This window comes from Acomys russatus, chromosome 3, assembly GCF_903995435.1.
Source record: "Acomys russatus chromosome 3, mAcoRus1.1, whole genome shotgun sequence".
In the NCBI taxonomy this organism is placed as follows: Eukaryota; Metazoa; Chordata; class Mammalia; order Rodentia; family Muridae; genus Acomys; species Acomys russatus.
This window is the reverse complement of record NC_067139.1, coordinates 81,500,528-81,568,916: the sequence shown is the minus strand read 5'-3', so window position 1 is coordinate 81,568,916 and position 68,389 is coordinate 81,500,528. Positions and strand designations below refer to the sequence as shown.

General features: G+C 49.2%; 5 protein-coding genes across 10 annotated transcripts; 2 read left to right on the top strand and 3 right to left on the bottom strand.

Annotated features, from left to right (window-relative positions):
- The first annotated feature begins 24,127 nt into the window (after positions 1-24,127).
- On the top strand, positions 24,128-24,578 carry Rnase13 (ribonuclease A family member 13 (inactive)). Its single transcript, XM_051143398.1, has one exon. The coding sequence runs from the start codon at positions 24,128-24,130 to the stop codon at positions 24,575-24,577; it is 450 nt and encodes a 149-aa protein (XP_050999355.1). The 3' UTR covers position 24,578.
- A 1,621-nt stretch (positions 24,579-26,199) lies between these two features.
- Positions 26,200-32,250, bottom strand: Tppp2 (tubulin polymerization promoting protein family member 2). 2 transcript variants are annotated; one of them, XM_051143025.1, is made up of 3 exons: positions 27,969-28,141; positions 27,435-27,588; positions 26,200-26,478 (listed from the first exon to the last, which is right to left on the bottom strand). In XM_051143025.1, the coding sequence occupies exons 1-3, from the start codon at positions 28,139-28,141 to the stop codon at positions 26,293-26,295; spliced, it is 513 nt and encodes a 170-aa protein (XP_050998982.1). In that variant the 3' UTR covers positions 26,200-26,292. The 2 variants fall into 2 exon arrangements, 1 of the variants encoding a protein (XP_050998982.1); XR_007830410.1 differs by lacking the exons at positions 26,200-26,478; positions 27,969-28,141 and adding an exon at positions 32,056-32,250 and having other exon boundaries at positions 27,426-27,588.
- Positions 32,251-33,121: 871 nt separating this feature from the next.
- Ndrg2 (NDRG family member 2) lies at positions 33,122-41,587 on the top strand. 4 transcript variants are annotated; one of them, XM_051143021.1, is made up of 16 exons: positions 33,122-33,230; positions 35,536-35,616; positions 35,932-35,973; positions 36,290-36,395; positions 36,589-36,709; positions 36,909-36,971; positions 38,310-38,370; positions 38,565-38,651; positions 38,857-38,913; positions 39,077-39,180; positions 39,694-39,738; positions 39,997-40,048; positions 40,423-40,470; positions 40,697-40,732; positions 40,884-40,935; positions 41,123-41,587. In XM_051143021.1, exons 2-16 carry the CDS (start codon positions 35,542-35,544, stop codon positions 41,287-41,289), a joined length of 1,116 nt encoding a protein of 371 aa, XP_050998978.1. In that variant the 5' UTR covers positions 33,122-33,230; positions 35,536-35,541; the 3' UTR covers positions 41,290-41,587. The 4 variants fall into 4 exon arrangements, with proteins under 4 accessions (XP_050998978.1, XP_050998980.1, XP_050998981.1 ...); XM_051143022.1 differs by lacking the exon at positions 33,122-33,230 and adding an exon at positions 33,749-33,826; XM_051143023.1 differs by lacking the exon at positions 35,932-35,973.
- An 8,702-nt stretch (positions 41,588-50,289) lies between these two features.
- On the bottom strand, positions 50,290-52,874 carry Slc39a2 (solute carrier family 39 member 2). 2 transcript variants are annotated; one of them, XM_051143019.1, is made up of 4 exons: positions 52,408-52,874; positions 51,664-51,794; positions 51,364-51,414; positions 50,290-51,028 (listed from the first exon to the last, which is right to left on the bottom strand). In XM_051143019.1, the coding sequence occupies exons 1-4, from the start codon at positions 52,520-52,522 to the stop codon at positions 50,393-50,395; spliced, it is 933 nt and encodes a 310-aa protein (XP_050998976.1). In that variant the 5' UTR covers positions 52,523-52,874; the 3' UTR covers positions 50,290-50,392. The 2 variants fall into 2 exon arrangements, with proteins under 2 accessions (XP_050998976.1, XP_050998977.1); XM_051143020.1 differs by having other exon boundaries at positions 50,892-51,028; positions 51,364-51,409.
- A 1,582-nt stretch (positions 52,875-54,456) lies between these two features.
- On the bottom strand, positions 54,457-61,523 carry Mettl17 (methyltransferase like 17). Its single transcript, XM_051143018.1, has 13 exons — positions 61,332-61,523; positions 61,067-61,220; positions 60,850-60,984; positions 59,405-59,486; positions 59,061-59,142; positions 58,585-58,658; positions 57,636-57,730; positions 57,071-57,141; positions 56,665-56,772; positions 56,334-56,402; positions 55,732-55,782; positions 55,215-55,307; positions 54,457-55,012 (listed from the first exon to the last, which is right to left on the bottom strand). Exons 1-13 carry the CDS (start codon positions 61,407-61,409, stop codon positions 54,644-54,646), a joined length of 1,461 nt encoding a protein of 486 aa, XP_050998975.1. The 5' UTR covers positions 61,410-61,523; the 3' UTR covers positions 54,457-54,643.
- Positions 61,524-68,389: the final 6,866 nt, after the last annotated feature.

The window sequence follows — 68,389 nt, the reverse complement described above, 5'->3', positions numbered from 1 at the left end:
TTATTTTCATAGAGAATAAAACCGCATCGTGGAGTATATCAATACATTAATTTTTGTTAATTTTAAATACTTTTACTTTGGACTACTTTCAAATTAATTAATTAATTAGGGTTTTCTGAGATAGTGTTTTTCTGCGTAACAGCCCTTGCTATCCTGGAGCTCACTTGGTAGACCACGCTGGTCTCGAACTCACAGAGATCCACCTGCATCTGCCTCACGAGTGCTGGGATTAGAGGTGTGTGACAACACCGGCTGGCAGAATAATTTGAAATTTAAACAAATGTTACAGAAATGGTGTACAAGCGCCCCTACATACTTCACCCAGTTGTAATGGAAGTTTTGGTTTTGTTTTAAAACTCGGTTATGTTATATAAACATGTTTTTGTTTTAATCCCAAGTGTGGGATTTTAGTTTGTCCACAGCGGATAACGGCCTCCTGTAGGGGCATGGTCTTTGACAGCTGGAGTTAGTTGAATTCTAAGGACTCTGAGGGACATAAAAAAGAGAGCCTAAAGGGAGACCGGGCGGTGGTTTGGTGGAGACTGACAGAGGACTGCCTGCTGTGTTTGCTGGTTTGCTGGTTTGCTGGATACCCTGACAGCTGAGATTAGTGTTGCCCCCAAAATACCCCAATGACCTTACCCAGCCGGAAGAATTAAAGAGGTCTATGTCCCCCTTTCTCCTTCTAACCTTCTTTCTCTCCTACCTAGGGTTGGGGGAGGGGTTGGAAGAGAGGTAAAGGCATTTAAGAACCCTAAATTAAATAGTTTTGTGAAAAATCTAAGCCTACACCCAGCTTTTCCTATTGTTAATATATCTGATCTGTTCAGAAATAAGTTCCTACCATAGTGGCTGCTATCTCACAAAACTTTAGTGACTACCTGCTAAAGACGACTGCCTTTGCCTTCAGAGCCACAGTACAGTCTAGAAACGAGCAGTTGGTCTACTGTTAGAACGAGTGATTTTTAAGACAATGTATGTGCTATCCACATAATAACTACTTCCAAGTGTTAGTTAAGAAGGGAACTTCAGAGAACACCCAGGGTGGTCAAGGCACACTTGTCAGGAGTTTGAAACAATTCCTTTCTGCCCTTACTACACTTTAAGGAAAAGCCTGGGAGCTGATGTTCTGTAGCTTCTACTTGACCATAAAAACCCAACTCTCGATGAGGATGCTGGCTTGTTAAGATGGCTGCAAGTTGTCCTTTGACTTCCACAACTGTGCACATCTACCCCCCCACAGCAAATAAACACACATCAAACAACAACAACAACATCAAAATGTGGACACTTAGTAAAGATCAGATACTCCAGGATGTCCCGAGTTCACCTGGAGTGCTATCAGACAGGACCTTTGTGATATATCCCTGTCTTTGAACAGCTAATGAAGGTGCAGGTCTTTACTCTGGCAGAGTGTCCTTCATGTCTCCAACAGCCAATGGTATGGCCACAGAGAGCTTGAGCAGCTGACTGGCAAGTCTTTGAGGACCAACACCCCTACCTGAACGACAAAATGTCAGGGATGTACACAGACTCAGCATCATGGGCATTAAATACCCCTTTGGATAAATATGTTTTTGTCTCAGATCCAGGAGTCTGTCTATTCACAGGCTGATTTTTGCCAATCCTATGTATCGTGAGTTAGACACTGGAAAATGCTTGAGATCCATTAAGATTACTAATAGAGTGCTTGCTTGAAAACATCATCACTGGACTAGTGAGAGACACACACACACACACACACACACACAGAGAGAGAGAGAGAGAGAGAGAGAGAAGAGAGAGAGAGAGAGAGAGAGAGAGAGAGAGAGAGAGTCCGTGTTCTTGCCTGACCTCCCTGTATGATCTTGGGCATGTATTGAAGACATCTGTGCCTGGCTTTTCTGGTGTGGACCTCTCACCTCCACATGCAGACCCACACATGTGAACATGCTTTCACATCACTCCATATCCCCCTAGAAGTTTTCACAACACAAAGCCTAGTGTGGCTTTGAATTTATGGTGATCCTACTAAGGACCAGGATCACAGGTATGCTCAACAAAATTGTAGATGTGGCTGGGCGTGGTGGCACACGTCTGTAATCCCAGCACTTAGGGAGGCAGAGGCAGGAGGATCACTACAAATTGAGTCCAGGATGGCCAAGGCTACACAGAGAAACCCTGCCTCAAAAAAATTTGTTGGTGTTCCCTCCTCCCCCAAATTAAATGCATTCTTCCAATCCTGAAATTAACTTACTCGGAGGAATTAATATCTTTTTTTTTTTTTTTTTTGTCTGACCTTGAACCTCGCTTTTCCTGCTTTTGTCTGGGTGCCTTTCCAAAAGGAGATTTACTTTTTATTTTACATGTACGAGTGCTTATGGATGTCTTACTGCATGTATGTATGTGCACCACATGTGTGCCTGCCAACTGCGTCAGGAGAATAAAAGATGCCTTTACACTCCCCAGTCTCTATCTCTAATTTTCAATTCACACTCTCCATTCTTTAATGTTCAAGTAGTAACGCATCGGGTCCCACCAGCCTGGGCATTGGCCTTAGCTGTTATCAGCTTGGAGCTCACTTTTGGTACCTGGGGTGCTGCATGGTCAGATGTCCATCCCGTCATTTCTGGCATTCCAAACTGTCCTGTGGTCAAGACCATAAGAACAAATGGGCCCCTGTCAAGGTCGAGTTTTGAGGCAGGAGAATCAGTCAAGTCCTCACATTTACTCCTGATACCAAGGCCGTTCCAAACACTGGTGCACATCTTCAGTGCATCTCTGGGAGAAAAGTTTCTTTATGAACTTATAAGATGTTGAAAGTGAAGCCTGGCATGATGGCTCATGCCTGTAATCCCAGAATTTGGGAGGCTGAGGTAAGATTGACAGGGGTTCCAGGCCAGCCTGAACTACACACAGAGCTAGGCCCAGTCTCAAATAAACACAAATAAATTTAAAATGTTAAAGTTCTCTCATCCATACACACACACACATATTTGTTCTAAAAATTTTAATAACTAAGTAGCTACAAACACTCATACTAGTATTTATAAAATGATTGTTAATTTTTCACATATTTAAAAACAGGAAAATCAACTGACAGTAAGATAAGTATTAGGAAGCCAAGTGTGGTGGTGCACGCCTGTGATCCCAGCACTCAGGAGGCAGAGGCAAGTGGATCTCTGAGTTCGAGGCCAGCCTGGTCTATAAAGTCAGTTCCAGGACAGCCAAGGCTACACAGAGAAACCCTGTCTGGGGGTGAGGACTGAAGATAAGTATTAGGAGAAGTTTTGTGAGCTATATAATATTAGAAAAACTGTATTTATTTGCAATACAGTAAGTAATAAAAGTATTATCTAATAAATAATACAAAACAAAAGAATATAAACTAAACTATATTCTAAGATTTAATTATACAATAGTTATTGGATTTGATTGCTTAACAATTATCATGTAAATAAAATCATCCTTAAGAACTATCACTTGGGGGCTAGAGACATGGCTCAGGGGTTAAGAGCACCATCAGTTCTTCCAAGAGGTCCTGAGTTAAATTCCCAGCAACCACATGGTGGCTCACAACCATCTATAATGTAATCTCATGCCCTCTTCTCATATGCAGGTGTACATGCAGATGGAGCGCTCACAGATTAAATAAACAAATAAATCTTTTTTAAAAAGAAAAAAGAATTATCACTTGTTTGGGCACAATGGTGCAGGCCTGTAATCCCAGCACTCAGGAGGCAGAGGTAGGTTGATCTCTGTGAGTTTGAGGCCAGCCTGGTCTACAAAGGGAGTCCAGGCCAGCCAAAGCTATACAGAGAAACCCTGTCACAAACACAACCCCCAAAAAAACCCTCCACAAACTATCACTTAGAAGGTTCTAGAAAGGTATAACTCTTAAGACACAGAGAGGAACACAAAACTTAAGTCCACAGTTTCCACATGGTAAACACATCTAGAGGACAACAGAACCTTGCCATCCTGTCAGACAGCGTCCACGCTCCTTTTAAGTAATTCTTCCCCAAGGCTTCTGCTAATATAAATTTCTTGAAAACTGTTTTGTTTCTGTTTTGAGTCAGGGTGGAACTCACTGTGTAGCCCAGGCTAGCCTTGATCTCTCAGCTGCTCTTGAGCCGCTCCATCTGACTGAGTACTGAGATTAAAGGCTCCGCCCACTTGGTTTACTTTAAGAACGCTCCTTTTCTTTCCCTGTACCTGTTTTTTTCCTCCTCCTTTTTCTTCCTGACCTATCAAATGCACAGCATCCTTCTATGTAGCCAAGGACTCTGCCATCGAACTTACTTTAGAACTTCTTTTTGTCCCTGTTGTTTGATTGGCTTGGCTTTTTGAGACAAGCTTTCTCTGTGTAGCCCTGACTATCCTGGAACTCACTCTGTAGACCAGGCTAGCTCCGAATTCAGAGATACGCCTGCCTCTGCCTCCCACATGCTGGGATTAAAAGGATGCGCCACCACTGCCTGACTGATTTTTTTTCCCCCCAGAAAACAAAACCAAGTAGACATTAGCTTCGTTTGGGGAAGAAGCACTAAAGGGGTAACTTTAGCCTCTTTGTGGGGAGGACGCTTGTCTCCAAACCGCTACCGCCACCTCCAGACCGCTACCATCTCCGTCAGAACTCACCGGCAGTGGGGCAGAAATGGCTCAGCTCCACAACCTGAGCACAGTCTCTGGGACACACACCGTGGAAGGGGAGAACCTACTGCAACTTGTCCTCTGACCTCCACATGTGCGCGGGGCAGGCCATACCACCCCTGCCCCGGAAGCTTTAAAAGCACTTCACAAATAAAGAATACAAACAATAGTGGGGGGGGGGGCGGGGAGGTTGGAATGCAGGGGCCTCTAAGTGTTTGCCTTCCTACGGGTCTCAGTTCAAAACCATTTGTTTAGAATGAGTGTGTGGGGGCTGGGAAATGAATGTGACTCAGTAGCAGAATGCTTGCCCAGCACGTGCAAGTGTCTACGTTCAGTTCCCAGTAGTGCACACACACATAGATAAGTAAATGCATAAATGTCCAGTACGGCGACCACAGGTGCACTAAATTATTAATTAAAAATGTTGGGTAAAAGTTTACATTTGTGAGTATTCTTCAAGTCACAATATGATGGCTCAGGAGATAGTGATTTATTCAGTGGTTTGGCCTTTAGAGACTGCAAGTGTTTAGTGTGTGTCTACTTTCTAGCCTCAAGGGCTTGCTTACCCACTTGCTGGCCTCACTTCCTGTTTGAATTGTCACTTTCCCCGCTGCCGCCCCCCCAACCCCGTTAATACTTTTGCTTTTTTTTTTCCTCTTCAGACAGTAACTGGGATCAAAACCAGGTTCTCACATGTGTAGGGCAAGTACTACGCCACTGAACTACAGCCCCAAATCACGTTCCCCTACTCTCTACCCTGTTCTCTCACATCCTGTTTCTCTCGCCAGGACTAGCCTGCAGATGTGCCTCTAGGGAAGCCACAGAGCCACAGGACAGGACAAAGTCCCTGGGAAGCTTGGTGGGTGCTCACTTTGATCTGTTGTTCACCAAAGACGGACAGCGCTACCATTACATTCACCAATATCAGGTGCCTTCTGGTGCCTGGGCCTGGCTGGAGATTCTTATATTTTATTTCTTTTTCTTTTCTGCTTGCCTTGTTTGTTTGTTCGTTTGTTTGTTTTCTTTTCTGAGACAGGGTTTCCCTGTGTAACAGCCCTGGCTGTCCTGGAACTAGCTCTGTAGATGAGCTAGCCTCAAACTTGGAGATTCGCCTACCTCTGTTCCCAGGATGTTGGGATTAAAGTTGTGTGCCGCTGCCACCACCTCCTGGCCCTAAATTTTATTTCTAAATCTGTCTACAATTCTGCTTGTAGGTAGGATTGTTTTCATTTTGCTTTAAGGAACTGACCTGCAGAAACACTGAATAACTGTTCAGGAGCCAGGATTATGACACTCTGCCCAGCCCCAAAGCTCCAAAGCTCATCTGGCTCCAGCTAGAGGTACATTAGAGAGGGGGGCAGAATAAAATGCTCAGCGAGAGAGGGAGGGTCTCACAGTGGGGCTGGTTTGCCATAGAGTGGGCACCAGACACTCTGGGACTGACATAAAGAGAGAAGACGTGGCAATGGTCACATGATTGGGCAGGACCCTCTAGCTCTACTCACGAGGAGAAGTAATGTCTGCAGTCTGACAGGAAGGGTAGGCCCAGGCAAACTGCCAGTGCAGAGAGGCAGGGAGGGAGAGTGACAGGAGGGAAGGAAACTCTGTCAGTTTCACCAGGCTGTTTCTGACAAGCGGGCAGTGGGCCACGGAAGTTTCTTAAGGTCAAGGGAAACGTGATCTCAAGAAATGAAACTGGGACACTCCCCTTAGCCATCAGGCCAAGGGGATCCAGCCACAGCCAGCCTGGAGCCAGGTCGGTTGGCACAGCAGTCTAGAGAAAGGGGGAAGGGCAGCCAGGAGAGGGGAAAAAGAATGAGTTAAGATCCCAGCCTACCTCATAAAACGTTTCTTGCCTACATAGGTAAGAGTGGCCTGAACAGGGTCCCCAGCTCTACGGATCCCTTTCTTTCTTTCTTTCTTTCTTTCTTTCTTTCTTTCTCTCTCTCTCTCTTTCTCTCTCTCTCTCTCTCTCTCTCTCTTTCTCCTCCTCCTCTTCTTCTTTTCTTTTTTGAGACAAAGTTTCTCTGTTTATCATTGGCTGTACTGGAATTCACTCTGTAGACCAGGCTGACCTCGAACTCACAGAGATCCACCTGCCTCTGCCTCCCAAGTGCTGGGATTAAAGGCGTGCGCCACCATTGCCCAGCTATGGATCCATTTCTTTTTTTTTTTTTTTTTTTTTTTGGTTTTTTTTTTTTTTTGGTTTTTTGAGACAGGGTTTCTCTGTGTAGCCTTGGCCATCCTGGACTCACTTTGTAGACCAGGATGGCCTCGAACTCACAGTGATCCGCCTGCCTCTGCCTCCCAAGTGCTGGGATTAAAGGCGTGCGCCACCATTGCCCAGCTATGGATCCATTTCTTATGAGTAAACTTTTACCTACTTCTGTCTCTGCAACGTTTTTCGTTTCTTGCCCAGCTGGTACGCTAGCACAGCAGTTAAGGGCACCTATTTTCACACCATGGTTCTGCCACTTTGACAAAACTCCTTTTAAATTATACTTTCTGAAATCCGGTTCCTCGTCCATAGAGGAGTCAAGTGACCCCAGTCAAGTTCACATTAGCAGGGATTAGACAATTTGTAGGGATGGCTCACTAAAGGCATGAAGCTCTGGATAAATATGATGCGGAATTTCTTTGTCTCCTTTCCTTCTGGCTGTCTGTCCCCCGCAGAAGTCACCTCACCAGGCCAGAGCTGGAAAAGGTCCACCTTAGGGATGGAAACTTCACTGCCTAAGAATTGTGCACATTCCTCCCCCATCGTCTCCCATTTGTCATATGTTCATAAGATACAGCAGAGGTGGCAGGGGCGGGTGGGGGAGTGGGAGGATGCTGAAGGCAGGAAGCAGGAAGCCCATCCCCCTCGAGTTTGCTCATCCTTCTGGAGATAAGCCCCTGGCTCTCTGCACTGGCTCCCTCCAGTGAGTAGAGCTGGAAAGTTCTGGGCAGTTATCTGAACATAAACAAAAATATGAGCACTGGGCGTGGTGTTGCATGCCTGTGATCCCAGTACTTGGGAGGCAGAGGCAGTTGGATCGCTCTGTGAGTTCAAGGCCAACCTGGTCTACAAAAGTGAGCTCAGGACAGCTAAGGCTACACAGAGAAACCCTGTCTTGAAACCCTCCCCTCGAAAACAAAGCAAAACAAAACAAAACAAAACACCCTACCATACATATGAAGACGCCTTGGAGAGTGGGTTACTATAGTGTCAGCCCCAGCTTGTGGCAGAAAGAACCCAAGACATGAGGGGAGGAGAGAGCCCTGGAGGAGAAGAGGCACTGCAGAGTCTGGAAGTGGGTTCAGGACTTGGCCAAAGAGTAAGAAGTCTGGAAACCTAGGGAACTTGGTCCAAGTGCCCAGAACCAGCAGGGAGTCTCTCGGAGTTTCTTCTTGAGGAGGGTGACAAGGCTACTGTGTAAGATGTAAGTTTGGGTGGAAGTTTTTGTGGGTGTGCTGGTGTTCCCCTCTCTTTACTAGGAGTCCTGTCTAGTTAGAGGGTGTCCTCTTCAGACATCATGGCCCCTGCTACTAGGAGTCTCTGCCAGAGTCCCGCCTCTCACTCTCCCAGGATCCTACCCTGACTTAGGTCTCCAGCTTATCGCAGAGACACCCTGCCCACAGTTTTTCTGCAGGCCTTCTGTCTTCCCACCCCTACTCTACCCAGGTCTGATCTCATCCTCATCTCTCTCTGTGCTTCCTCTCCCACCATGTTCCTTCTCTTCTACCATTACCGGCTGTCTTTTCTATTTTCCCATCCGAGTGAAATTTAAGCATCCTCCCTAGGGTCTTTCTTGTTACTTATCTTCTTTGGGTCTGTGCATTGTAGTATGTTAGTCCTGTACTAAATGGCTAAAATCTACTTATAAGTGAGTACAAATCATGCATGTCTTTCTGGGTCTCAGTTACCTCACTCAGGATGATCTTTTCTAGCTCCACCCATTTGCCTGCAAATTTCATGATTTCTTTGTTTTTAATAACTGAGTAGTATTCCACTGTGTAAATGTACCACAGTTTCTTTATCCATTCTTTGGTTGAGGGACATCTAGGTTGTTTCCAGATTCTGGCTTTTACAAATAAAGCTGCTATGAACATAATTGAGCAAATGTGCTTGTTGTATGGTGGGGCATCTTTTGGGTGTATGCCCAGGAGTGGTGTAGCTGGGTCTTAAGGTAGAACTATTCCCAATTTTCTGAGAAAGCACCAGATTGATTTCCAAAGAGCAGATAGAGCAGAGATTGAGGGAATGTCCAACCAATGCCTGGCCCAACCCAAGACACACCCCGTGGAGGAGAGCCAACCCCTGACACTATTAACTATACTCTGCTATGTTTTCAGAAAGGAGCCCAGCAGAGTAGACCTCTAAGAGGCTGAACCCAGCAGCAGTTCAAAATAGATGCTGAAACTCATAGCCAAAGATTAGGTAATGTAAAGGAAGTCTTAGGGAAAATTGGGGGAAGGAGAAAAGGACCTGGAATTGACAGGAGCTCCATAAGAAGACACACAGAACCAACCAGCCAGGGACCAGAGGGGCTTGCTGAGACTGAGCCCCAACCAAAGACCATACATGGAATGGGCCTAGGCCCCCTACACAGGTGTAGCCAATGGGCAGCTCAGGCTTCATGTGGTCCTCTAGTAAGGGGAGCGGGGGCTGTCTCTGATATGGATTCTGATGCCAGCTTTCTGACCCCTCCCTCCTGCCGGGACTGCCTTGGGGGAGGAGGATGGACTTAGTCCTGATGTGACTTGATGACCTGGGATAGAAGGGAAGGGAGGCTCCCCTTTTCTGAGGAGCACAGGAGGGGAGAGGGGGAGTGTGAGAATGGGAGGAGAGGACGAATGGGGCTACGACCAGGATGTAAAGTGAATTTAAAAAATAATATAAAATAAAATAATTTTAAAAAATGCATCCAGATGACACCTGTAGCTTGTGAACCTCCCTGAGGAGAGTTCACACGTGGTCAGGGACATAAGCTCTTGATGTTGGTGGTAGTTCTTCTGGCTATTCTTGCAGGCTCTGTCCAGGGTCTGGCAGGTGGTGGCCACACTGGGAAAGGACTGATGCAGGAAGATATTGGGGGTTCTCAACTATAACATAGCTGCAAGCCTACAGCGGCCAGGGGATGGACTGTCATAGTTTGAATGACAGTGGCCTCCATAAGCTCATGTATATGAATACTTGGTCCAGCCAACTCTTGTGATAAAGAGTTCAAAAGATTAAAGAGAGGCCTGATGCAAAATAGAATAATGGGAGTTATCTTAGTCAGAGTCACTACTGCTGTGATAAAACACCATGAACAAAGGCAGTTTGAGGAGGAGAGGGTTTATTTGGCTTACACACCCATACCACTGTTCATCATCAAAGGATCATGGCTGGACCTCAAACAGGGCAGGCACCTGGAGGCAGGAGCTGATGCATAGAGCAATGCCACTTACTGGCTTACCCCTGACGACTTGCTCAATCTGCTTTCTTATAGAACCCAGGACCACCAGCTAGGGCATGGCTCCACCCACAATGGGCTGGACTGGACCCTTCCTCATTAATATTTAATCACTAATTAAGAAAAAAATGTCTTAGTCAGGCGTGGTGGTGCATGCCATTAATTCCAGCACTTGAGAGGCAGAGGCAGGCAGATTGCTGTGAGTTCAAGGCCAGCCTGGTCTACAAAGTGAGTCCAGGACAGCCAGAGCTACACAGAGAAACCCTGTCTCAAAAAAACCAAACCAAAACCAACCAACCAACAAACAAACAAACAAAAATACCCCAACCAAACAAAAAAAATTATCTTTGGTCATGGTGTCCCTTCATAGCAGTAGAACAGTGTCAAAGACAGAGGTTGTTAGCAGGGACTGGGGTATTCCTGTGACAGACCTACCCATGCTGTTGTTTAGAGAAATATGGAAGACTTCAGGACCTTGGACAAGAAAAGTGGTTGATCACTTTAAGTTGGGCTTAATGGGCCATCCAAGTAGGAGCATAGGTGAGTGGTGTGGAGGGTGACTTGGACTAGGGAGGCTTAGTGCTAAAAGTTTCAGGGGGCAAGAATAGTAGTAAGTGGCCTACAGACCATTTTGAAAAGAATGTGGCAATTTGAGGAGATAGTGGGCATCATGAAATACAGTGTCAGAGCTAAGGCTCATGGTGAAAGAGGTGAGACATTTATGAAAGAGGTGAGACATTTAAAGAAAGGCCTGATTCAAAGTGGAACAAAGGGGGGTGACACCCTCAGGACAAAACAGCACCAGAGAACCCTACAATCTGTGAAAGGAGTAAAGGAGAGCTTATGCAAATGCAAGGCAAGGAGGGGGCCAAGTCCCCTCCAAGTTCCCACCCCAAGTCCCAACTCCAAGCCCCAACCCCAAGTTTCCACCCCAAGTCCCAACCCCAAGTCCCAACTCCAAGCCCCAACCCCACGTTCCCACCCCAAGTCCCAATGCCAAGTCCCCACCCCAAGTCTCCACCCTAAGTCCCAACCCCAAGTCCCAACTCCAAGTCCCAACCCCAGTTCCCACCCCAAGTCCCAACGCCAAGTCCCCACCCCAAGTCTCCATCCTAAGTCCCAACCCAAGTCCCAACCCCAAGTCCCCACCCCAAGTCCCAACCCCAAGTCTCCACCCCAAGTCCTCACCCCAAATCACTACCCCAAGTCCCCACCCCAAGTCCCAACCCCAAGTCCCCACTCTAAGTTCCCACCCCAAGTCCCCACTCCAAGTCCCAACCCCATGTCCCAACCCCAAGTCTCCACCCCAAGTCCCCACCCTAAGTCCCCATCCCAAGTCCCCACCCTAAGTCCCAACCCCAAGTCCCAACCTCAACAGCCAGAAGAACTTGACAGCTTGGCCATGTGGTTCTGGACTTAGAATCCACAAAGATATAGGAAAAGGGTTGTGCCATCTTCTTCTACAGTTAAGGAATGCCACTGAAGCCAGGTATCTGGCCACCTGCTTGGTGGCTTAGAGAGGCCATTTCATGTAGTTCTGAAGGGGAATCCTAGGTTGTGTGGGAGACCCCAAGATGTTGGAGTTGCCAGAGCTGGCATGGGATCCTTGCATTCAGTGTGTGGGACCAGCTCAGGAGAGAGAAGTGTTGCAGTCCACAAAGCTGGGAGGAGTGGGAGAGTGAACAATCAGTCTAAGACGGAATTAGGAGTTTGCCCTGTGGGTTTCAGCCTCCCCCCACCCCCCGTTGACCCATCATTTCACCCCTAGGCACTGTTTCCCCCCTTTTGGAATGGTAGCGCATACTCTGTGCCACAGTATGTTGGAAGTATGTGATCTGCTTTTTTATTTTATGAGGGTCTACAGTTAATAAATTGCTTTCAGACCCAAAAGAGACCTTAGGCTTTTGAACAGTGTCGAGACTGGGAGACTATGGGGACTTTTTAAGGTGGGCTGAATGAATTTTGCGTTGTGATGCAGCTACAAGGCCATGGGGCCAGGCAGTGGAATGAGACCATGGGCCACCATGGGCTCTTGTTTGAATGCTTGGTCCCCAGTGAGTGGAACTGTTTGGAAAGGATTCGGAGGTGTGGCCTTGTTAGAGTAGTTGTGACAGTGTTGGAGCAGGCGGGCTACTAAGGGTAAGCTTTGAGATTTCAAAAGGCCATGCAAGGCATGGTATCTTTCTTTTTCTTTTTTCCTTCCTCCTTTCCTTCCTTCCTCCCTCCCTCCCTTCCTTCCTTCCTTCCCTCCTTTCTTTCTTTCTCTTCTTTTCTTTCTTTCTTTCAGTTTTTTGAGACAGAGTTTCTCTGTTACACAGAGCCCTGGCTGTCTTGGTCTCTCTTTGTAGACCAGACTGGCCTCAAACTCACAGAGATCTCCTTGCCTCTGCCTCCTGAGTGCTGGGATTAAAGGTGTGCACTACCTTGCTTGGCTTCTAGTGTCTTTCTAATGCCTACAGATAAGGGTGTAAAGTCTTCAGCTACTGGGCCAGATATGGTGGTCCACTTGTTTAATTACAACATTGGGGAGGCAGAGGCAGGTGGATCTCTGTGAATTCAGGACAGCCTGGCCTAAACAGTTGAGTTCAAGGTTAGTCAGGACTATGTAGAGAAACCCTGTTTAAAAAAAAAAAAACCCTCAACCACTGTTTCAGTGTCATGCCTCTTTGCTTCACATCATGATGGTCACAGGCTAGCCCTCTAACGCTGTAATGAAGCAATTCCTCCAGTGAAATGCTTTCTTTCATAAGCATTATTTGGGTCATGGTGTCTCTTCACAGCAATAGAAGAGTAACTAAGACAGTGACCTTGTTGTGGGATTTATGTCACTAGGCTCTGAGGTTTCAAAGAGCCCACACTATTCCCTGTTAGTGCGTGTTCTCTGTGCCTCCGGCTTTTGGATTAGGATGAGAACCCTTGCTATTCCTGTTGCTGTGCCTTCACTTGACATCATGGACTTCAACCCTCTGAAACAGTAAGCCCAATTAAATGTGTTTTAAAAAATAAGTTGCAGCCAGCCGTGGTGGCAAATGCCTGTAATCCCAGCACTCAGGGAGGCAGAGGCAGGCGGATCTCTGTGAGTTCGAGGCTGGCATGGTCTACAGAGCAAGTCTAGGACAGCCAACCAGCCGAGGACAGAGAAACCCTGTCTCAAAAAAATGAAAAAAAAAATTTTTGCCTTGGTTTCATTGTTGTAGCAACAAAAAGGTAACTTAAGACACCCTCCCCTGTGCTGCACCTAAGAAGTGTGCTGGGGTTTGGCTTGCTGTGGCAGAGGTACTAGATGGTTGCTCCATCAGAGTGCACACAGTGCACCTGACCCCAGCTCTTCTGTATGTGTCTGTCCTTTCTTCATTCTCTCATTGTCTCTTGTCAGGGGTTTAGACCCAAGCTGGGCAGATGAGACGCCCTTGGGCTCCCTATGTCCTAAGTCTGTGTTTTACCGTCTCTTCTCCATTTCTGTCTTCTATCCTCACTATCACTCTCCTCTCGTCCACACTCTTCCTCTCACATGAGTGTTCTCGTGCCCTAAAGATGTTCCTCCTCTGTCCATCTTATTACTGACATGACTACGCCTCTTCTGGTCAGAACCTCTCCTTCTCTGCCCTCTGTCCTCACTTGCCTCCTTGCCTGTCTTCATCTCTTTCAGTCCCTGTGCCATGACTGGTTCAAGGGTCTGGGGATGCAGCCAGCTTAGCTGCTCTGGCAGTCCTTTGAGGACCTGTGCGTGCTGCCCAACTCCTTACAGGCAGGCATGAGCTATGCTGCATGACTCGGGGAAGGCTGGGGAGCAGTGCATCTATCAGGAGATGAGCCAGCTCCGTGCCTCTCTATTTACATGTCTTCAGTAAGTGGATGCATGGAGCTAATGGGCCTGAGTAAGCATATTCAGTAATAAGGAATCTCAAATCCTCACATTCAAAACTATATTGTATTTGGACCCTGGCCACATGGCTTTAGTGACTCTTATTAAACCATTTGACACAGGAGTCAACTGGATTTTAGAGAGAGTTGACATTAACCTTAATCTTCTTCTACATGTACCTCTAGGTTGGGGGATGGTCTGGTGCACCGTGTATTCAGATGCTGGTTTCTGGGTTCCATGTGTTCAGATGCTGGTTTCTGGGTCCCGTGTATTCAGATGCTGGTTTCTGGGTCCCGTGTGTTCAGATGCTGGTTTCTGGGTCCCGTGTGTTCAGATGCTGGTTTCTGGGTCCCGTGTATTCAGATGCTGGTTTCTGGGCCCCGAGTATTCAGATGCTGGTTTCTGGGTCCCGTGTGTTCAGATGCTGGTTTCTGGGTCCCGTGTGTTCAGATGCTGGTTTCTGGGTCCCGTGTATTCAGATGCTGGTTTCTGGGCCCTGAGTATTCAGATGCTGGTTTCTGGGTCCCGTGTGTTCAGATGCTGGTTTCTGGGTCCCGTGTGTTCAGATGCTGGTTTCTGGGTCCCGTGTGTTCAGATGCTGGTTTCTGGGTCCCGTGTGTTCAGATGCTGGTTGCTGGGTCCCGTGTATTCAGATGCTGGTTGCTGGGCCCCGTGTATTCAGATGCTGGTTCCTGGGCCCCATGTATTCAGATGCTGGTTTCTGGGCCCCATATTTTCAGATGCTGGTTCCTGGGCCTGGTGTATTCAGATGCTGGTTTCTGGGCTCCAAGACCTGGTTGCCATCCAGATGTAGGCCTTGCCCTTTCCATGAAGAATCTCCTGTCTCAATGTTGTGCAAAAATTATTCTCCATCATCTCTGATTGGTTAATAAAGAAGCTGATTAGCCTATAGCTGGGCAGAAAGGACAGGAGGTAGGACTTCCGTTCCCAGTCAGGAGGTCGCAGGTAGGGACCAGAGGAAAAAGAAAGGAAGAAGGAGGTAGAGAGTTGTGGAGGTCGCCATGGGAAGTCGCCATGAGGACAGAGAATGAGCAGGAGTGGTGGCCAGGATGAGACTAGGCGGCAGGTGAAAAGTAGCTGGACTAGCACAGTTGGGTTAGAACCTGCCCAGTTATAGTGCTTACAGCCTGTTGAGTAACTTACGAGGCCTCTGTGCCAATTATTTGGGAGCTAGGGTGGGTAATAGACAATACCATTGCATTATTGTTATACCTCTGACTCATTTTGTGGAGTAGAGGCAATCGCTGTGGTGCTTTTTCTCTGACTTGTGGTACAGACAGGGAAGTCGAAAAAGTTAGTTTGCACAGTTTCTTATCATCCAGGTAAGTCTCTTAGCAGCACTTGTCTCTTGGAGGACTTGGAGGACGCAAGAGACAGGGCTGAACCATCACTCACCATCCCCAGTGCCTTCCTCAAGGGCTCGGCTCTTCCAAAATTCATCTTCCCAAGCCTCTCCAGTTCCAGGTACAGACCAAGGCCACCTTCCTTTACCAAGAGACGGCAGCTAGCCCCTCCTTTTCTTTCTCTGGCCTTTCCTATTTTATAGAAAGCTGCAGAGCTTAAACATTACCCAAGTGTTTACATTTGAAGTGCTATCAGCACCTGCCCTCAGCCTTCCTTCATTTTGTATTTCCTGCTCCTGTGGTGGTGACAGCTTGTGTTTGTGTTGCTTTGGGGTTCCTGTGAACTTGAAAGGAGGTGCTCAGGGGCAAGAAGCATCTCCATCAGGATGGGAGCACCTGGAAAAGAGGTGAATGCTATTTATGTTTTCAGAGCTCACATGTGAATAAACGATCTCAAGATTGGTCCACACCCACACCCACCCCTACCCCGCCCCCTCCTCCCCTCCCCGCAGCAATGAACACATTATAAAGAGCAACTATTCTGTGCCAGTGGTATACTCAATATGTAACCAAGAATAAGACCAAAAAAAAAAAAAAAAAAAAATCCCAATCTTTACAGAGCTTACACTACACTAGGAAGAGAATAAAAATACATATAACTTTGCTCAAAGTGATAATTGCTGAGAAAAAAAAGGTAGAATAGGATAGGGTGGGTAGAAAAAAAATTTTTTTTGTGTGTGTATTGTTTTTAAGACAGGGTTTCTCTGTGTAGCCTTGGCTGTCCTGGACTTACTTTGTAGACCAGGCTGGCCTTGAATTCACAGAGATCCACCTGCCTCTGCCTCCCGAGTGCTGGATTAAAGGCGTGCACCACCATGCTTGGCTTAGGCAGAGATTTTTGAGTAGATCATTAAGCAGGTGACTTAGGACAGAGATAAAGCTGAAAGAACAAATTTGTGCTTGTCTGGACCCTCCTGGTTGAGAGCACAGCACTGCAAAACCCTTAAAGCACAGAGGCCTCAGGTGCTGAAGGAACAGCAAGGTGCATGGTGTGATGGGAGCAAATGCACAGGCATTCATAGAGTCAGTCACAGGAGACCTTAGGGACCACAAGAGAGGCTGTGGCTTCACTCTGAGTAGTAAAGGACCTGTTTAAAAGGCCACCTAACACGTGGATTATAGCTGTAGACAACTCACACGATCCATGTTGATTAGGTAGTTTGTATTTTGGTCCCGAAGTTAGGATTGTTTGTTTGTTTGTTTTGAGATAGGGTTTCTCTGTGTAGCCTTGCCTGTCCTGGACTCACTTTGTGGACTATGCTGGCCTTGAACTCGCAGAGATCTGCCTGCCTCTGCCTCCCTGAGTGCTGGGATTACAGGCATGTGCCACTGTACTCAGCAAAATTAGAATTTTTAAAAAATATACTTTTCTAAATCCGTTGAGAATGCATGCACACAGTGTATTTAGACCATATTCACTCTCCTTCTGTCTCCCCACAGGAGTTGAGATTTTGACCAAGGAAGGTGGAGTATGTTTTGAGACCAAGGGAGAGGTCACTTTTGGCAGACAGCACAGTGGTGGGCAAGGATGGATTTCTGCAAGAACAAGTGGTGCTGGAGAACGGCAAGGCCACTAGATGGCAAGACAGTACCAAGGACAAGTTCACACAGGCCACTCTGTGTTCTCCCTGGGGCGTTGGCACTGCAGAGAGCTGTTCACTTCTTTAAGGTGTCAGAACTTCTAGAGTATTATACCGTAGTGCTGTAGATACACAGGCACGCACACACACACACACACACACACACACACACACACACACACACACATGCACGTACACACACACAGAGGCGTGAGTACACAAACGGAATCCACATTTTGTTTTATTTATTGAGAAGAGAGAGGGAGGAGAAATATATATATATATATACACATACATACATACATATATACATATATGTGTGTGTGTATATGTATGTGTGTGTGTGTATATATATATATATATATATATATATATATATAGATATAGAGAGAGAGAGAGAGAGAGAGAGAGAGAGAGAGAGGCAGAAATGGAGAAAGAGAGAAAGGGAGCAGAAGCAGATGGAGAGAAAGTTACGAGGTGATAAGATCAGAAGATAAGTACTGCTGTTCCACCATGTGGTGCCAGGGACTGAGCTCAGGTTGTCATGCTTGGTGACAAATGCCTTTACCCACTGAGCGTTGCCTCGGCTCCGGAACCCATGGTGGTTTTTTGTTTGTTGGTTTGGTTTGGTTTTGGTTTTTGGTTTTTCCGAGACAGGGTTTCTCTGTGTAGCCTTGTAGACCAGGCTGGCCTCGAACCCACAGAGATCCGTCTGCCTTTGCCTCCCGAAAATTGGGATTACAGGTGTGCGCCACGAGGCCCGGCTTGAACCCATGTTTTAAAGCAGGCCGTGGACCAAATTTATGCCAGCTCAGTCCAGTCTTGCCCCTGGAAATGTGGACTAGAGTGGGCGGAGGGGGCAGGGGGCTGAAAGCTCATTAAAACTCTCAGCTTAGAGTCCTTTGCAAGCCCATCTCCCAAACTGTGATGCTTCTGAGCCATGACCTAAACTGTGCTGCATTTTTCTGTCATTTTAGTATCCTACTTGGTCCTAACTCTATTATCCTGGGCTTTCCGTAAGGCTGCCTGCCTACTGCCTTCAAATGAGGTAAACAAGGCTCGCCTGTCTCAGTCAAAGGGAAAAGGAGCGGAGTTTCAAGTTTGCACACAAAAACTTGAGTAGGAAAGTTGAAACCTATAGTCTGTACAGTTCAGGTGGAAACTTTGGCCTCTGTTATTTGCATTCTATTTTGTTAGCATAAACTATTCAATCTGTACTTGGTAAGACAATTTTGCCACTTTATACTCACTGCCCTCAAGGCAAAAGGAGGAGAAGACGAGGAAAGAGAGAAATGTTAAGAAAGCAGAGCAGGAGATGATCGGAGGAGGAAAGCATTCACTCTGGGCTCCTCATTTCTCTCTCACCAGTCCTTGCTGTTGGCCCAGCGTTTTCCCTGCCCTTCCTCCGTCCTTCTGCTCACAGGCGCCCATGAGTGTGCGCATGCATGTGTCTGTATGTGTGGTGTTAAAGTTGGGGTGTGGGTGTTGTGAAAATTCCATCAGTGCCAGGTTGTGTTCCTCACAGGACAGCAGCTGTTGCTTCCTCTAGCCTGGGGTGGGGGGGGAGTGAGCAAGGGGGATGGGGAGACAGAGGCTGGGCCTGGATTACTGCCCACCCTTCAGAGCCAAGCCTTTCTTCCGGAGTTCCACACACCCTCTAGATACCAATGGAAAGCCCATGGGAGAGTGTTTCCCTCCAGACAAGAGCCACGATCCAAGTTCTGTGTGCCTCATGTAGACCTTGCATAAATAAGGGTAATAGGCTCGGTTTTTATATTTGGAGAAAGTGAAACCCTGCAAAGCTGGGGTCAGCTGTGGGACTCTCTTCAGGTCTTTGAATTCCCATGGCCTTTCCTGGAACAGCTGTGGGTTTGGAGGAGGCAGCCCTGACCAAAGGTTAGAATCCTTGGCTCCCAGACCTTTAGACAAGCCAGGACATGGGGGGGGGGGTGGCGGGAGAGAGAGAGAGAGAGAGAGAGAGAGAGAGAGAGAGAGAGAGAGAGAGAGAGAAAGAGAGAGAGAGACGGAGAGAGACGGAGAGAGGCGGTGAGGGGCTTATCGGTTGATCTGTACTCTAAACCCTTTCTAGTTCCACATTCCTTGCTATATCCGGGATACGCTCCTTAGCCCATACTCAGGCCTACAATCATCTGGCCTTTTAACTCTACCTCTGAGTTTTCTCCCGTTTAGTGTTTTAGCCACAGGCAGATATAATTTTCATGATATTTCTTCACTCCACTTAAATTCTAACTGCCCAGCAAGACCAGTCCCAGGGTCCTAGGACAGCCACATGCTCCTCAGGAAAGCTGTCTTGATCCTCTCTATTCAGATTGGTTGCTGCTGTTGTTTTTGAGCCAGGGTTTGATGTAACCCAGGCTAGCTTGGAACTTGCTATGTAGCTGAGGGTAGTCTTGAACTCGTGATCCTCCTGCTTCCACCTCCTTAGTGCTGGGATTTCAGGTGTGTCCCACGGCAACCAGTGCTCAGCATGGAACCTCAAGCTTTGTCTTCTAGGGGAAGATGCTACCAACTGGGCTGCATCTCCTGCTGGCAGAGATAACGTCTTTCTCTTCTCTGCATTCCTATCTTATCGACTGACTTCGAGAAATATAATTTTGGGGGCTGGGGGGAAGAGCACTTGGTACTCTTCCAGAGGACCTGAGTTCAGTTCCCAGCAGCCATATCAGAGGATTTACAACTGCCTATAACTCAGCTCCAGGAGGTTTTATACCTTTGACCTCCAAGGGGACATGTGGGTCCATACCTATATGCACGCATGCGCGTACACACACACACACACACACACACACACACACACACACACACACACTTCAAAAAGAAAACCTAAAAAAAGAAGAAATAAAGAAATTATGCCTGGCATGGGGGGTGCATGCACTTGGGAGGCAGAGGCAGGTTGATTTCTGTGAGTTCAAGGCCAGCCTGGTTTATATAGCTAGTTCCAGTACATCCAGAGATAGCATAACAGAGAGACGATGCCTTAAAGGAATAATAATAAAATACAATTTTCCTTCTGGAGTCTTCGGTTGTTTTTATACATATTTGCTGTTTTCCTCTAACTTAAACTGTCAATCATCCATTAACATTAGTTCTTTTGGCCGAGCTGGTTGGCACACACCTTTAGTCCCAGCACTCGAGGCCAGCCTGGTCTACAAAGCGAGTCCAGGACAGACAACATAGAGAAACCCTGTCTTGAACAACCAAGAAAATAAGTAAATAAAACAAAACCAACCAACCAGCAAACAAACAAAAAACAAAAACCCACCCCCCAAAAAAAACCCAGTAGTTCTTTCATAGCTTGTACAAAATGGCAGAATGCTATAAACCTAAGTACAGTGTGTGGTACAGGAGGCGGGGCAGTGGAATAGAGCCTCCAAACAATACTGCTAAAGATACCACATACTTGGATCGTAGGGCATGGAGAAATCAACCTGGTTCTGATCTGCAGGATCTATTCCTATTGGCTAGCTGTTATTTATAGTGCTGAAAGGTGGTATAAAGCATCACGGGAGAGGAAAAAAGTCATAGAAGTCTAGCCCAGCTGTGGACCCTACAAATGACAACTGTGATCAGCCTGGTAAGATATGCCCACTGGTCAATAGTGACATGAATGTCATGGCTGCAATCAACAGCCTTCTGATCGTATTGAAGACCTGCTCCACAGGATGGAGCCCCTGCCTGGTTCTGTAAACTTGGCCAAGAACCAACTCTGGGGAGTCACAGACCCTAGGAGAGACCTGACTACTAATTTTGCTAAATGGACATACTAAACTGCCTTCCAAACACATATCTTTATGCTGTAGTAATATTAGCGCGGCTCTCAAATCTCATCAGAGACAAAAAACGAATTAACATAGAACCCAGGAAAGGTGTTTACAGTTCCCTGTTATGTAAAGTTTAGTAATTAAAAGGCATTTTTATATTTACTGTACCACACCATTCTCCCAGCCTTCTGAACTAAGGTGTTGTCTCATTCTTACAGAAGATGAGACAACAGCCATTAAATGAACCCTTCCTCTCTAAAGTGCTCTTTTTTTTTTGGTCCTAGAATCTTGTGTGCACAGGTGAGGTAGTGGGTGGAGGGACGAGAGAGCGGTGAGAGATGCAGAGGTTCATAAAGAGCTCCAACTGCAGCTCGGAGGGACCGGGGGGTGTGGCGGCATGTGGGGAAACTGGGCTCACAGACTTTGTGGTTGATGTCCTCAAAGCACGAGTTCAATCAGCCAGGCCAGGGCACCACCCTGCAGCCTGAAGGACAGCAACTTGCCTCTCTGAATTTATCCTCACTTGTCTGGAGTGTGCAGAGACTTCTGAGTGAGACCTCAGGGCTGTCTTCATGTGACCTTAGCTATGGATTAAATGGGGGCAAGAGGTCAAGGGGACGCACCAGCAGCGTTCTGGGTAGAGGCGGTGGCATCAGGGCGTGGGTTTAGGGTGCCCTACAAGGTGGGAAGCTGGCAGGGATGTAAGTGCAGATCCAGACAAGAGAGAGATAATGAGTCTGACATCCTGTGTGATGCTGACTGGATTATAAAGTATAAGAAACATGAAACTGTTGCAAAGAGCAAAACAGGCAATTAAATAAAAAAAAAAATTCTTTTTGTTAATGTGTACAAGTGTTCGGCCTGCACAAATGTGTGTATGTCATCTTCCTTCCTGGTACACACAGAGTTCAGAAGAGTGTACTTGATCCCTTAGAACTGGAGTTACAGTTGGTTGTGAGCCACCATGTGAGTACTGGGAACTGACTTGAGTCCTCTGGGTCAGCAGCCAGTGCTCTTAACCACTGAGCCATCTCTCCAGCCCCATGGGGACTAGCTGAGTGAAAGATACTGAGATTTAGTGGAGTTAAGTGTGCGGTGTCCAGGTAAGAGGAGAGGCTGAGCATGGGAGAGACTGATTTGGGGAAGAGTCTCAAACCAGATCCTGAGGGCTGCGTGACTTAAGGACTCATTGCATACTAAGAACTCACCATGAGCCAGGCACTGGGCAAGGGCTTGGGATTTACATTGTAATGAGCCCTAATGCCACTATGAGGAATATCATGCGTTCCTCATGAGCAGATAAACCAGGAGCTTGGGAAAGTCAGAGATGGTGCATGCCATATAAACTATGGACCAGGACGCAAGTCTTGACATTCACCATGATGACTTGTGGCTGATGGTTAGGGAGGTGAAGGAGCCCATCACAGAAAGCCGAGGAAGCACACAACCGTGATGGTTAGTGCTAGGTCAACTTAATAGAACCTGGATGGAGCCCCCTGGGAGATGCAATTCTGTGCATGCCTTTGGGGCCCAGTCCTGACGGCAATAACTGAGGTGGGAAAACCCAGGCACTGTGGGCAGCGCTGTCTCCTGACTGGGACCCTGGGCTTTTGTGGGAATGGGGAAAAGGAGGTGAGCTGCAAGTGTTCATTCACATCTGCTTCCTGACCGCGGCTTCCATGTGACCAGCTGCCGTGGTTTCCCCACCCTGATGGGGTCCCCTAGATACGTGAGCTAGAACAAACCCTTCTCCCTTGAGTTGCTCTTGTCAAAGCTTTTTATTATAGCCACAGGAAAATAAAGACAAAGACACAAGAGAATTATGTTTGAGGGGAGAACACATTTAATTTGGGACTCTAGTTTGTGCAGCCAGATAGAGAAAGTCTAGAGGAGGCTGCAAACAAGGCTCCACAGAGAGACTACCAATATGTCTCTGAGGCCAACTCCTTTATTTGAGCCCCACAGTGAACCCCAGAACTCCTGGGTCTGCCTTCTGACCCCCTCTTCTGCTGCTGAAGGTGAAAAGATTCTCCTAAGAGCAAGCCCAGCAAGGAGCTGAGCAGGGTGATACATAACTTTTTTCAGCACTCAAGAGGCTGAGGACAGGAGGACAATGAATTTGAGGCCAGCCTGGGATACACAGTGAGAGCCTGTCACAAATAAAGTCCCCGAATGTACAAAGGTGGCGAATAGCTGCAGGGACACAAGGCTGACAGGCCTGTGGGATCAAGGGTTAGAGCTGGCAGGTCCCTTGAAGCCAGCTTGTTGACTTTGATGAAGATGCAGATGGGTGATAAGAAGCTGAGGAACTTAGCCCTTTCCACAGCAGGACACGCTACCACAGACTAGCCGGTTCCGAGAATCTGATCAAGCCAGGTGGCTCACATTCTCTCAAGTCTCAGATAATCAGAATATCAGAGCCAACCTGCCAGGCTTGGAGCTTCAGAGTCAGCGGGCGGAGATTCCCAGCAGAGCTCTGAACCCAGGGCCCTGAGTCACGGGTGCAGGGTGTTGGCACAATCAGCTGGGCACTGAGGAGGAGGAGGAGGACTGTGGGAAGTCCCGGAGGCTCTCTGTTCTCAGCTTATTACTTTGGCGGAGGTGCCTGTGTACAAGGCCCCCGGGGCTTTTAGGTGGGATAAGGCGTTCGTGGACCCTTGATCAAAGGTAAACTCTTTGTTCTTCAGAGAAAAAAAAAAAAAAAGATGGTTCTTTCCTTCCCATTTTGCCAAAAGCAGGACCAGTGGGCCAGAGCCAACATCAAAGAAGGCCCGGGAACGTCGGGATTTCTGGCCAGGAGGTTGGAACTAAGTGTTCTGAGGACACGATCTAGGAGACCAGACAGCGATGTCTCCTTCCTCCTGCCTGTCTAACCACTTAGCACAGGGCTTCTCACACCCAGGGAACACTCGCTCCTTCCAGCCTGGTCTTTATCCAGAAACATTTTTAGTCTCATCCCACCTCTACGCTGTAAGTGGTCTTAGGCAAGACAAGTTCCTCCCCTTCCCCCCCCCCCCCCCCCCCAGTGTCATCAGTTTCTTCCTGCGAAGCTGTCAGGGACCGCCCAAGCAGCCTTGCTCTCCAATCCTTCTATATCTATGGTAAGGAGTGCCAGGAAGCAGGGAGCATCCAGAAGCATCTTTCACCAAGGACCAGCAGCAGCCCAAGGACTGGGTGAGGCTGAGAGTTGGTGGTGAACCAAGGCGGGAGGGTTGGCTGTGGATAGCTGGTCGCAGGGGTCGCTTTGAGCAAGTGCCTCCTCATCTTTCTGGAGTGCCAGAATGTGTTCAGTACTGATCAGTTCTTAGAGGATGGGGGGGGGGCACATGTGGAAAGCCGGGGAAGGGTGCGCAGACACTCTAGGCCTAACGCGCCTCTAATTTCCTTAACTCTGACAGCAGAAGCCATGGCACCAGATGTGGCCTGGCTCCTTTTCCTCCAACCAACCCTGGTGATAGGCATCACAATGCAGACCGCGATCAAGAACTTCCGCACTTTACATGTTGACTACCCCAAGGTTAACTACCTGAAGGGTTTCCACGGATACTGTAATGGCCTCATGGCCTACGTGAGAGGCCGACTGAAGGACTGGCATTGCCCTAAGATCCACTATGTGGTACATGCGCCCTGGGAAGACATCCAGAAGTTCTGCAAACACAGCAAGAGCTTCTGTGAAAACTACAATGAATACTGTACCCTCACTCAGAACTCCTTCCCGATCACAGTCTGCACCATAGACCCTAAACAGCCACCAACCAGCTGTAGCTACAACAGCACCCTGACCAACCAGAGACTGTACTTGCTCTGCTCCCGCAAGTACGATGCTGAGCCAATAGACATCGTTGGCCTCTACTAGGGACTTAATTGCCCCACCAGTCCCACCTAGTCCAGACCTTTACATGGTACCCCAAAGCCTGTTCCCAAAGTCTGAGTCTGGCAGAGACCCTCCCTCCTTCAGGCTCTTTTCACCTTCTCATCACCCCCACCATGAACCTCCCTCTCCCAGTGACAGTAAAACCCACCCAAGAAGCTGATGATGTCCAGCTGGCAGGGCTTGCCTAGCTACTGCGCCAGATCCCGACTTCTGGATGGAGGCCCAGGCCCCAGCTCACACCATGGCAACAGGCACCCAGCTCCAGTATCTCTCCCTATCCCTGTTTTTAGTGTTAGTCTCCCCCCACTCCACCCACCCGCCCTCGGCAAGCTCCCCACAGTTTGCCTTATAATTCCTGCCACACTCCAGCAATAAGAGCCTCCCTATGACCCTTGGGCCCATTTTGTCTCACTTCCTCAAAGCCATCTCTGTCCCCAGCCTGCACTTCTCTGTGATTTCCCCTTCCTTCCTACATAACCTCTCCTTCCCCACCAGGCGCCTGGTGGTGTTTTCCCCACTCTGCTAGCCACTGTTAGCCATGTTGCCTACCTTCCCCCCACCCCCGACCTCTGCCTTCCATTCCTCTCTCGCCTTTGCCCACTAGAATTTCAAATTGTCTTTTCTGTTTTTTCCCAAGGTTCCCTGATTCCCTCTCTCCTTTATCTCTACCCAACATTTCCCAGACTCTGGGAAGTCTGTTTCACTCAGGTGGCAGATGAGGATGCAGCCCCAGCCCCAGCCATGGAAAGTGTCAAAACCATTTGGGGAAACTGGGCCTAAGGTCCATGGGCCCCTTTCTATACTGATTTCTTGTGAATCGGTAATAATCTCAAAATAAAAAGTTAAAAACACATTCAAGTCAGTCATGATTTGATTCCCTTCTCTGCTTCTGGTGTCCTGGTGACCAGCCATCTCTGATCATCCTTCATACCTACTTAGCAGCTGGAAATGTCTCTGTTCTGTGGGCATGATAGCGGAAGTGGGGACAGGTCAAAGCCTTTAACGCCAGCAACTGGGGGGCAGAGGCAAGCTGATCTCTGTGAGTTCAAGGCCAGCCTGGTCTAGAGTTCCAGGCCTCTAGGACCAGCCAATGCTGCAGAGTGATACTCCTGGCTCCAAAACCAACCAACCAATCAAACAAAAAGATTCTCTCTTTGCCCAGCCTGAAGACAGATTTTTGTTTTGTAATGGGTGTCAGGATTCCCTTCCTGGCTTCTATTTATCTCCCAACAAAACTTGGGGTTCTATCCGATGAGGAAGTTAGGAGACACGTTCAAGGGCCTGATGAATGATCATCGGGGTGTGTCAAGTCAAGGACTATGACTCCCTTTGGGGAGGTAGAAGGGACAGAGGCCACTGATGTGTGAACCCAGTAAGCAAATATTTTGTCTTCTGCATCTGATTTAACTCTTATCTCCAAATGTGTTTTCTAGTCCTGTTCTCAGGAGCAGTTGCCAAGGAGACTACTACCTTAGAGCTGCTATGCACGAGTCTTAGCAGGGTAAAGGGCCCGTGACTAGAAGTCTGGCTCCGTGAGCTTTCTCTTCCCCCTTTCTCTGTCTATGGGCCACTCTGTTCCTCATATTCATGAGATGGGACTCGCTAGATGCTGCACACACACAACGTGTATTATTCCCTGGGGTTCCTGGTGTTAAGAACCGAGGCTCAGGAAACTAGTAGGCAAAGCTGGCTCCTCTCTACTTGGTTTTCTTCTCGTAGGTGCCAGCCCCCTTGTAGCCACTCACGTAGCCTGAGTTGTCTGTGGTGTCTTCCCGGCCCTCGATACCCTTGCCCTTGCCGCTCTCATCAAAGCGCTCCTTGTGGGTTCCAGTGTACTTACTGGTGTCTGTCAGCCGGTCTACTCCACCCACTGTTGTCGCTTTCTGCAAGCCAGAGGGTGCTGCGTCTGAGCCTTCCTCTCCCTGCACTGTCACAGCCCTCCCCCACCTAGGGTCTTAGAGCCTTAGAACACATGTTAAGTGCTTGCTGCTGCTTCCTGAGCCCAGACACAGCTGTGGGCAGGAACTCTGACAGAGCCCTCTACTCTTGAAACAGGAGGACCTCCCCTGTGGGAAAGGACGGTGGATTTTTCAGTATCCAGAGGAATCATTCTGATCAGGCCACTGCCAGAGGCCTTCAGTCCCAAGCCCCACCCCCAACGTGCAGAGCCGAGAGCACTACTTGTACAGAGGGAACAATTTAGTAAGGAGAGGGGTGAGAGGGAGGAGGTCTGAGATTAAACCTTAATGTTTGTAGGGGGGGGGGGCGGGGGGGCCGGGGGAGCAGGCACCAAGCCCTCCAATGCTAATGCACCTCCAAAGCTACAGAAGGCCAGACATGAGACTTGAGAACGGGTCTAAACGGTTCTAAATTCCACTAGTGAAGTAGCTATTCTGTGGCTAAGGATGTAGCTGGAAGTGCCAAGTGCACCTTGAGCAAGTGTCTGTCTCCAGGCCACAGTCCTCTCACCTTTGGGCTCTAAAGTCTTCCAGGACAGGCAGCGCACCACAGGCTGTCTCCTGAGTTACACTACTGACTGGATTTGGGGGCACAGATGTGGAGAGGGGACCAGAGCAATAGAGTCTAGGGAAGACAGGTTTTGGGCTGGAGATGAAGACTCTTGTCACTGAGGTCAGCGTGGGGGCACACACCTGTAATAATCCTAGCACTTGGGAGGCTGAAGCTAGCAGACCTGCAGTTCAAAACTAGCTTGGGTCATACAGCCCAGTTCTAGGCTAGTCTAAGCCAACAGAGTAAGATCCTGCTAGGTAGAAAGACAGACAGAAAGAAAGAAAGAAAGGAAGGAAAAGATCAGACAAAAAATGAAGAGGTCACTCACAGTAACCCCAGTAGTGGCAGGGTCTTTGCCTTCCATGAGTTTGTAAATATTTTCCAAAGCTTCATCTGGGCTCTTCCCCTTGAAGCGTTTTTGGCCCAGCTCCTTCATTGCCTCTTGAAATTGTTGAAAGTTGATGGTTCTGGCGTTCTTGGCCCTGGCCAGTCAGACAGAAATCCAGTTACTGTGGCGTGTGAAGTCGGTACCTCCCAACATCTACCTTTCTCTTAGTCAGGCATGGCCTATTTTATCCTGCCAATGAATCTTGAGACCAGGAACCGTGCCCAGCATCTGCCAGATGCTCCTTATAAATCTTCCATCATTAAGAACTATGCCAGACAGTGCCAGGCTGGTGGCAAACGCCTTTACTCACGGCACTCAGAATACAGAGGCAGGTGGATCTCTGTGAGTTCGAGACCAGTCTGTTTCAGGGCAGCCACGACTACACAGAGAAATTCTGTCTCAAAAACAAAAACAAACTATGCTATGACCAGTTATCTTTTCACTTCACCTCACCCGCCACCTTTGGCCCCTTACTTCACTTTGCTGAATACAATGTCCACATCTGTGGAGGTCACTGCCTTGCCATCCATGATGCCACAGTCTTTACAGAGTTTGGAGAAGTTCTTGTTGGTAATTTCATTGCTGCTGCTGGACGATTCTCCAAAGACAGCAAATCGATGGAATGTTCTTTCTGCTTCTGAGGCCATGGTCAACTGCAGGGGGTTGGGGGATAGTGGGGCAGAGGGCTGGGGAGTGGGGGATGATGAGATGATTGAGGGGTAAGGAGCATGCTAAACTACGGCAGCACCGGGAATGACTGTCCTCTTCCCTGTCGCTCAAGCCCAAACCCCTCTGCGTTAGGAGTCACCCTTACCCACCACTGTCATATACCTGGGAGCCCAGGTGGTGTCTATGCCTGTGTGTGCAGCTATGTGGGAGCCAGATGACTAAGGAGAAGGTGTGGCAACAGGGAGGCAAAAGTAGGTGAAGAAAGCAGAAAAGAAACACTGTGATGTCACAGTGTTCCATGACATCACCTCTGGCTATGGCTTGGTCTCTCTACTGTCTTCCTTCCAGCATCAGAAGCAGAGATCCATCAATTTCTTGTCTTTGGAGAGATGTCCAGCCAGGACATTGAAATGAACAAGAACTTCAAGCTTTGTAAAGACTTTGGAATTGTGGGTGGCAAGACATGACCTCTGAATTGAGCAAGTGGCCAGTCTGTTGGCATCTTCAGATGATCAAACTCTCCTAGTCACCTCAGCCCAGCTTAGTAATCTTACAAGTTTAGGCCTCACTTACAAGGCCCTCGCATGGTAGAGCTCCCTTGGCCTATCAGGGTACTAATCTCATTCTTGAAATCTCACCCTTATACCCTCATGAAACCTCATCATGATCCCCTCAAAATCCCACTTCTTAATAACACCATGTCGGCAGGGAGGATCTTAGCATGTACATTTTGGGGAGATGCAATGACTAAAGCGTTTGGGATGGAGGAGAACAGGCTGGCTCGAGTTGAACCCTGCCTCCTGTCTGACCTCCCAGCCCAGGGGCACTGACCAGGATGAGGAATCCCTCTGGTGGGAGAAAAACTACTGCAACAGAGATTTTTAAGGATCTTCTACAGTTGAGTCAAGAGAAGGGTGGGGGGCGGCAAGCAGAGGACCTGGAATATAATACAAGATCTATCTAGGGGCTGGAGAGATGGCTCAGAGGTCAAGGACACTGACTGCTCTTCCAGAGGTCCTGAGCTCAATTCCCAGCAACCACATGGTGGCTCACAACCATCTGTAGTGAGATCTGATGCCCTCTTTTGGCCTGCAGGTGCACAGGTGTAATTTATTTATTAAATAAATAGATCTATCTAAAGTAGAGTGCAATGTGTCAGAGTAAGTCTCAAACTCTGAAAATCCCCCAGATAAGTTTCTGAGCAGTTCCAAGAACCCTTAACGGTTTCTGGACGAAAGCCCTGTAAGAGATGAACCTCAGGGACCCAACAACAGAGCTTGGCCACTTTCTTGTCTTATCTAATCAGGTCCTGATTGCTATAAACAGTTTATCATTTTATAAATTTGTTCCTGCCTGGAGGCGGTGGTGCACACCTTTAGTCCCAGCACCCAGGAGGCAGAGGCAGGAAGATCTCTGAGTTCAAGGTCAGCCTGGTCCACAGAGTGAGTCCCAGGACAACCGGGGCTATACTGAGAAACCCTGTCTCAAACAATAAAACAAAACAAAAAATAATAAATTCATTCCTTTCCATTCCTGTTCTTGCATCCTTATTCAAGTCTTCTTCCAATTTATTCATTTGTGTATGTATGTGTTTGAGTGTGTTTCTGGGATGCATGTCTGTGTACCATGTGTGGGTCCGGCCCCCATGGAAGCCAGAATTGGTATCAGGAAAGCAACAGATCCTGTGGCCATGTGGGTGCTGGGAATTGAACCCCCAGGTCCTCTGGAAGAGCACTTAGGCCTTCTAACCACCAAACTCTCTCTCCAGGCCCAAGTCATTTTTACTTTACATCTAGACAATTATCTGGGGCTGGAGAGATGGCTCAGCAGTTAAGAGCACTGACTGGTTTTCCAAAGGATCTGGGTTCAATTCCCAGCACCCATATGGCAGCTCACAACTGTCTGTAACTCCAAGATCTAACATCCTCACATAGACCTATGTGCAGGCAAAACACCAATGAGCATTTAAAAAAAGAGAGAGAAAAAAGACAATTATCTGGTGCTTCTGAATGGCTGTTTTTCTAGGTTCAATGCTTTACTCCTTTCTACTCCACAAACCAGCCCTGATACCCTTTCCCCATTAGATAATGCTCCCTGTCAAACAGGATTTTCTATTGACTATTCCTGCTGGAGAACAGATTATGGCACCTGAGCACAATGACATGTGCCTGTAATCACAGACCTCTGGAGGCAAAGGCCAGCCTTAGACACATGGCCACTTTGAGGAATTCTTGATACCCTGCCTCACAGAATGACTATGCTATGACTCAAGAGTAGCTGGAACTACAGAGATGGCTCCATGGTGCTTAGGGGCACTTAATGAGCTTGCAGAGGACCTGGGTTTAATTCCTAGTAGCCACACCAAGCAGCTAACAACTGCCAGTGATTTCAGGTCCAGAGGGATCTGTTGTCTCGGGCCCATCATGGGCATTGCACTCTAATGCATACATTCATGCTCAGACACATAAACAAAACAAAACATCCTTTCAAGGGCACAACTTGGCCCCCGTCTATCTCACCACGTGTCAACCACCTCTCACTGATGTTGCTCTTAGCTGGGGTCCTAACGGTGTAATAGTCATACACTCAAGGTTACCTGGTGGAAAGAAAATGGACCCTGGAGAGGGGTGAATCTGGTGGAGATTCAAATCCTAGGTGTGTTATCAGCTTGCCATGGGCAAGTCATTAGTATTTCTGGGCTTTAGTCTCCCCCTCTGTACAGTTTAGGACAATACTACAGATTTGGGGATCACGCCTACTACCTACTCTTAAACTCTTCCGAGTAGCTCTTGCCTTTCTGCCTGCACTTTCTCTTCTGCTCTCTGCCTTTTATCCCACTTCTCGTCCAGGCAGTTTACCCTAGAAACAAAAGTTCTTTAATCTGACTTACAGAAACTCTTACTTAGCCAGAGGCCTCTAGCCTCCTGGGGTGGAGGCTAGGGGCCCTGAAATTTTTTGGTACAAACAAGTTCGAGTGTTTGAACAATAAATACTATGCTTTACAAACCCATACATGGTTGGTAGAGAGCTGCAAGAAAATTAGTTTTAAGCATTTTGCATCTCCAACTTGTGATTTCCTCATCAGGGGTTACTTATATCATTCTGGAGAAATGAAAAGTTCTTCTCTCCCACTGGAGAGCAGTGGGGGCCTGCTACAAGAACTGTTCTCTATACATTGGGTTTTTTTCCCCCCGAGACAGGGTTTCTCTGTGTAGTCTTGGCTGTCCTGGACTCACTCTGTAGACCAGCTGTCCTTGAACTCACAGTGCCTCTGCCTCCCGAGTGTTGATCTTGTAGATCATTTCCCTAGCAACATATCTATCTATCTATCTATCCATCTATCTATCTATCTAGATATAGATGTGTGTGTGTGTGTGTGTGTGTGTGTGTGTGTGTGTGTGTCCTCAATCCCTGGATCACAAAACTGACCAAAACATGGCACTTCTTTGAATTCCATCTATCTATCTAGTGGTCTGCACATCACATGTGCTTCAAACTGTCACTTAGCTGAAAGTATTGTTTGAAACTGCTTTTGACCCAGGGAAAGTAGGCTAGATACTGTCCGTGTTGGGACGCTTGCACTCAGGTCTGCCTTGAACCTGTCCTAACAGTAAAGAGTGATGAGGCAGAACTATCTTTTCTTTGTGTCATTAGGAGCTGCCTAGAGACCCCCCCCACCTAGGTCCAGGAACTAACTGTGGAAATTTCCCACCTCTGGGTCCTTCCCAAGCCCCTGTGCCTGCCCCTTATCAAGTTCCCCTGAGTCATCCTGACCCAGAGACGGATTTAGATGCTGGAACCTTTCAGTCTCTCCCTCCCCCACTCCAAGTATGTCTACTTCAGACATGTGAAAGAACCTGCTGTGGAGATCTTTTGTATCTTAGTATCTTACCCATCTGTAAGTGTGATCTTAATTCCAGCAGGCTTCTTGTCCAAGACAGCCTTAAATCTGCACCCAGGGGCCAGGCATGAGGCTAGAATGCCAGGTTTCAGTGCCAGTTTCTAGGACAATACTTAATGAAGAGAGCAGGAGAAAAGAACAGAGGAAAATTTTGGCCTCCATTTGGGGGATATAGGAAGCTCTTTAGGTCTACGGGTGTGGTTTTTTTTCTTTCTTTCTTTTTTTCTTTTTAAGCTGGGTTTGACCCTCTCCAGGTCTCCTCCTCCTCTGTCTTGGCCTCTCCTTCTTTCCAGCAGACCTGCCAAGTGGGGATGAAAGGGGCATTGATGTGCCTTGGGGAGGGGGGTTGTGGGTGGTGAGGGTAGTTCCCAGGCAGGGGGGAGGGCAATCTGGGGGTCCTGAGGGAAGCAGTCTGCGCTGGTGTTGCAGTTGGCAGTTCCAGTTCCATTGGGCATTGTTTTCAACTGGCCTGGCGCCCAGCCCCCGAAATGGCAAGTCTGGAACTAGGCTGAGGGGGGATGGGGTAGGGTTGATCCTGGGAGCAGGGGTGCGAGAACGAGGGCATGTGGGGAAATTCAATCTGGTTGCCTAACACAACTTTCAACCCCCATAGCCACATCATCCATTCCACTCCAGCAAGCCTCCTCTAAAGAGGGCAAGGTGGGCGTGTCTCAGATGTGACTCTTGTGGAAGTCTAGGATAGGAGGTAAATTCACACAGGCACCGAGAGTCACAGTCGGGCCTAGGAGACAGCAGCCCAGGAGGCATCTGCAACGGGGTACTGCTATTCAGCCTTTCAGAACTGATCTCGCCCTCCTTTTAGAGGTTGGACTAGGAGGGGTTAGCGCCTCAGCCACAGGGTCTCTTGGGTCTTAGCCCAGGACATCGAGTCCTCCCCAAACTCTTACTCCACCCTTGCAGGGTTAGCTCCGCCTCCGCGCCTGTTTACACAGGAGTTAGAGCCCTTGGGGGGTCCCCAGCCCCTCCCTTACGCCTCCCCGTTGGGGCCTTGACCCGGGAGTCGCTGTTGGCCATCATCTTCCCCCTCCTACGTTCATCCTCTATTTATAGCGGCCCCCAGCATTTCCCGGCCCCCCCCTCCCCGGCTTGTTGTCCAACTTCTTGCGGAGCGGCTGGAGAGCAGGCGGCGGGACACGGCTGGGAAGGTACTGGCACCCCAAGCGTTCCGAACTCCCGCGCCCTCGACGCCCGGTCCCCAGACACGCTGGCACCACTGCCTCTACCTCCCGAGACCTGGTCTGAGCGGTGGCCCTCACCCACCTCCCCCTTCCTTGACCTAGCTCTCTGCTTCCGGGCGGGCGGAGCTGAAATCCTGGGACGTGGGCACCTTGGCTTGGCCTCCCCTCTTCATCGCCGCCACTCAATCTGGGGGGCTAGGAAGAGAGCCAAAAGTGAGCCTGGCAGAGCCAGGTCACAGTAGGGGGCGCCGTTGAGGTGGGCGCAGGGGTCATTTAGAGGCTTAAGGGTTCTCCACGCACACCCCACTTCACGTGGGTCGGGGTTGTGGGGAGCGCCGGGAGAGCCTATGAACAGCCCAGTAGTATGCTCCCTAGTCCCCCCCCCCCCCGCCCCTTCCCGGGAGGCTGGGGCGAGTTACCAGGCGTGTTTATGGGGGTCGGGGCGGATCTGCTGGGAGATGGCCCAGGGGCGGGTCCGGGGCGGGTCTGTGGGGGAGCCGGAGTGAGGGCGGACCTAAGTCAAAGGCAAGTGAAGGTGGCACCGACCGCGGCGGCTGCAGCAGGTAGGGGGAGGGGCAAGCGCGCCTCTGGGCTGGGAAGGCGCGGGTAAAGAGGGTCGGCATTGTGGTCCTGGTCCCCGGCCTGCGGCGCAGAGGACCGGGCTGGCCTACAGGCGCTCCGCTGCTGCGCACAAAGACGGAGGCGCTGCAAAGTGCAGGGCGTGTTTGGGGCGCGCTCCAGAGGGTATCTAGGGTCCTAGGCGCTATGTGTCGGCCGTGCGCGGGTGTTGGTCCAGTCGAGGACAAGCAGGCAGCTAGGGAATCCTAGGGTCAGGTTTCGGGTTCTGGGAGCGGCCAGTCACAAGTCTTACCCATCCTTTCCCTGCCGGTACTTGCTGGCTGGCAGTCGGGGGAAGTGCGGAGGTTACCGGACCGCCCTATCTCTCCTCCCCTTTCTCCACCGGACCTAGAGTTAGACTGCGTGGAGGGGAGAGATGAAAAGCGTGGAGCTTGTTTTGTTTTTAGGTGTTGAAGGAAAAGGTCATGCTGTACTACCTACATATCAACTGAGGACTGTCAAAACTGAGTAGTAACTGACCAGACAAGGTCACATAATAGTGGCAGTAGGGTAGGACCCAGATGTTCTGACACAGTCATGCTCTGTCGCCATGTCAGCCCTCCGTTCTCTCCATACCCCACCCAGCCTGGACCTGCTGCTGTTGCCAGGCAGGCCCCTCCAGCTTGTATTGATTAAAGCCTACAGAGGTCGTGTTCTCTGGACTCAGTGGCGATTAGGGAGGGTTAGTGACCCTGGCATTTTGGGTCTTGGCTGTGGCTGTATGTCCCTAAAAGACACAAGTCTGTCTCCCATGTCATTCACCTTGTTCCTGTGTTTTCTCAGACCGAGTCAGGACTGAGAACCCTGACCTCTAGTCTCACCGCACCGAGCCAATAGGAGCTTAGTAAATTGACCCCACCCACCCCTTTCTGCCTCTCCTTTCTTGGCAAGTCTGCACAGGTGCTCTGCTGCTCTGCAGACCTTCCAGCGTTGATGTACGCCCACTTACTTGTTCTTGGGAAGCAGAGTCTTGAGTCGCCAGAGAAAGGGAGACGTCGGTTGGGTTGGATTTTTATGTCCCTCAGCTGGTCATTGCCTCAGTCATTTTCAGCCCCTCGAGATGCTGACATTGGCCTGTAGTTGAAGGTCATAGTCAATTGTGAACTGTCACTATCCTGTCCCTTAGTACACTAAGAGCGTACTCAGTGAGCTACAACAGGGAGTGTGGAGTGTTCCCTAATATCGTTTAAGAAACTGGAGCCACATTGCTTCAAGTGGAGCACCCTGGGGTGTGAGTGTCGAGGTTGGGGGGCAGTAGTGGGGCTGGCAGTCTGAAGAGACTTGTGCTCTTCCTGATTTTGCCATCTTTTGGGGGGGTAGGGAAACCAGAAAAGGCCTCTGAGTGTCTTGGAATTTTCACCTCTTGGGTACCTCTGCACCCTGCATTGGCCTGGGCTGAGAGTATAAAGGTTGAACCACCTCCTAGGCTTATTGTTTTCTTCCTTCCTTCTTGTTGTTTTTGTTTTGTTTTGTTTTTTGAGACAGAGTGTCTCTGTTCTCTGTGTAGCCCTGGCTGTCCTGGAACTCACTTTCTAGACGAGGCTGGCCTCGAACTCACAGAGATCCACCTGCCTCTCTCTGCCTTCCGAGTGCTGGGCTTAAAGGTGTGCGCCACCACCCACCCGGCTGCTTTATTGTTTTCTTATCCTGGCAGGCCACCATGGCAGAGCTTCAGGAGGTGCAGATCACTGAGGAGAAGCCGCTGTTGCCAGGACAAACGCCGGAGACTGCCAAGGTTAATGGACACTCTCTGACTCCCTGCCTCAATCCCGTACTCTGAAATATCCCCGTTGCCTCCTGGCCTCCCCAGGCCCTTGGCTCTCATCCTGAGGCCACACCCTCTTTTATCCATCTCCTCCCTCCATCTCGTGTTCCCCACACAGCAGAAGGGGAGCCCAGAGCTTGTCCTGTCACTGTACTAACCATCCTTTCCTGTCTCCTTTTTGTCACTCTTTCTGTATTTGGTGTCTTTGGTTCTCTCTTTTCCCACCACCTCTTCGTGTCTGTCTTTCCACGTGTTGTGTCTGTCTGTCTGTGTGTGTCTCTCCAGGAGGCCGAGTTAGCTGCCCGAATCCTCCTGGACCAGGGACAGGTAACTCTGGGGACAACGCCAGGGTGGGAGAAGGAGCTCTTCTTTCCCACTATTGAGAGGGCCCTAGTTTGGCCCTCGGCACTTTTTTCCCACTCCCCACATTTCTCCCGTCTTCCCTTCTTTCTCTCGCCTTTGAGTTCCTTAATCTTCAGCCTTGTTATTTTCTACCCTCAGACCCAATTCCCACTGTCGTATTTTCCTAAAAACTCATCAATCCTATTTTTAAGTGTTTGTGGTTTGCCTTTCCCCCTTCTGAAGAATTTCAGTATATTCCTCGCCCCCCTGCCCCATGGTAGCTTTTTTTTTTTTTTTACAGACTCACTCTGTCGAGACACCCTATGGCTCCGTCACTTTTACCGTGTATGGCACCCCTAAACCCAAACGCCCAGCGATATTCACCTACCACGATGTAGGACTTAACTGTATGGCCTTCGTTTCTTCTTCTATTTCTTTCTGGAAAGAGGCAGGGGAGGGGAAAACCTAGTGCGTTTGGGGGTGTTGTCAAGGCAGGTAGCCCCGAGGCACACTAGAAGCAAGAGGGTGGGCTCTGACATGAGGGTGTGCTTTTCTCCTTCTGATTTTGTTGTTGTGGGGGGGAATGTGGGTTCTCTTTAGATAAATCTTGCTTCCAGCCACTGTTTCAGTTCGGGGATATGCAAGAAATCATTCAGAACTTTGTGCGGGTTCACGTGGATGCCCCTGGAATGGAAGAGGGAGCTCCTGTGTTCCCTTTGGGGTAAGAATTAGTTCCTTACCCCTTTTCATAAGCAGGTGTGTGTGTGTGTGTGTGTGTGTGTGTGTGTTGGGGGTGCAGGCGAGGGAGTGCACAGTGCGCCAGAGAGGATGAACGTGAAGGAGGCAGAGGACACGAACGTCACGCGAGGGAAGAGGTGTGGGCACATGTTGGTGACTCTAACATTTCTCTCTTTTTCTAGGTATCAGTACCCATCTCTGGACCAGCTCGCAGACATGATCCCTTGCATTCTGCAGTACTTAAAGTGAGAGGCCTCAGGGGTCTTTCCAAATTTTCTTTTCAGCCTAAGGAAGCCGTTAGAGTGTGGTCACCATGGGTCCTGCGCTAACTTTGGTCTCAGTATGCCTTTGCTTTCCCATGCTTTTCACTTCGATTGCTGGGAAGACGGGCAGTGGGCTTGGACTGGTGACTGGAGCCATCTGAGTAGTCTTACTGCTGAGTGGGAGAGAGGAAGTGAAAGAGTTTGAACTTGGCCCTGTCTTGGCCTTACGGGAAGCTTCTCTGATCTGGAAGTCAGGCAAGGAGGGGTATGGGTGACGTCATCCCTAAGGAACTAGATAGACCTGTCTTGGTCCCCATTCCTGTCTTCCATCGTCACCTTGGTACAGTGGGAGCCAGGTGTGTAAGACAATGAAAGGAGGAAGATAAGCCGCACAAGGGCCCTCTGGCGTGCAGAGGGAGAGACTAATTCTTGGGCTTTCTCTCTTTCTCAGATTTATTTATTTTTATTTTGTGTGTAGGAGTGTTTCCCTGCATGTATGTGTGTGTATCGTGTATGTGCTTGGTGCCCACGGGGGCCAGGAGAGGGCACTGGAACCTCTGGAACTTGAGTAAGAGACGGTTGTGAAGCCGGGCGTGGTGGCGCACGCCTTTAATCCCAGCACTCGGGAGGCAGAGGCAGGCGAATCGCTGTGAGTTCGAGGCCAGCCTGGTCTACAAAGTGAGTCCAGGATGGCCAAGGCTACACAGAGAAACCCTGTCTTGAAAAACCAAAAAAAAAAAAAAAAAAAAAAAAAAAAAAAAGAGACGGTTGTGAGCCACCACGTAGGTGCTGGGAATCCTACTGGGATGCTCTGTAAAAGAAGTTAGAAGTGCTCTTGACTGCTGGGCCGGCTTGCCAGCCCTGGGTCCCTGAGATCTTTTCTTGGGCACTCTGGCTCTCAGCAACTCTGCTTTACTTCCTCGCCTGTCTCCTCCCTTTTCCCAAACGACTAACACCACACCTGGTTCATATTATGCTGTAAGGTCAATAATTCCAGTTCCTCCGTGGAACCAGGACTCAAGAGCAAGTCAAACTCGTTTCTGAGAGTTGAGAATGGATACACTGTGTGTGTAGGAAGAGATGTGTGTTTCTTTTCAAAACACTAGTTCTCTAAGAGGAAGTTCAGGATGGGGATGGGCGTCAGGGATCCACAGGCAGCACCAGGCATTCTGAGTGCCTTACTTTTTACATCTGTAGAGGAAGGTCCTTTGCCATCCTCTTTTGTGGCCACGACCTCAGGATGGATGACGAGCTTGAAGCGACTGGGCCGTGACAGATTTTGGCTGCCAGAGCCGTGACGCGTACATTTTCATTTTACAGTTTCTCTTCAATAATTGGAGTTGGTGTCGGAGCTGGAGCCTATGTTCTGTCACGATACGCTGTAAGAGGCAAACACTGCTAAACTGAGGAGCGGAGGGCCCCCCCCCCCCGTGTGAGATAGAATATTGCAGGCACAGCCCACGGGCTTTTGTAATTCCAGCATTTTGGAAGGAAAGAGGGAAGGGGTGGACGGGGTTCGGAAGAGGCAGAGCCGAAGGAGTGGCCGTTGCTGATCTCCTTTCTGTTCTTCTTCAGCTGAACCACCCCGACTCAGTTGAAGGCCTTGTTCTCATCAACATCGACCCCAATGCCAAGGGCTGGATGGACTGGGCAGCCCACAAGGTTTGGAGGGCCTCGTGTTCTGACACGTAGGGTGGGGTCTGTCCCAGGATGACACTGCCAGTGTAACTGAGCACACTTGGACCCTCCAGGAGGGCAGAGTGGGACACAAAAATGAAGCTGTGTTGCTTTCCCTGGGTCTCCCCCCCCCCCCCCCCCCCGCCCCCCCCCCCCCCACCATCCTGAACTTGTTTGCCTGCCCTTGTAGTTAACAGGCCTTACCTCTTCCATTTCGGAGATGATTCTCGGACATCTTTTCAGCCAGGTAAGTGGTTGCGGGAGGTGAAGAAGTGGAGGCGGCCATCGGGGACTTGAACGCTTTGGGGTGACTTTCTTGGGTAGGATGGGGTCTGGGCTGTTGAGGATAGTTTCCGTCTTTGTGGGCTTCTTTTCCCAACCCTAATTTATCTCTCCTGTGTGTGCTTCAGGAAGAGCTTTCTGGAAATTCTGAGTTGATACAAAAGTATAGAAACATCATCACACATGCGCCTAACCTGGAGAACATTGAACTGTACTGGAACAGCTACAACAAGTGAGTGGGGCTGCGTGCCCATGGAGGAGTGGGAGCGGGGAGGGAGAGAGAGGGCCGTGCGCAGAGGGAGAGAGGGCCGTGTGCAGAGGGAGAGAGGGCCGTGCGCAGAGGGAGAGAGGGCCGTGCACAGTGCGCATTGCAGGCAGGCTGTGGTACGCAGCTTCCGGGCAGGAGTAAGGGGCTCCCTTCTTGTGTCCTTCCTCTCCCTCAGTGGCCTCTGACCAGAGATCTAGGGCACAAGTGGGCCCAGGTGCCATGCTCTCGGTGTGTGCCTGCCATTTTCTATGCTGGCCCCTGCTCCCCTTTTAACTGCTGGGGATCAAACCTAGTGCCTTGTAGATGCTAAGTAAGTGGGTACTCTAGCACCAAGCTGCAACCCCGGCCCTCAGTATTTACTTTTAATCACCAATAGTTGGCTATAAAAAGCAGGAGGGTGCTTCCCATGGAGGAGGTAGCTTACCTAAGTACCCAGCATTGCCTGTCAAAAACAACTTCTCTTTGAACCCTCTGCAGCCGCCGGGACCTGAATTTTGAGCGAGGTGGTGAGATGACCCTCAAGTAAGATGCTGGCGGATAGGGCTTTGCTCTACCTCTGCACTGTCCCTTGGTACCAGCATCCCTTCCCCTTTGTAGAGAATTTACCTGTCTCCCTCACTCAGTTCTGTGTAACAAGGTGCCTCCCTATGGGATTTCCATCTCTGATCCTCTTGCGGATTGGTTCCTCCTTGGAGCCAGACACTTGTCTGGCTACTCTTGGGAAGTGGTGGGTGAGGGCTTGCAGGGCTCACTGCCTTCTCCCCGACCCTGTGCCTCTAGGTGCCCTGTGATGCTGGTGGTAGGAGACCAAGCACCTCATGAAGATGCCGTGGTCAGTAGTGGCTTCCGGAGGGGGTGGGGTAGGGAGAGGATGTTGGAGTCAGAAGTGGATCCAAACTCTGGGACAGGAGGAGCAACTCTAGGGCCTCAGGAATAAGAAGTGATTAGGAGCCAGGCTCGGCGGCACACGCCTTTAATCCCAGCACTTGGGAGGCAGAGGTAGGCGGATCACTGTGAGTTCGAGGCCAGCCTGGTCTACAAAGTGAGTCCAGGACAGCCAAGGCTACACAGAGAAACCCTGTCTCGAAAAAATAAAACAAAACAAAAGTAATTAGGTAGGGAGCTGGCAGGGAAAGGAAAAAGAGCAGTGTCCCTTGGAGGGTTGTGGAGAGGGTGACAGTCACTCATTCAGTCTCCTTATTCCAGGTGGAGTGTAACTCAAAACTGGACCCCACACAGACCTCGTTCCTCAAGGTCAGTGGCCCTCCTCTAAGCCTCGCTTGCTTCTCGGCCCCAGTCCAGGATCATACATACTCTAAATTCCAGCGTCTAAGCCTTGTGGGTTCATTATGGGTCAACGCAGAAGCGAACACAGGGAGTAAATCAGGAAGCTGGTAGGAAAGAGCCCCCTTTCCCTCTGCACGGATCACCTGACATGTCCCCGTATCCTTCTTTTCTGGGTGGTTCCTTTCCTGAGCAGATGGCTGACTCCGGAGGTCAGCCACAGCTGACCCAGGTGAGCACCCTGCCGACCGTTGGGGTGGGGAGATGGGACGGATGACTGGGCCCCCTGAGCTGTCCCCTTTGCCACCACTGCGGCCTTGTCGCTTCCATGGTGTCTAACCATACCTCTCTGACTCTTCTCTCTCCTTGTGACATGCCCACAGCCAGGCAAGCTGACCGAGGCTTTCAAGTACTTCCTGCAAGGCATGGGCTACAGTGAGTACTGGGACAGAGGCTGCTGTGAAGAGGGGAAGGATGGCGCCATGCGGGCAGGCCTGTTTTAGGTCGACTGACTCTCTGGCCCCGCCCCCGGCTGCGGCTCTGGTCTTCACCTAGGCCCCACTTGAAGTCACCAGCTCCTCCCCTCATCTCTGACGGCTCGCCTGTCGTTCTCTTTCAATAGTGGCCTCATCCTGCATGACTCGCCTATCTCGGTCTCGCACAGCATCTCTGACCAGCGCAGCGTCCATTGATGGCAGCCGGTCCCGCTCCCGTACCCTGTCGCAGAGTAGCGAGTCTGGAACTCTCCCGTCTGGACCCCCAGGGCACACCATGGAAGTCTCCTGTTGAACGACCCTTGTGGCCTTGGTGTGGAACCCAGCCCTCACCTCCCGCAGCACTAGCTTGAGAGGCGTACCAGGGCGCTGGGCCAGAGTACACAAGGAAAATGGGCAGATCATGCAGGGAGACGACCTTGATCTTTAATAGCTACCCTAACCTTGACCTTTAACCTGTGATTTCCTCTAGCTCCTAGGTGAGATGTCCTAATATCTCTTAGAGGTCCAGGCCCTCTAAATGATCCCCTCTCCCAGCTGGGAGTTGAGAAGGCTTGTGTCTTCTCTCCCTGACCCAGGTGCCTGTAGATGGGGAGTAGTAAGTTGTTAAAGCTGTCACGGGGCCTTCATCCCTTCCCCCTCTTTATCCCATATTTGCAAGGGTGAGAGAGCTGGTGTGTGTTTGTGTTGGGGGGTGTGAAATGGGGGGTCTCCATCCCCCAAAGCTGACAGTAGCTTTGCCTTGATGCATCAGGCCTCCGAAGGCAATGGTCCTAAATGAATGTCGATCAGGGGGAGGCTGGTGGGTCAGTGGCCCTTAAAACACACGACAGCAATGTCCGGCATGTAAGAAGAAAGTGAGAATGGGAGATGGTGGGCAGCGAGTAAGAAGGGGCTGTAGGGAGGGGCCTGGGCCCTTTGGCCGCACTAACTTTTGGTAGCTATCAGTGTGCACCTAGAGTGAGACGAGGGGAGAGAACTTAGGTCAGACCGCTTGGGGCTTGGCACAAGGGTGAGCAGGGCTCCCTCAGCCTCTGACCAATACCGTTCTCTATAGAGAGTGACCTCCTGTCTTGCACAAGTTCTGCTGTGACAATAAACTATAGAGGAAACTGAGCAGCATTGTTACTCTGGGTCTGAGTGTGCCTGTGCCCTGTCCCACTCTTACTTCTCCTTGCCCCCCTTAAAGCGCTATAACCTGGGGTGGCTTGTGGGGGGTACAGACACTTCACAGAATGTGACCACGGGGCCCAAGGAAACGACACTGTTCTTTCTATCAATCATGTCTTTAAGCTTGGGAACGAGGAGCTGTTGCAGACCTTATCATTTGCGGGTCACTGAGAGACTAGGGTTTCAGAGATGCCATCAGAATCATGTTCTTTAAGGAAGCCGAGGGCTGGAGAGGTGCCTCAGAGGTCAAGAGCACCGGCTGCTCTTCCGAAATGTCCTGAGTTCAAGTCCCGGCAACCACATGGTGGCTCGCAGCCATCTGTAATGAGATCTGATGCCCTCTGTACATGCAGGTGGAGCACTGTATACGTAATAAATAAATACATCTTTAGCTGGGTGGTGGTGGTGCACGCCTTTAATCCCAGCACTTGGGAGGCAGAGGCAGGTGGATATCTGTGAATTTGAGGCCAGCCTGGTCTACAAAGGGAGTCCAGGACAACCAAGGATACACAGAGAAACCCTGTCTCGAAAAACAAACAAACAAACAAAAAAAGGAAGCTGACTATGCTGAGAGATGGTGGTAGTGGCACACTGCCTCTAAAGAGGCAGAGACACTTGAATTTCTGAGTTCAAGGCCAGCCTGGTCTACAGAGTGAATATCAGGATAGCCAAAGATAAACAGGAAACTCTTGTCTCAAAACCAAAGGAAAGCTGACTGAAGGGCTGGAAGATGGCTTAGTGGTTACTATCTGAAGACCTGGTTTCGATTCCCAGCACCCACACGGCAGCTCAGAAACACCCATAACTCCAGATCCATGGGATCCAGGGCCCTCTTCGAGCCTCTGAGGGCACTAGGCATGCATGTGGTATGCAGACAAACATGCAGGCAAAACACCCATATGCATAAAGTAAAATAAAAAAGGAAGCTAACTGCCTGAAGACCCATCTTTCACGATACTCCTTGGGGTTACCTAGATTTCATTTTAGGTGGATCATTTAATAAGATAGTAAGCCAGAGCTGGGCAGCGGTGGTGCACACGTTTAGTGCCGGCACTCAGGGAGGCAGAGGCAGGCGGATCTATGGAAGGCCTGCGTAGTCTACAGAGAAAGTTTCAGGACAGCCCAAGGCTACACAGAGGAACCCTGTCTGGGTGGTGGATATTAAGCCAGTACTCTGAATGCTACTTAGCACAGGGCATGGGCTGCTTATAAGTTCATTCCATTTGGAAGACTCCAGAAGGCCACAGCAAAAGGGGACTTCTTTGAGGCTTTTATTTACTGATGACATCCAGGGAGTCTGGGAGCTAAACTAGGGTTCCTTAAGAGGCTGTTAAACAAATATGAGTAAAAATCAGGGGATTCAGATGGCTTTAAAGAAAAAAGATTTATTTATGTATGCATTATTATGTATACAGTGCTATGCTTGCATGTATACTTCATGCCAGAAGAGGGCATCAGATCACATGGATGATTGTGAGCCACCATGTGGTTGCTGGGAATTGAACTCAGGACCTCTGGAAAAGCAGTCAGTGCTCTTAACCTCTGAGCCATCTCTCCAGCCCCAGATGTTTTGTTTTTTGTTTTTTGGGGTTTTTTTTTGGGGGGGGCTCTTTTGAGACAGGGTTTCTCTGTGTAGCCCTGGCTGTTCTGGACTCGTTTTGTAGACCAGGCTGGCCTTGAACTCACAAAGATCCCCCTGACTCTGTCTCCCAGAGTGCTGGGAGTACAGGCATGTGCCACTGCACCCAGCATGGTTCAGGCAGATATCTTGTAGCTGCTGTGGGTTGATTCTTGAGCTCTTGAAGCAAAAGAAGGAAGGGCTGGGGACGATGGCTCCGCCAGTAAGATTCTTGTGCAATCATGAAGACCTGTGCTCACATCCCTGACACACATCTAGAAACCTGGGTTTGGCTGCGCAGCTACAATCCCAGTGTGGGGAGGCAGAGGCTGGAGGACAGTGGGTGCTCACTAGCCGCCCAGCCTAGCCAATCAGTGGGTACCAGTTTCAGCTGGGACCTAGTGTTGGCAGAACTTTCTTCCTGATGGTGTGAAACTAAGCAACATCTGACTCTTCCTCATGAGGTGTCAGTGACAAACCAAAGCACAGTTCTACCAAAGTTCACCCTGGGAAACCCATGAGTTCATTCAGCTTACTTAGAGATCATGGGCCACTTTAAGGCAGGCACACTGGAGCATCTGCACCCAGCACAGGTGATGGCTCCCCACTGGAACATCTGCACCCAGCACAGGTGATGGCTCCCCACTGCTATTCAGGTGGAGCTCCCTTCTAGTCTTCCCCTCCGCCATGAGGGGGTTAGGGTGGAGTTAGGGCAGAAATGGTTTGGAGGAGTGGTTCAATTCTCAGGTGAGGGTCCTGTGACCTTGCATCCTTCCCATGTGTCAATAAGCCTAGCTATGGTGACCTTTTGCAAGCAGGCGTGACATTGGTGGCTGTTTGATTTAGAGGGCTGTGGGGAACAACACCCAGTCTCAAAAAACTGGGTGTAGAGCGATAGAGGAATACAGTGAAAATCCACTTCTGGCCTTCACATGTGGGTGCATGTACATAAACACTTAGTACTCTGTGTGTGTGTGTGTGTGTGTGTGTGTGTGTGTGTGTGTGTGTGTGTGCGTGCGCACGCACACACAAACCACTTTATGAATAATATGGATAGAATATTTGGGAGGTCATTGAAGTTTGCCTTATTGAAACCCCAATTGTACCATTTCCTCAGTGACAGTGAGTGACAGGCTGAGCCCCGTCCAGACATGGCAGTGAGCCAGGCTATGTCCTTGATGCTGATGTGTGGTTCCCTTTTCTTCCTTGTGCTGGGGATTGAACCCAGGACTTTGTGAGTGCTAGGCAAGTGCTATACTGCTGAGCTATGGCCCTGTCCCTAAGCCTATTTATATGTCATAGGCCAGTGTCAGAAGAGGGTGTTAGCAGGTTAGGGTTAGCTCTCGGATGGGTGTTGGGTCAGGCAACAAAGGCTGCCGAAAAGTCACACTGAAGAAAAGCGAAGCCTGACTATAATCACTAGGGTCATTTAGCACAAATGAGCTAAACGTGAAGAATGAAATGCCCAGTGGGCCTTTACTGTTTAGCTGCTGCTGTGTATCTTGGAAAGGAAGACAGATCTCTCACTGCCTAGCATCTGCCTACAAAGGTCCTACTGTTAGAGTAATTTCACAAGTGGGAACAAGCTTCATTTATTTGCACATGTATGCGAATACAACTATAGAGGTTTCTGCTCCAGAAATCTAAGGTAGGAGAAAGGATGTTCGGCCGGAGCTTGGGGGAGGGCATTTGCCGTCCCTGATTGACCCTATTATTTTGGCCCGCCATATTCTAGTTCACCCATGGAGACACAGTGCCCCCATGTGGTCAGCAGGTCCTTCGTGGCTTTACCTGATCCCTAAGTTTCACAGTCTTACAGCTTCATTGTTCTTGGCTTGAATATAAGACAGTCCTGAAACCAAGACCTGTTTTGAATCTTGCTGTTTTTTTTTTTTCCCCAAGGAATATGATTATATGCCAGACTTTAGGGGCAGGTAAGGTAAATGACTTCTCAATGAGAATGAGAAATCAGAAAAACAGAGTGAAAAAGAGCCTTACAGTTTTAGTTTGGAAAACCTGGATCTCATGAAGAGATTTTTCAAAGAACATCTGTGAGCGTCACGATGACATTTTGGACAATCCAATATATAGCATCACATAATGCCACGGGGTTCCCTTACAGCCACCATAGCTTTCTTTAGTGCTTGTCCAGTGACCAACAAACAAACAACAAACAAATAGCCCAACGTATGTTTCTCAGAACATATCCCTGTCTTTATTCAATATATGATTGTACCAACAAAACAGTGACTTTGCAGTAGGCGACAGTAAAAACATGGTCAGAGGAAATGCTGGAGTGGGAGACACCACTTTTTAAATGTGATTTAGGAGTAACTGGAAAGGAGAGATTTCTAACCCGAGGCTCAGGGTTTGGTGAGGATTGTATGGTGCCCAGAGCAATGTGGTTTAATTTCTTATCAGCTCTGTTTGCCAGTGGACACGCTATCTTAATGATGAGACCCTAGGAAATGTAGGGTACACTGTTTGACATAGGACAAGAAAGAGGCACTAAGAACACAAAACAGAAATTTATTCTGTAGCCAGGATTGTGTAAGCACCCTCACAGATTGCCCCTGAGGCACAGTTCATTTTGCCTGCCCTTTGCTGGCTGCAATGGGCTCCCCCTCAGGTTAGCTAGGGAACTCAGGGGTGCGCACGCACACATCCTGTCCGCTACGCTCTGGCGTCATCTCCCTGTTCAAGAACAGCAACTATTTGTTGTTGTTGTTGTGAGGGAGGCAAGACACTCCAAAACTTCTTCAGGGAAAGACCAAGAGGCACAGATTACCCCAGCCGAGCAAGTCTGGGGTTCAGCTCATCCCTCTCTATCTTTGGTCCTGGGGTTCACCACGCCCTCACACACACTAAGGAAGCAGCTGTCAAGCCTTGGCTTCTGACAACCTGCCCGGCCCCCAATAAATTCTCCAAACTCTGGTTTCTCCTGCGCTCTTCACACGTCCTCTTCTTACTGCGACAATCCCGAAGCCAAGCTAAGCCAGTCCCTCAGCCCCAAAGCAACAGCGAGGCAAGAAAGCTCCTAGAAAGGCCTCTTCAGAAGACAGCTTCTTAGTAGCAGAAATAGAAAGCTGGCTCTCAGCTGGGCGTGGTGGTGCACACCTTTAATCCCAGCACTCGGGAGGCAGAGGCAGGCAGATCTCTGTGAGTTGGAGGCCATTCTGGTCTACAAAATGAGTCTAGGACAGCCAGGGCTACACAGAGAAACCCTGTCTAGAAAAACAAAAGAAACAAAACAAAACAAAACAAAAACAAAAGCTGCCTCTCTGAAGGAAGTCTGTTGGAAGCCTAGTTCTTTTCTTCTTAGGTATATAAAAATATTTGAGGGAGTGACTGTGAGAAATGAGAAGGTGACAGATGTGAGCTGAGGTTCATGGAAGAAAGTTCACCACTGAGTCTTCTACAAGGCTGATTGACTGATTAGACCTTAGGTGATTGTGGAGAAGTTGGAATGTTGCAAGTCGGGTGCTTAATTACAGTTTATCTGAAGCTATCTTTAGCTCCCTAAATAGCCATTCTTTACTCACCTTTGTGTCTGACTTGGCATCTTTCTGACTACCAGGTAAGATCTTTTGGGACGAATTAATAGACCATAGACTTTCACTAACCCCGAAAGCTAAGAATGTCACCAGGCAGCATCTGAGGCCTTTGAGGTTTTGATTTATGATTTCGCCCTGTTACTATTAAAACACAATGAATTCTGTGCATGGTTTTGCGCAACTTTTAATCCCAGTACTTGGGGAGCAGAGACAGGAAGGTATTTATGAGTTTGAGGTCATCCTGGTCTACAAGTGAGTTCCAGGCTAGACAAGGCTACATAGAGAGCTTCTGACAAACAAAACCCCAAACCAAACCAAAAATCCAACCAACCGACCCAAAAGAAAGCACGAACAATCTTCACACAGCTGTCACCACGGTGGAACATGGAATGTGGGGTAACCTCAGTCCTTTCTGGGCCATAGCCACTCCTATGTGGCCCCAGAGAACACTTCCCCTGTGTTTTATGTCATCACAGGAAGATGTGAAAATTGCCACACACACATTCCTGATTATCCCTCTGGCCTGGATCGTGTGAGTCTCCTCTGTGTTTAAGTCTCATTGTTTTAGTCGCCTTCACCTTCTGTGGCAGTCTCCTCAGGGCTGAGTCAGCCAATCTGCAGCTGCCTCGCTTCTTCCCCACCAAGGCTCTTATGCGTATTCCTGCTCCCTGTGTTGTTTTTATTTGTATCTCTGAAAACATCCTGTCCTTCTCCGGGCCCAGAGACGCTCCCAGGTGTTCTCCAGAAGGGCCCACCCTTGAACTTCATGTCTTTTCTGACACACTACTCTTTAAACTAAATATATGCCTGGCCTTGGTGGGTAAGAATTTGGGGGGGGGGGGAGGGAAAGAAATAGATATGGGGAGGAAAGAAAGTATAGATATGGGGAGGAAAGAAAGTATTTGTGGTTTTAGAGAGGAGGCCCAAGGGGAATCCAGTCTCTGAGATGGATGAGGATAAAGGATTCCCAGCCACCCAGAGGCTTGAGGTACCACACTCTACCTCATCGGCCTCAAGTGCTGATGACACCAGCGACTCAAACACGGAGAGAGGCACAGGAGGCTAGGCATGTCTCCTTCAGGTTCTTTCTGTGACAGGGATAGCTCTCCAGCTTCCATATAGTCACATGGAAGTGTCAACGTCTCCTGCCCAAGTTCCAGCCAGATCACTTTGAGGTAAACACAGCAAGGAGCAGATGGCATGTGGGACAGAGCCGTGTCCCTGGAGGGCGACCGGTCTACAGAGCAGGGCCAGCAGTTTCTACCCTGGGGCTTCTTTACTCAACAGGACACTAGCAAATCAGAGCAGGAAGATAACTCTAGCCCCTTTCTGGTTGGGTCCCTATAGATCAAGGATACAACTCCCAGGGCTGGCCATCACAGCTTCTACTAGGAGTGAGCTGATTACTCAGCTCCAGAGTATTGATTGCATGGTTCCTGCTTCATCTAAACCCTGCCCACACATACGTACTGAACACCCTCCCGCTCGGCTGCCTCACTTATGCCCCCACGCTCCCTGCTCCGCTCTGGGATTCTAACAGACAGGCTAAACAGGGACATTTGGACGGGGAAACACAAGAAGGAGACTCCATATGGAGCTTTCTATACAGTTACAGGAAACTGAGTTTGGAGGCCCCACTGGCTAAGAGATCAAGTTCTTTAGCTACTCCGGATGCCGCTTTTCCTAGGTTAGCACAGGGATCACGTCACTGTTGGAGTTGTGCAAGTGCGCACAAACAGCAGCACGGCACCTGCCGCATCGCAGGTGTTCTCAGAGCTATTGGCACACACCAGGTTCTCCTAAGCACCTTCCTCCCCGGCCCTAATGCTGAGCAGACAGCATGGGGCAGTGTTCCCGAGCAAGTACCGCCCCTCCCCCACCACCCTCATTATCGCCCACCCATTGCTTTCTCACTGAGCCCTGGTTGTGGAGACCAGATTTGGATTTCTTACTTTTTCAGGGGGGGAGGGGAAGGGAGAATACAGCAGAAAGGAGGAGACTGAGACCGGAATGAATTCAGGAGAAAATAGCCTTTTTTTCATGTTAAAGCTATTTGAGCCATCACAGTGAGTATCACAAGAATCACCAAAAGGGCCAAACTGGTGAGGGCGGGCAAGCTCCAGGGCTCTTCTCTTCCTTGTCCCTTCACTGAGTATCAGGTACTTCCAACTAGACGAGGGCAGGGGAGCAGCAACACTGGTCCTCCTCGATTCCGGGCGAGCTGCTTTTTGCCTTGTCCTCAGTAGCAGTTGGTCAGGCAGACACATAAGGGAAGTCACTAGGTGGTTAGACCTCAGATAATCACCCTAGGTATTTATCTGGCGCCGTCCCCCTCTGTAAACACTGGTTTTTAATCTTTCGCCGGTGACAGCCAGAAAGAGAGGTCAGAGCAAGACCCAGTGTGGAACAGGGCCGTGGTGGGCTGACGGCAGGCTCTGAGAGTCGGGTGTGGAACAGGGCCGTGGTGGGCTGACGGCAGGCTCTGAGAGTCGGCTGAGGAACAGGGCCGTGGTGGGCTGACGGCAGGCTCTGAGAGTCGGCTGAGGAACAGGGCTGTGGTGGGCTGATGGCAGGCTCTGAGAGTCGGGTGAGGTAGGCAGTGGAGGGAAACATCTAAATGCTCATCTCCCTCCAAATGCTGTTCCGTTTCTCAGCTCCCATGGGCAAGGGAATAAGGGGCTGTTGAAATTCTAGCAGACCTTCCACGGGGGGAAGGGGCCTGTAACCATTAAAATGACTGCTGGTCCCAACTCACCCTCATCTCCTTTCTCCCTATCAGAGAATAGGGGTGAAAGGAAAGGGTAAAAATGGGAATTTAATTGCACACAATAGCAAGTCTGGAGTCATGGTCTTAATACCAATTTTCCAGTTAAATAGACAAACAAAACATCCTTTCTAAGTCCTGAGCAAGAACAGGCTCTTACATATATAAAAAAAACCAGGGTTAGTCCATGCCTAGTAAATGTTTAGTCTCACTAAAAAAAAAAAGTCTGAGGATCAAAGTCTCCTCAGGAGAAGTCACCCCAGGTTCAAAAGAGCTGTGAAGACTCTATCTCTCAGGCCCACAAGGCAATAAGTGCCATGAAGGCAAAGCCAGCGACCACACAGCCAAACTTGGCCAGAGGGGCCTCAGGACAAGCCAGCTCCCGGGGCAAAATTTCCAGGAAGGCGACATATAAGAATGTGCCAGCTGCTACGCCCTCTAACACAGCCTGGGCTAATCCCTGTGCTGGCCCCGAGGCCCCCGCAGCCACAGTCAGCCCTAGGGCTAGACCTATAGGAGACATGAGCGCTAACAGCAGTATGCAGAACATGGCCCATCCAGACCCAGTCGCAGTCTTTACCAGTCGCAGGCCTACACTGAACACAACGAGACCCTTATGAGCCAGAACAGCAATGCAGAGCTGTATCGTCGCTGCCACTGTTGGCTGCAGCCCCACAGCTAGACCTTCGAACACGGAATGAAAGGACAGCGAGAGCAGAAGGATGAGGGCGCGAAGGGGACCCCGTGAAGGCGAGGGTACAGGCGGGTGCTTGTGGAATCCAAAGGCATGAGGCCCTTCTCCCCATTCCTCCTCCTGTCCTGTGGCTTCTCCAGCAGCCCCGTGACAGAACTGCAATGCCAGCGACTCCAAAAGGAAGACAAAGAAAAAGCCCAGAGAGACGATGAGCTCGCCGTAAGGGTACTCCACCTAGGAACAGAGAGACAGACCGTAAGCCAGGAAGGGAAGGAAGACAACGGGGCCACGAGAGCGAAGGGAGTGGGAAAACGCAACAGGACGCAAAGGGAATGGGGCTGAGAGTGGACACGCGGAAGCGAGAAACCTAGAGGGGTGGGGGTGGGGTGGGGTTAAGTATGTCAGGGAGTCCAGGATAGCAAGGACTGAGGAAGGCTAGGGCTTTTCCTGAGGGCCGACAAAGATTAGGTCAGCACCGCCTTTCTCTACGTTATTTGAAGCGAGAGAAGAGGTTCCTCGAGCCCGGGATCTCTCCGCTCTCCAGATAGGGGCTGAGAGTAGACACTTACAGTGGCAGCCGCGTCACGAGCAGACGAGTTTCCCCCACTTCCTGTACTATTCTAGGGAGACAGAAACAAATCAGAGCGAGTCGTAGGCGGCCCTAGTTCCCTGTCCTGCCCTCTCGGCAATCAAGCCTTCCTTGAAAGCTTGATGCGACCACTTTCCACCCTTCTACTCAACAGCAGCCTCCCCACCCCTCGCACCCCTCCCACCCGTGCCCTGTGCTTTGCCGCTCTCCCGGTTTCTGCCCCCGGCTTCTGTTTTACAGGCCCCACAAGCCCCGGCAACTTGATTTCTTTGCTACCCACCTGCACCAGGAATTTCTGAACTTCTGACTCAATTCCCTCCAGGGCTTCAGCCGTCATATGCATCAACCCCGCTCCCAGGAAGACCCCGGCAGAGCAGCAGCCCAGGAGGCTCAGAATCCTGTGGTGATGACCTGTTAAAAAAGCAAAAGTTCGAGGTCAGTCTGGTTTACAAAGTCCAGGACAGCCAGGGTTAACACAGAGAAACCCGGTCTCAAAAACAAACAAACAAACAAAAAACCCAAAACAACAACAAAAAACCAAACTAAACAAACAAACAAACAAACCAGCCGGGTGTGGTGGTGCACGCCTTTAATCCTAGACTCGGGAGGCAGAGGCAGGCGGATCAGTGTGAGTTCAAGGCCAGCCTGGTCTACAAAGTGAGTCCAGGACAGCCAGGGCTAACACAGAGAGACCCTGTCTCGAAAAAACAAACAAACAAACAAAAAACCCCCCAAAAACCCAAAAACCAAACAACAACAACAAAAACCTAAAAACTAAACCAAACCAAACCAACCAAACAAACAAACAAAAGAAACCACGCCACCCCCCCCCCCCAAAAAAAAGGAAAAGCAGAAGCTATCCTCGTTAGCAGTGAGATGGATGGAAGTGATGGGCATGAATGACGGGGCAAGAGACAGCACTCAGTGTCTTTGGGTGGGCACGTGAGAGAACCAGAACCAAACGCCAGCAAAGGCCTGAGATAAGACTTGGTGGAAGGGACAGAGAGGAGTGCGCCTTCTATACCTGTAGCTGCATCCATCTGGAACCATTTCACGTAGATGGGAGTCAGACCACAGCCCAGGGTGAGAGCCAGAAGAGCAAGCAGGCAGCCAATTTTCACTCCCAGCAGGACCTCCATCTTTTGTCGGATAAGCAGAGACCTCAGCGAGCAGCAGTTGAGGTGGCCAGCGTGGGGTGTCCCCTCGCGTGAATTTCAGGAGAGTGTTTATAGGCTCCTTGTCCTGGACTGTCTGGGCTTACACAGCTTAAATAGCTGACTAGGGCTCAGCCCCAGCCACCAACCCTCCCACTATCTGGAGGCCCCTCCCCTGCCTCACGCCTTCCTGAGCTTTCAAACCAGAAACTCCAGACTCCCTGCCAGGTATAGCTCTGTGCAGCTTTCTCTTCAGGGCTGTGACTAATCCAAGAGCTCCGCGGGAACTCTTAGTTCATGTCTGGGGTTGACCTAACCGCAAATGGGGCAAGCTACGGTAGTTACGACCCTGTTAATTTAAGTGTGGGACGATTTGGTCCTGCCACGGTCAGAACATCTCATGTAAGCGGTTCTTACTCTCTACCCATCTCAAGCCTCACAGGCTGCTCTGCTGATACTTGAACTGAACCCTTTCTGAGAGGATTTGGGGCCACCTGAGGGTAAAGGGGGTGCGGCTCGGCAGCCCTGTGCCCGCTCTTCTATGGGAATTAGCAAGTGAGGGGGCTCCTCTTTCCTCTAATCCCAGAAAAAATAGCTCCAGGTGTGGAAATTCCTAGGGGTGTGTGTAGATTCTTAGTGTTACAACATGGATACTGTCACTTCTTCCTTTTTTTTTGGTTTTTCCAGACAGGGTTTCCTGTATAGCCTTGGCTGTTCTGTATTTGCTTTGTAGGCCAGGCTGGCCTTGAACTCACAGAGATCCGCTTGCCTCTGCCTCCCTGAGCGCTGGGATTACAGGTGTGTGCCACCAAGCCCAAGGTTTTTTTTTTGGACAGGATCTCACTGTGTAGCCCTGCCTAGCCTGGAACTATGTAAACCAAGCTGTGGCCTTGATCAACTCATAGATTCGCCTGCCTCTATTGTTCCAAAGGTGCAAGCCACTATGTCCCACCTGTCACCAATTCTGTGATGAAGTCCCCCCTGCCCCAGTGAAATCAGTCATTTGTTTTTTTCCTCCCATAAAAGCTTAAACACTAGGCCGGGCGTGGTGGTGCACGCCTTTAATCCCAGCACTTGGTGGATAGCTGTGAGTTCAAGGCCAGCCTGGTCTACAAAAAGAGTCCAGGACAGCCAAGGTTACACAGAGAAACCCTGTTTCGAAAAACCCAAAAACAAAAATAACCAAACAAAAAAAGCTTAAACACTTTGCTTTCTCTACAGTTTAGAGGAAACCCACAAACTTCAAACCAAGAACGCCCAGGCTGACTACATTCTTTTGGTCAAGTAAGCTGCGCTAGGTCTCTGTTGCTAGTCCTGTAATTACCAACTGTTACCCGTGTCATTCTTGTCACACAGGACAATTTACAAGTTGATGTGCAGAACCTTGGATTGCTCAACAGCTCACCAGATGTCCATCAGTGCCAAGGAATGCAAAACCCTTGACTTTGATCAAAACCTGTGATGTCACCAGCTTGCCCCTCACCCCTCTTCCACGCCTCCTTCCCTTACGGCTCATAATTATGTTTGCTGAGTGAGGCAGACTTGAGGGTGCCCCTGCTTTACTGGTTGGTGTCATCCTGACTGTTTTGGGGGGAGGGTGTTGTTAACATTTCCTGCTGTGAATTGGGGTTGTTCTAGAAAGGAAACAGGAAAATGGGGACAAAACAAACAGAGGTTATCCTGAGCAGATCTGTGTAAGCGCAGAGCTGGACGGTTCAGTCCTGACGGGACCAACCTTGAGGGGAATGCGAGCCAAACTCCAGGGGAAAAAACGGGGGGTGAGGAAGTCAGCTCCCTGCTAGTCCCCACTTAGGAGGCCCACGTATCCAGATGAGACCTGCTGAGCCAGCTCTCACAGGGCCAGCGGTGTCTTTCCCCAGCACCCTAGCCATCTTTCAAAGGAGTGTCTCAGTGAGACCTCTTGACACTGAGACCTCATTCTCTTCAGACAGGCCAGGGCAACTGACATAAAATCCACCTCTGTTCTTAAAAACATTTATTATTAAAATTTCAAACAAACACAAGCACAGGGGTACCAGCACTCTCTTCCTGGCAGCTTCGGCCTTGGCAGGTGTGATGGAAGGGAACGCTTGTTCCACATCCTTGTCAACTCTCGGGGGGCTCTTCGGCAGGGGATGCAGGAAACTCAGATGGAGCGATCACGGGCAAAAGGTCTCCCCAGGAGCTGACGCGGGCACAGCGGTACAGATCCCTGCAACACGGGGAAAGAGGTGTTAACATGAGCTGCAGGTTCTTGTGACATTTCTCCGAGTGGTCATAGCTCCTGTACCTGCCGTGCCGACGGGCTGTAACGACAGCGTGCTGCATATGCCCGTCTGGACAACAGAGGTGACAGTGCACATGGCGAGGCCGTTTAAGGACCGGCTGTGTGATTCGGGGCCAGCGATTCGCGTCCTTTGGAGACCCCTTGGCAAGGATGACCATAGAGAACATCTCTTCCTTTGGCTTCTTATTCTAAAAGGAGATAGAAGTTGTTTAGAGGGAAACAGCGTTTTAGCCGCCTTCTCCTTATGCCTGAAGTTTCTTCTCATCCTGTAAGTCACACAGAGCTCCTGGTTGGTCCAGCAGCTCTTTGGCTCTTCTCACCTTATGTCTCTGTCTCTTTACTCTGCTTCCCCAGGGTATTTCCATGTTGCCCCACACTGAGGATACATACCCAGCTGAAGGGGACAGGATGATAAGCCTGGGAGAAGCTACACGCCAGGGACTTGGAGGCACTCAGCTGAGGACAAGGAAGTTCGTGGGGACACTGCAAACACACGTAAGACTCATCAGCACTGTACCTGGGGCTGGAGAGAAGGCTCGTCTGGAAAAGGTGCTGGTTGCCTAACGGCCTGAATCTGATCCCCCAAACTCCACAGAGAAAGGAGGGAACCGACTCCCCAAAGCTGTGTGACCTCCATAAGTGTGCTCCATACATCATGCACCCAAATACACATCATATAAGCAACGAAAGTAAAATAAATCTGAGAGCACCTAGAAATAAGGACTGTAAAGCACATCACAAACATTAAGGCTGAAGCATAAGTAGTTAATAGGGCCAGGAGGAAGGAGCTCGGGGCGGGAGAGCGGGAGTCACTGGCCAGGGCCGTGAAGACAGCGGAGGAGGAGGAGGAGCGGCTGCGTTTCCCGCTCTTGCTCTTGGTGACAGAAGAGGAAGAAGCAGAACTTACTGGGGCAAAGACAAAGCCAGGCTCAGGGTCCAACGGTGACTTCCCTTTTTCCTGAAATCAAGGAAATACAGCTGTTCCTGAGCGACCTATCTTCACAATCCAACCCCTGTACCTGGCAAACTGAAGACTCCTCGCGATGACTCGAACATTGACAAATCACGTTCATGGAGGTAAGCTGGCTATAGCTGATGCCCCAAACAATGAGCCAGTCTTCACTACAGCACAGAGGCCGGAGCCTGGACACACAGCTAAAGCTAGCATTCTAAATTGGCTCCCACTGTTCTGCTGAGACTAGGTTCTTGACTCAGCAACACCTTCCATCAGGAGTCAGCAAAGTCATTTTTTTAAGTGACCAAGGAGCAAGCATCTGTCTGTAAGATGCTTGGCTTAGTCTGCAGTGTGAAAGCTATCACGTGCATGGATATGCATAGCTCCTGGGGCAATAGGTCCTGGGTTGGATTTGACTCAGAAACCCTCATTTGCCAACCACTAAGCTGTATCACCACTCTGTGTGTGCCATTCCTGAGTCACCGTTACAAATGTGTGACAGTCACCAGCTCCCAAGGATGGAAACGTGGCCGGCTGAGGACAAGGAACCTTACCTGGAGGACCAGGCTCCTGACGTCCATGAGAAGCTGGTGCCCAGCTTTTGTGCCATTCTCCACCAGTACCTGTTTAAAAACCGAGAAAATGGACAGGCGCTCAGAGCCCCATGATGCAGATGTCAGGCTCTGCCCGGGGAACTGGCAGAGGGCGGTGGGCTCTGCGTGAAGAGGGGACAGATACCCTAAGTTATCCACCTGTGCACCTGCAAACACATCAATGAAAGAGAAAAACACCAGAGGATAACGAGAGGAGAGGCACAGAGCCGCAAACCCACCTTAAATTTGGTGGTGGTGGTGGTGGGGCGAGGAGGCAAGGAACTCAACTCACCATAAACCGGCTTGTCTTACGCCACAAGTTCCGCACGATCTCAATGCGATCAGCCCTGCTGGGTAGTTCACTGAGGGCGAAGGCTGACACCACAACATCAAACTGGACCTGAGGACCAAGATAGGGGACCCAGCAGACCTGGCACCTCCCTCTCCAAAAGTACAACACATTCCTGGCCTCTGCAGCCTCCCAGACCCAAATATCTCACTATGTAACGTTGGACTCAGAATCACAGTAATCCTCCTGCCTCAGCTCCTGAGTGCTGGCTGGTATTCTAGGTGTGCACTGGGATGTCTAGTTTTACATTTCTCCTACTGTTCCCTTCATCTCCTAAGGCACAAGGACGGACTTCCCGGCTGAGGCCGTAGCTGTCCCTCTGCCAGAGAGCAGCCCATTTGCTACTTGCCTTGGGTGACACAGGAAGAAACTGTCTGAAAAAGACACCTGGGATGCAGGGCCTCCCTGATTCTGAACCACCTGTGGAAGAAAGATCCAGAAGCTAAGGGTGAACATGAACTTCACAGCCAGAAGTTTATACTGAGTTAAGAAACTTGCCTCAGAGGATAACAGCAGCCGAGAGCTGCAGGGCTGTACAGGAGTATTAAGAAGAGGTGACTGACTCACTCCATCCAGCCTGCATCCTCCTGCAAAGGCTGTTTCGCCATCATAATGAAAGGGGAGCAGATTATCCTCATTCATAGCTTTCTCCTTTACGTCCCAACAACACGCTTCCCTAACCCCCTGAACTTGGGAAAAGCCTGCCGGGTGTGGTGATGCACACCTTTAATCCCAGCACTTGGAAGGCAGAGGAAGGCGGATCACTGTGAGTTCGAGGCTGAGGCCAGCCTGGTCTACAAAGCGACCCCAGGACAGCCAGGGCTACACAGAGAAACCCTGTCTTGAAAAAAACAAAACAAAACAAAAACAAACAAACAACTTGGGAAAAGCCCTAGGTTATGGCTTGGCCTCACCTTTTAGTAGCTTTTCGGCCAAACTCAACATGGCAGCTGAACTGTCCACACACACATATTCACGGAGGCTCTGGCCCCAAGTACTGTGAGCAGCCCTGAGACGGCAAGATGAAAAGTGCCGATTTTTATCACAAATGGTCACTCCTCCAAGACACCCACCTGCCCTCAATCCCACTCCTGGAGAATCAGGGTGTCACACGTAAAACGGATAAACTAACAGAGTAATTTTATTTTCTTAGTGCGTTTACAACTTCTGAAATAAAAAGGCAGATGATTCTAAAATTGGTTTGTAGATATAAAAATTCTGACTGGTATACAAAAATCTACTCCTAACACTAAATGTCTTTCTCTTTTAACCTGAGGACTGAGCCTTTTTCATGTGTCGCCTCTTTAAATCTGACCCTAACCCAAATACCTTCCTCTGCTTTGTCTCATGGGAGGGCAGCAACAGTCCTGGCCCAGTCTGCCTGTACTCCAGTCTCCCGGTTTCTTTCTTTTCTTTTTTGGTTTTTCGAGACAGGGTTTCTCTGTGCATCCCTGGCTGTCCTAGACTCACTTTGTAGACCAGGCTGGCCTCGAACTCACAGCAATCCACCTGCCTCTGCCTCCCAAGTGCTGGGATTACAGGCCTGCGCCACCACACCCGGCTCCCGGTTTCTTGATACTGAGTTGGTATGGGAAATTTGACTCCCTAGAGCAGTGGTTCTCAACCTTCCTAATGCTGAGACCCTTCTGTACAGTTCCTCATGTTGCGGTGACCCTCAACCACAAATTATTTTCTATGCTACTTCATGACTGTCATTTTGCTACTATTACAAACTGCAATGTAAACATCCGGTATGCCACCCCCATGAAAAAGCTGCTTGCCTCTCAAAGGGGTCACAGCCTACAGGTTGAGAACCACTGCTCTAGAGTTAGCATGGACATGGCTAAGCGTTAAGTTATTTACCAAGCAACAGAACCAGTGCCAGACCCGAAGTCTATCAGTGTTTGCGGCTGGAACTCTGGAACTCGAGCTTGGATCTGAAGAAAATACACAACACCCCAGAGGAAGGTATGAGGTGAGCTATGAACGGACTGTGAGAGTCACTAAAAATACTTTGACATAAGAAACACTTCAGTGATCCTAACTTTTCTGTTTTTGTTTTTTTGAGACAGGGTTTCTCTCTGTAGCCCTGGCTGTCCTGGCCTCGCTTTGTAGACCAGGCTGGCCTCGAACTCACAGAGATCCACCTGCCTCTGCCTCCCAGAAAGCTGGAATTACAGGTGTGCATTACTGCGCCTGGCTCACAAAATTTTCTCAAAGGATACACAGAACCATTAATGTGTACATAACATCCTAAGAACTTCCACCACAGAAGACTAATTTATGGATAACAAAACCATTGATAAAAGAGATCATGTTTGAAACTGAGAGACTTTCACCTCATGGAATGCCCTGGAAACTGCTGCAAAGCCACCGTCCAATCTTGCAGCCATATATATCAGACTCAGTTCTTCATTGTAGCTGCCAAAATAACATACACACAAAACAAAACAACAACAACAAAAAAACCCAGAGAGTCATTTTCACTAAGAGCTAAACATAGCTTGACAGTTACTCTCTACAGTTTAGGAAATGAAAAATTTGCCAAGGACTCTCCTGGGTCAGTCCTTTCACTTTCTAGCACAGAAGGGTCCAGGTAGCTGGCTATCCCAAAGGCAGCAGTGACTGTAGGTCTCTCAGCTCTCCTCAGTTTTCTTCTCTGTACTTTTCTATAAGTCCTTACCTGAGTGCCTGCCAATGGTAGGTAGTTTTGCGCAGGGCATGTAGTACTGCCTCACGAAGTTTTTCCTCTGTCTGAGTTGAGTCTAAGGTGAGAAGGCGTGGGGGGGGGGCCCGAGGACCCAGGAGAACTGGTCAGATCCAGTCTAATACACCCCTCCCCAGCCTTCCCCATTCCCACTGAGAAAATGCTCCAAGTTCAAGAGAGGCGAGACCCAGAGAAAACGCCAGAGGAGATTAATAGACACCTCCATCACCAGGTGCATCCAGTATCGTGTCCTTATATTAATTACCATTCTAATAGTGCCTATACTATTGGAACAGTAGTTTAGTCAATTAACCTTTCTAAGTTTTCCTTGGTTGTAAGCACCAGTCTGAGGAAAGTTAAACTCTTTTTCTATTTACTTATTGTGTGAGTAGAGGTCTGAGTCAATCCTCACCTTCAACCATATGTTGAAGGCGAACAGGATCAGTGGCGCGTGTTTTTGCTCTGCGCCCTCTCCTGCCCAGGAGATAAACATTTAGAAGCTAGGATTAAGGGCATTTTTATAGACCTTTTCATTTCCTTTACACTTAGGAATGAGACACCTTCAATATTCCCATTGAAGGGGGTTTGGAAATCTAAATCTTACGACTCGGTGGAGCTCTGCCCCTCGCAGAGAAAAATTCTACACACACCTACAGTGCTGTCTAAATGAGAAAGGGGGCCCAAGGGCCTGGTCACCAGGAAGTGGCACTATCGGAAAGGATTAGGAGTGGGCTCTGAGGTGCCAAAAGGCGATGCCAAACCCAGAGTGCCTTTCTCTCTCTCTCTCTCTTCCTGCAGATCCAAATGTAGAGCTCTCAGCTGCCTCTCCAGCACACGTGTGCCTGCGCGCTGCCATGGTCCCTCCCAGTGCTGACTGACAAAGGACGAAACCTCTGAACCGTAGGCAGCCTCAGTTAAACGCTTCCTTTTGTAAGAGCGGTCATGGTGTCTCCTCACAGCAATAGGACACTGACTAAGACACCTACCCTGAACCAGGTACTGTTGGGAAGTGCAGGAAATACAAGATGTATAACGGGCAACTTTGCAATATGAAGTCCACAGTCTTGAAAGTAGCCTGAAATGTAATCATTTTTTTACCCCTAAGAGGGTTTCCGTACGTATCGGACAACCATAAGGCCTTTATTTTACCCAAATCAAAATACAGTCATAATGTATCGGACTTGCAGAGGTGGAAAGAATAATAAGGAATACAAAAATTGCAAAGATCTAAATTTCTAACCTTTGCACAATCTCCAAGGGCAACCCTCTGGCCCAGTCTACCTTCTATTTGAACAGCATGAAGTAGAACCGTTACTGCAACATCAGGTCAGAAACAACAGCATTTATCTGAGAGATTTAAATTTCCTTGCTCCTAACTCCATTGACGTTTCAATCTAGTTTACGTTCGGCTTAAATCCTACCTTGGTTTTCCAGGAATTTTTTTTCAAGATACGCAGCCCGTCTCTGCAACTCTTCCGGCTCTACTGGCAAATGTCGGCTCCAGAGATAGTTGGTGAGCGCTTTCACCTGCTTCTCTATGCTGTGCACGGGTCTCTCTGTGGCCACAGATGGAAACAGCCATCACTACGTGCCGGCCTCGCTTCGTTTCTGTGGCTTCCCCTTCCCGCGGGTTCTCACCAAGAAGCAAGAACTGCGCGGCGTTAGCCAGAGCTTGCGGCAGCTGCACGTGCGGAAGATGCAGGATGCCGGGATGCTTTCGATGGGGCTTCTTCCCCAGGAAATCGGACCTGTTGTCCACCTGGGACACCCCGGGCACGAGGGCGGCATACGCCTGCAGACCGCGAAACAAACAGAGAGGTTGTGGGTGCCCGCTGCCCGAGGCACCGCCGAGGTGGCTCAGCCTCCAAGAGAAGTCTCAGGAAGCTGAGGAAGATGCACTTACTCGGGGCTGGGGTCCTCGCAGGCTGCGACACGATCTGCAGAACGTCGGTAGAAACTTCAGCTCCCTGGCAGTGGCCATGGCTTCAGGACACACCGGAAACGGAAGCTCACGCGCCTGTGACCCTCAGCCCAAGTAGCTAAAAGCATCTTCCGTGGAACTTCGACCCGGACGGTGTCATCTAATGAGGAGAGGGTGTCTTTGCTAAGGAGCCAATAAGCGATCTCTAGGCACATCTCTTTGCGACGGAAGCCGTTCGTGGGAGGGGCTTAGACACCGATGGGCGTGGCCGCAAGACTGTGCGCGACTTAGGGGCGTGGCCCAGCCCGGCAAGGGCAGGGCCGTGTTTTGTGGGCGGTGGGAGGGAGGGGTCAGTCTTACTGGGAGGGGTGTGGGGGGCGGGACACCCCCGGAGCACAGGCCGAGTCAGGGCCCGGGGCGGGGTTGAAAATGGGGTGGGCAGGTGAAGAGGGGCGTGTTGACTTCCTTTGTTTTCTTTTGGCGCTGGAGAATTCTGAGCCTTGGCCAGTTTCCCTGTGTGAAGCCGGACAGTAGCGTAAATCAAATTTAGGTGACCAAAGATAGTAAGAGCTAATAATCATTATAGTCAGGAGCTTAATAAATATAAAGCCTAATTGGTTTTACTTTTTTCTTACATTTGTTATTTGTCCTAGCGAGTACGTTCCAGGTTTTCTGTCAAGAACTTCCACATAGTACACTGAATTCCCACAATCCTCTGTTAGTAACCTAATTTTTCATGTGGTTGAATGTGCCCAAGAACATGAATTTAGGTAACAGTTGAGTTAAGTGCCAGGGAACTGAAAGTCCGAGTTAACACCTTTAAGCGAAGCACTATACCGGTAATTGTTGATCCTTTGAATGCGAATGAATTTTATGCTAATTGTTCGGAAGGGTCAGCGGGTGGCATTAAAAAAGCCTCAAGGTGCGGTAACCGCCCGATTCTTGGCAGCAGCACTTTACACAGCTGTGGTTTCGTCCTTAACCTCTTGGGGCTAGAGGTCAGCTAACAGGATGAAGAGCACTCTGCAGAGTCATCGTTCCAAATAGACTAATTACAGGGCCACATATGGGCACCTGTATTAGCGGGATGCTTAGATGCCTGGTTTGTATTTGGGTCGTGAGATGTGCCTTTATCAAATGAGTCTCTGGAGACTCGAGGAAGTGTGTATGACCGCTGTGGAAAATGTGCTACTTGCTGCAGTCCTCTGCAATTTTGCTTTCTTTCTTTTCTTTTTTCTTTTTGTCTTTTTCTATCTTTTTCCCCCATTAGAGAGGGTTGTGCCTAAACAACAAGCTACAGGTCTGCCATGACAGAAGATTGGTGAGCTTGTTTTCTGTTGCTGCTCTTGTTGTAGGCAGGTATCAGAACACAGAATGGGTGTGGCACTTGGCAGTGAGATTCTAGAACAGTGACAGTTGATGCCTTTAAAGGGTTGTTGTAATGATTGACTATGAGAATTTCTGGGTCAAAGTAACCCTTCAATAAATTTATGCTACCGTTATTATATGTACTTTTGGAATTTGACGGGACATGTCTATATATTTAAATTGCTATTCTTCACCCATATTATTTTGAAAACAGACATGAAAGAACAACAGTTTGGGGGCCAGGTAAGACTGAGCATCAGTGAATGAGATGAAATCAGGGAATTAATTGGTGGTGTCTGCAAATGACATTCCTCTTTTCCCTGTCAAACTGCTAATAGAGATAGAAATGCCTTCCTTTTTTTTTTTTCTGCTAATGGTCTAATTGGCACCCTTCCTTTTCACTGGAAATGCAACATCTCAAGAGCTGGCTGTGGTGGTTTGAATGAGAATGCTCCCCATCAGCTCACGCGTTTGAATTCTTTGATCTCAGGTAGTGGACCTCTTTGGGGATGATTAGGGAGTACGGCCTTGTTGGAGGAGTGTGTCACTAAGGGTGAGCTCAAAACACTGGTGCCATTCTCAGTGTGGGTTCTGCTTGCAGTTCCAGATGTGAACTCCCAGCTGTTGCTGACACCATGCCTTTGCTAGGAACTCTAACCCTTTGGAATCATTAACCCCAATTAAACATGGTCTTTTATAAACTATTGGTCGTGGTGACTTATCACAACAACAGAACAGTAACTAATATACTGACTTAGACTTAGACTTAAACTTAGTTGGTTTTTGTTTTTGTTTTTGTTTTTGAGACAGAATCTTACAATGTAGCCCATGTTGGTAGGTACTTGGAGCCCAAAGCACAAGATAAAAGTTTGTTTACTTTCTATGGCCTTTCTACCTGGCAAGGCACCCCTGATGGGGCAGGAATACCTTTTGGAATATCATTGGACATCATTAATAGTTTGAGAATTATAAATCCAACAGAACAGTTTTTTAATAAGGGGTTAAAAAAAAACACACAAACAAGTATTGGGGGAAAAAAAGGACAGTTTTGCTACACCAGAGGGCAACATGGAGTTTGTTTTTATATTTCAGTGTCCTCTGAAAACGGGACAAATGAAGAATGATCACAATTGTCCTATTGTCCCAAAGCTTTCTGGTTAAGAGAAGTATGTTCTTAAAAAGTCAGATGGGTGTGGTGTACACCTTTAAAATCAGCAGTAAGGAGGCGGAGGTGGGCAGATCTCTGTGTCCAAGGCCAGCCTGGTCTACTGAGCAAGTTCCAGGACAAGAGGGCTACAAGGAGAACCCTGTCTCATAACAAAATAAAACAAAAAGTACTTGCTTATAGTGAAGAGCCAGGTGGACACCAAACAGGGACCTTGGAGGTGGGAGAGCTTCACAATAGAAATGTCACCCCCTGCCATGTGACAAGAGGCCAGAGGAATGAGACTTCTGCCTTGGGGACTGAGATAGCCTTTTTCCACGAAGAATCCTCATTTCTTCCTGAAAATAATTACACGGCTTGTGCTACTTATGGACCATGCATCACAAATGAAAGTTTGCATTAATTTTTTTTTCAGATGAGGAAAATAATGATTCCTTTCTGATCTTTTGTCAGATCAGGGCGGGATCTTTCTTAATCCCAAGAGAAGCTTTGAATCCTGGGAAAAGGAGGCCGGGCAGGGATGGGTAGGCCATCTGAAAGAGCCAAATAACATGAACAGAGACTGGCCTGGGAATGTGACTGGGCCATGGTGCACAAGACCTACAAGGTGACAAAGATTAGATGATGTCATGATTAAATCCTGGTGGTTTGCTCTATCTATCTATCTATCTATCTATCTATCTATCTATCTATCTATGTTTTACCTTTTTTTTTTTTTTTTTTGGAGACAGCGTTTCTCTGTGTAACCTTGGCTGTCCTTGAACTCATTCTGTAGAACAAGCTGGCTTCAAACTCAGAGATCTGCCAGCCTCCGCCTTCCGAGAGCTGGGATTAAAGGTGTTCACTTCCACTTCCCAGCCCTCGGTGGCTTTATAAGGAGAGAGAGGACAACACATGTAGACCCTCTGTTTCTTGCCTTAGGATGGCCTGCATCTGCCAGCAAGAAGGCCACCACCAAATAGTGCTCCTCAGCTTTGAAGTCCATAAATTGTGAGTCAAAATTAACTTACCTAATCTTTTGAATTGTGTTTCTACCGACAGAAAAAAAAAACCAAAACCAAAAACCAACTATAAATGAAATGTTTCCCCATATGACCCATGAGAAAAGCCAGAGACAGTTCTGTAGAGAACCTCAGTGTCAGAAACTTCCATTATTTCCCCTCACCTGGTCAGCACATGAGTCTGACTCAGCCCTGAATTGTTAGGTTTCTGCAGTGCTGTCTCCCACACACTGTGCCAGGGCGGACAGTTTCTATTCCCTGAAAGATAACAAGTCAGCAGTCAGCCTCATCTTCCTTCTAGAGCCAGAGATATGAGTCTGGTCCAATTCTTCTGGGCAGTAATTAAAGTCCTACTGTTCCAGTCCTTGGTTTTAGAGGCTTCTCTTGACTATAGGTGTGGGGAAGTTCAGCTTCAGTGCCCTCTGAGTCTGCTAACAACTGGCTTAGCAGTTAGCTAAGTCTAGTTCCCGACTTCCTGGTTAGATCTGAATGAGAAAGAGCTCTCCTCTAACACCCCAATTTTCTCAAGGGATCGGAGCAAAGAGACCTGAGCATTCGTAGGACTTCTCCTTTCAGTCCGTGGAAAGGGCCCTAGCAGGCAGCTAGGAGCATTTCTGCAGCGGCAAGAAAGCAGAGCCTACCTGGCTTTACCTCTCTTTTGAGTGGACATGAGTGAAGAAATCTTTGACCTTGGGATTCATTTTCTCTATTATCCTTAGGCGCATTTTCATGGAGAATCGTTTAAGTTGACGTTTAAGACGCAGCTATAGACAATGAACTCTGTAGCGTTAGCAAGGGTACATACCGCTTGCCTAATTGACAGACGTGAAGACTCAGGGCTTACACCGTTGTCCATGACTGTTTTTCATGATAATCCTAAAAGAACAAATTCAGTGGGCATTCCTAATTCACAGGAGTCATATCCTAAGACTTTGGGTGGATGCCTGGCTGGGTACTGGACCCCATTGATACAGTGCTATCTTTCCCCCCCTAAACACAATACTTACGATAGCTTAACTTATAGATTAGGTACAATAAGAGATTAACAGGCACCATCAATACAATTGAACACCTGTAGCCATATACTATAACCAAAATGTCTGAATGCGGTATTTTCTCTGTCACTGTATTCTGTATTGCTTCTGCCCTCTTTTTTGGAGTCAGTGTTTGGGAACTGAAACTGGAAAAGATTTCTTGGATGAAGAGATAGCCGCACACACGTGTGTACACGGATGAAGAGCCCGCTGCACACACGTGTGTGTACAAGGATGAAGAGCCGGCTGCACACACGTGTGTGTACATGAATGAAAAGACTCTAGACACCCATGTGCATATATGGATAAAGAGACCACCTCACAGGCTTCTATGTATAGGAATGAAAAGACTACTGCACACACATGTGTATATACGGATAAAAAGGCTACTGGCCACCCGTGTGACACACACAGCAAGAGACTACTACATGTGTGTGAGTATACGGATGAATGTACCTACCGACCGTGTGTGCATATATAAAGATAAAGAGACTGCTTCTAAATGTAAGTGCAATGTTGGAAAAAGTCAGACTTACATATTAAAACCTTTCAGGTTTGTTGTTTGCACTTTTGGAAGCCATTCTTACACATGTACATATGCGAGCACACACAGACACATACAGACACACACACAGGCACACACACACATGCACACAGACACGCACACACACAGACACAGACACACAGATACACAGACACACACACATACACAGACACACACAGGCACACACACACATGCACACAGACACGCACACACACAGACACAGACACACAGATACACAGACACACAGACACACACACATACAGACACACACAGGCACACACAGACACAGACACACAGGCACACACACACACAGACACACACATACAGACACACACAGGCACACACAGACACAGACACACAGGCACACACACACACACACACACACAGACACACAGACACACACAACCAGTGATTCAGAGAACTACGGAGCCTCAGAGGTGGAAGGAGCCCGTGACATCTTTTATTATAGCTGCTTCATCTCACAACTGAAGACCACGTTCCAGGCTGACACAGAATAAGACACATGACCCCCTTACTTGAGGGCCGCACAGCACTCCGCTACAACGTCAGACACGAGGTGGAGGTCTCCAGAGAGTGTGCAGTCTCAGAGTGGCATGCCTGCCCTAAAGCTGGGTGCCCGCAGGAGGATGAGGCTGGCCGAGCCCCTGGGCTAGCCCAATGAGAGAGGGCTGTAAGAGCTCCTTGTGGCCAGCAGAGGGCAGGAGCGGGCTACACAGTCCTGTGCGGGCACAGAGACCAGGAAAGGGGGGCCTGGCACAGAGATGGCCTCATTCCCTCCGGCAGCATAGGAAACAGAAATGTGGATGTTCTTCCCACTGGAACCTTCTCAACTAGACCTAGAATTTTTAAACTCTCATTGGACTGGCTAGCCTCCTCAGTCCGTTAATAGAGTAACCGGTTAACCGGGTGCAGCTTGCATCTGAAAGGAGACCTCATCCTAGTGGGGTTGTCTTTCCACATTCAGCAGCCTTCCTCCTCGGGTGACACTGCCCTGGGGAAGGGCTGCTGGTGACGAACAGTAAGATAAGGCACGGGCCCTCAAGGGACAGTCATTTAGAGGCTGCCTGTTGGTCTCTGGGACAGCCCTACCTCCTGCCTCTTCCCTAACCTTATAAGGCTTTGATTCTCAGTCTCATCCATAAGAACACCCTCTTCACTTTCACCCTGTTGTCCAGGACTCCAGGGGTCGGCAGCTGTGGTTCTGCTCAGTCTACAGCACTCCCGTGGGTGGCTTAGCCAGTGCAAGGCTGTAGGTGCCACCAACTCTCCACCTTCCCCTCGACGTTACCCCCTACCCCCGCCCCTCGCCGCCGGCCAGCTCATTCCCTCTGAACCAGTACTAGCCTTGGCACTGCCATAGCCAGCTCTCTACCAGGGATCTATACTTGGACGCCTGGTGCAGTAGAAGTGGTTGCTTTCTTCCCCGCGTCTTCCCTAATGCTGCTCTACGTCAGCGTTTCCCTCCTGAGATGAGGCCTCTTTTCCGCTCTGAGGGCAACACATTCAGTGTTGTTCTCCATGCCTCTTTCTTTCCTTTTCCTCTTCTGTCTGCCTTCCAACCCGTCAGCAGATGCAATTGTCGTCTCCTTGAGAACACGTCGAACATGGGCTCCTCCATTGCTGCTGCTGCTGCTGCTGCTGCTGCGCCTTTGTCTGCTCTGAAAGCCCCGGCCTTGAACGCTGCTTCTACTTACTCTTGAGCTCATACAAAAAGAGCCAGAGAAATCCTGTCAGAAGATAACTGCTCTCAGGAAGAGGGTCAAAATGATCTGTCCATAATTCTCCCAGAAAATTCTACAGTGACCTCATGGGTCCAGGGACCACACTCTCAGGACAGTGACCTCATCGGTCTAGGGACGACACTCTCAGAACTGTTTTCCCTCTCCTCATTTCTTCATCCTGTATGT

Coding starts and splice junctions, on each gene's coding strand:
- Ndrg2 (XM_051143021.1), top strand. CDS start 35,542: ATGGCAGAGCTTCAGGAGGTGCAGATCACTGAGGAGAAGCCGCTGTTG. Junction 38,652..38,856: donor TGGACTGGGCAGCCCACAAG/GTTTGGAGGGCC, acceptor CTGCCCTTGTAG/TTAACAGGCCTTACCTCTTC. Junction 39,181..39,693: donor TACTGGAACAGCTACAACAA/GTGAGTGGGGCT, acceptor AACCCTCTGCAG/CCGCCGGGACCTGAATTTTG.
- Mettl17 (XM_051143018.1), bottom strand. CDS start 61,409: ATGGCCACTGCCAGGGAGCTGAAGTTTCTACCGACGTTCTGCAGATCG. Junction 61,221..61,331: donor TGCGAGGACCCCAGCCCCGA/GTAAGTGCATCT, acceptor CGCGGTCTGCAG/GCGTATGCCGCCCTCGTGCC. Junction 56,773..57,070: donor TTCTTCCTGTGTCACCCAAG/GCAAGTAGCAAA, acceptor CTTGGTCCTCAG/GTCCAGTTTGATGTTGTGGT.
- Rnase13 (XM_051143398.1), top strand. CDS start 24,128: ATGGCACCAGATGTGGCCTGGCTCCTTTTCCTCCAACCAACCCTGGTG.
- Tppp2 (XM_051143025.1), bottom strand. CDS start 28,141: ATGGCCTCAGAAGCAGAAAGAACATTCCATCGATTTGCTGTCTTTGGA. Junction 27,589..27,968: donor ATTGTATTCAGCAAAGTGAA/GTAAGGGGCCAA, acceptor CTGACTGGCCAG/GGCCAAGAACGCCAGAACCA. Junction 26,479..27,434: donor CTGCCACTACTGGGGTTACT/GTGAGTGACCTC, acceptor TCTGGCTTGCAG/AAAGCGACAACAGTGGGTGG.
- Slc39a2 (XM_051143019.1), bottom strand. CDS start 52,522: ATGGAGGTCCTGCTGGGAGTGAAAATTGGCTGCCTGCTTGCTCTTCTG. Junction 51,795..52,407: donor CCAGATGGATGCAGCTACAG/GTATAGAAGGCG, acceptor CTTTTTTAACAG/GTCATCACCACAGGATTCTG. Junction 51,415..51,663: donor TTCAGAAATTCCTGGTGCAG/GTGGGTAGCAAA, acceptor CTGTCTCCCTAG/AATAGTACAGGAAGTGGGGG.